Source organism: Dipodomys ordii, unplaced genomic scaffold (genome assembly GCF_000151885.1).
Source record: "Dipodomys ordii isolate 6190 unplaced genomic scaffold, Dord_2.0 Scaffold18, whole genome shotgun sequence".
Lineage (NCBI taxonomy): Eukaryota > Metazoa > Chordata > Mammalia > Rodentia > Heteromyidae > Dipodomys > Dipodomys ordii.
The window spans coordinates 7410845-7480346 of record NW_012267234.1 but is presented as its reverse complement, the minus strand read 5'-3'; the positions used below and the strand labels follow the sequence as shown (position 1 = coordinate 7480346).

Sequence of the window (69502 nt, the reverse complement as noted above, 5' to 3'; positions counted from 1 at the left end):
GTGGGAGAGGCTTTAGGTTCAATACCCAATACTGGGGGTGGGGATGGGGAGGGAGAATTGTTATTTTGCTATAGGTGAACAATCTGAGAAGGCAGATTACTAAAAAGCTTTTGCTGAACCATTAATTAAATTAAAATGTTAGTTATATAACTTAAACATTTACTATCACCTTGTCTAGATGAAGGAGTCAGATTGTCTTGGATTCAGGTCTTGTCTTAGCTTCTTAGTATCTCTATGATCTTAAGTAAATTAGGTAGCAACACATGTATAGATGTCTAAAGATGAATAAGTGTATTTGACAGTGATTAGGATTATAAAAGAAAAAACAAAGCTTCCGGCATAACTGTAGGTACCGTAATTATATAATCAATGTAAACGGGGCTGGGAAAGTGGCTCAGTGGTAGAGCGCTTGCCTTGCATGCATGACGCCCTGGGTTCGATTCCTCAGCACCACATAAGCAAAAAGAAAAAATCCGGAAGTGGTGCTATGACTCAAGTGGTAGAGCGCTAGCCTTGAGCTGAAGAGCTGAGGGACAGCACCCAGGCCCAGAGTTCAGGCCCCACAACCGGACCCAAAAAAATTAAAAAAAAAAAAAATCAATGTAAACTATTGTTACTTATTTTTGGCTTTCCTATCCTTACTCCCAACTTCACCTTCTAATGTATTTCATCATTCTTGATTCATTTAGAGAATCAGTTACTTTTTGGGGGGGGGGGTCCTGGGGCTTGAACTCAAGGCCTGGGTGCTGTCCCTGAGCTTATTTTTATTCAAGGCTAGCACTCTACCACCTGAGCCACCATGCCACTTCTGGCTTTTTTTTCTGAGTAGTTTATTGGAGATAAGAGCCTCCTGAACTTTCCTGCCCTGCCCAGTGTGGCTTAGAACCACAATCCTCCAATTTCACCCTCCTGAGTAGCTAGGATTATAGGTGTGAGCCATTGGTACCTAGCAGAATCAGTTACATATTCTCTTTATTTATTTTAATTTGTTTTGTTTGGTGCTGGTGGTGGGGCTTGAACTCAGGGCCGTGTGCTCTTGCTTAGCATTTTCACTCAAGGCTGGCACCCTACCAGTTGAGGCACACCTTCAAACTGTGATCCTCAAATCTCAGCATCCTAAGTCTAGGATTACAGGCATGAGCTATTAGCGCTTGGCCAAAACAGTTAAGTTTGACTAGGATTTCTCTGGCCTTGGAAACCTTTCTTTCCTTCTTGTGCTGTGTTTCTCCAAATGGCTATATTTCTAAGCGTTTTCTTGACTCTCTTACCTTCCTATTTTTGTAGTACTGGGGTTTGCTCCAAGCTCACTTGGTTTGCTTGGTTGGCTGGCACTCTACCACTTGAGCCATGCTTCCAGCCCAGCATTTTATGGTTATTTTGGAAAGGGAGTCTCTGAGTCTTTTCTGGCTCAGCTGGTTTTTTTTTTTTTTTTACCTTTTTTTGTGAAAAAACTGTACAGAGGGATTACAATTACATGGGCAAGATAATGAGTACATTTCTTATCAAGCATTGTAGCCTCCTCCTTTGTTTCCCCTTCCCATCCCTTCCAAGCTTCCCCCCACCCCACCTCAGCTGGTTTTGAACTATGGTCTTCCATATCTTAGCCTCTTGACTAGCTGTGGAATATAGGTGTGAACCATTGGGGCCTAGCAACCCCTTTTTATAATTCCATATAAATCTTGCAGTAGTTGTGATCATTTACATGTTTTGTTTTTTAGACCTTCTATACCAGAGAATCAACAAATGGAGGAAAATGTGTTTTCTACATAATCAATGGGAAGAATCTAAACTTCAGTGTAAGGCCTAAAGTTATACATAAATACTTCTGTTCTTTAAAGGACAAATGTGAGATATCCAGTTTAGCAAATATCTTCTTCTTTGTCTTCATTTTTGTCTTCTCCTTTCTTCTTCTTTCTTTTTCTTCTTCCTGGAGATTGAACTCAGGGCCGAGTACATGCTAGATAAACATTCTACCTCTGAGCTACAGCTACACCCTAGTTCAGTACATATTTATTGGATTCCCTAGTGTATGTAGCTTTAGGTATGAATATTTAAAGATGATTTAAGATGTGTTAACTAGTAAAAGTGGTTAAGAAAAATAGTGGAAGGATATTTGTAACAGGAAGAAATGAACTCACAGAAGGAACAAATCATTCTCTAGTAGTATCTCATCTCAGCTGAATCTAAAGTATTGCCAAGGTATCACGAGGCCAGATAAAGGCATGTAAGGTAAAGAGCCATCCATGATGAAGGGCATAAAATTATATAAGTGTTTGAGGACAACAGATCATCCCACATCACTGGGCTAGGAGTAGAATAGGGACACTAAACTTTATAAAATGTTTGGAAAGTTTTCAATGTCTACTGATATCAACTGCCAAGACCAACCACTTGCTCCTAACATTTAAAGACTTCCACATCGTAGCTTGCCCAGACCACAGGAATTTTTTTCCTTATTAATGTCTGCTTTCTTTAGACCCTTATGAAAGCTATATTTGTCTTTCACATTTCAGCTCAAATGACTTAAAGTTTTAAAGATTTTACCTAGAACTATATCCTATGCTTAGGAAGCAGGATAATTTTTGTTTTCATCTGCATTTTCCAAGCATGCATTGATTATACTTCAGTAATTCATCACATCTGTACATTTTTTCCTTCTTTTGTGCCAGTCCTGGGGCTTGAACTCAGGGCCTAGGCCCTATCTCTGAGCTTTTGTGCTCAAGGCCTGTGCTCTACCACTTTGAGCCACAGTGCCATTTCTGGCCTTTTGGTAGTTAATTGGAGATAAGCATCTCATGAACTTTTCTGCCCAGGCTGGCTTTGAGATCCTCAGATCTCAATCTCTTGAGTAGCTAGGATTATACGCACGGATGACTGCAGAAATATATTTTTCATTTTTGCAAGATACCTTCATGTTTGCCTTTTCAAATCATATCCACAGTTCTATTTGATAAGCCAGGCCCAGTTTTGTACTGAATTCAAGAAATAAATCTGGAGTAGTGGCATTTGCCTATATTCTCAGCATTCAGGAGGAGACAGGAAAATTATGAGTTCAAGGCCTGTCCGTAAGGCTACAAAGTGAGTTCTAATGAGTTCTAGGATAGCTTAGGCTATACAACATGACTGTCTCAAATTTCTTTTTTTTTTTTTTGGTTGGTCGTGGGGCCTGAACTCTGGGCCTGGGCTCTGTCCCTCAGCAATTCAGCTCAAGGCTAGTGCTCTACCACTTGAGCCACAGCACCCACTTCCGGCTTTTTCTGCTTATGTGGTGCTGAGGAATCGAACCCAGGACCTCATGCATGCAAGGCAAGCGCTGTACCACTGAGCCACCTTCCCAGCCTGACTGTCTCAAATTTCTGAAAGTAATGAAAATGAAGTCCTCCTCTAATATAAGCTAATAAACATATAACAAATATAAGCTAATTAAAAGTGCTGAAAAGGAGGGAAGGGAGGGAGGGAGGGAGGGAGGGGTTGCTCAGTATCCTCACACAATACTTGGCTATGCCCCCTCCCTCCCTCCCTCCTTCACTCCATTGTTTTCTTTCTCCCTTCCTTCTTTCCTTCCTTCCTTCCCTCCTTCCTTCCTTTCTTATTTGAGATGAAGTCTTGTTATATTACCCCAGTTAAATCTTGAATTAGACTCCAGTGGTTCTTCCACCACAGACTTCTAAGTGCTGAAATTATAAGTGTACTCAGCTCAACATTTTAATTTTTATAGCAGTTCTCTGGAGATGATGCTTCACCTCTAAGCCTATCTTGAGTGGAGGAGAGAGAACTATCAGATGAGTTCTAGGCCCCCCTACTTCCTGTTCCCTGCCACTCTTTTGTTTTTAATATTGGGAAATAAACACAGAGCCTCAAGTATGTTAAGCATGTGTGCTTCTCTTGAACCATACCCTTCCAGTCCCCTACTTCTTCAAATTCTATGTGATTTTTTTTTTTTTAGGGGAATAAAAATATTTCTGTCCCTAAATCAAGTTGATGTCAATTGCTTCAATTCAACGGGCTTTAGTGGTAGAAATTTAAGGCAATTTGGACAGATTACAGTGGTATTTGAATGATGACTAGTTAATCTATTGTAAGTGTGTACTGATAAACGACTCAGAGAAAAGACAAAAAAAAAAAAAAACAGTTAAAAAAAACCCAAACAGGGCTGGGATGTAGCTCAGTGGCAAAGCGCTTGCCTAGCAAGTGCAACGTCCTGGGTTCGATCCCCAGTACCAAAAAAGAAAAGACAAAAAAAAAAAAATACAGTTAAAAAAAAACGACTCAGGACTGAGGTTTATGCTTTAGGCTAGATAATAATGGAGAAGAATGATGTCCCTAGGGGGAAATGTTTTGAATTTCCAGACTTCTCCATTGAATATGTTATACTTTTATCCTCAAAATGCTTTCGGGTTGCTTTTGAAATAAGACAAAACCATCCTGTGAGGAATTAGATATAGGGAGCCAAAAGTAGACAGGTTTTATCAGTACTCATCAAAAGACATTTTTTGACCACTTACTATGACTACTCACCAAGTAGGTGGCCTTGAGTACTAGGGCTAAAAGGGAAATGCAGTTGGGTGGTACACACCTGTTATCCCAGCACTCAGGGGATGGGAGGATAAAATGTTCAAGGACAGTCTGAGCTACTTAGGGAGACCTTGTCTTCAACATGGGGGGAAAAAATGAGAGAGAGAGATGCTGTCTGATCAAATGCTGTCTGGCCCTATGCCAGATGCACTGAATTTGAACCACTAGGGAAGTTCTGAGGTGATCCTTAGAACTAGGTAAATTGGAAAGACCTAACCTGATTTTATGTGTAAGAACTATCCACAATAGGCAAATCACAGAGACAGAAAATAGATTAGTAGTTGTCTGGGACTGGGAATATGGTGGAGGAAAATGCAAGGGCCTTGGGAATAATATCTAAGAGATGCAATTTCATTTTATATTAATCTTACTTTATTAAATTTTTGTATTAACTTTAGATGTGCAAAGGGATTTCAATGCAATTTTTTCCATTGATGAAAATATGCCAAAATTGTAGTGATAGCTATACAACTTTATGAATATGTTAAAAGCCATTCAATTTTATTTATTTATTTGCCATGCTAGTGATCGAATCCAGGGCTTCGTACCTGCTAAGCAAGCACTGTACAACTACATCCCCAACTCTTGTTTTGTTTTTTATTTGTTTTTGGTGGTACTTGGGTTTGCACTTAGGATCTCAATTCTTCTAGACTGAATTTACCACTTGACCAGACCCCACAGCTCCACAGCCCTTGGATTTTTGAAACAGGGTATGGCTGTTAGCTTGGACTGGCCTTGAACTCACAATCCTCCTCCCTCAACATCCTGAGTGTTGGATATGAATGCATAGATCTTAATTATGCACCTTTTTTTGTTGTAATGGGGCTTGAACTTAGGGCCTGGGCATTGTCCCTAAGCTCTTTTGCTCAAGGCTAGCACTCTACTGCTTTAAGCCACAGTTCTACTTCTGGTCTTCTGGTGGTTAATTGGAAATAAAAGAGTCTCACAGGGCTGGGATTTAGCTCAGTAGCAAAGCACTTGCCTAGCAAGTACAACATCCTGAGGTTCAATCCCCAGTATCAAAAAAGAAAAGACACACACACAAAAAAGAGGTGTTTCACAAATTTTCTGTCTGGGCTGGCTTTGAAAAGATATCTTTAGATCTCACTCAGCTTTTTGAGTAGCTGGGATTATAGGTATGCACCACCAGCATACAACTAATTATACCTTTTTTTTTTTTTGCCAGTCCTAGGGCTTGAACTCAGGGCCTGGGCCCTGTCTCTGAACTTCTTTTGCTTAAGGGTAGCACTCTATCACTTGAGCCATGGTACCATTTCTGGCTTTTTCTGTTTATGTGGTACTGAGGAATTGAACACAGGACTTCATGCATGCTAGGCAAGCACACTACCACTAAGCCACATTCCTAGCCCATAATTATGTACTTTCAAATGGTTGAGTTGTTTAATATGTGAACTCTCAATAGGGCTGTTTAAAATGCCCAGTCATAGAAGTACATACCTGTAATCTCAGCTACTTGAGAGGTAGATATCATAAGAAGTATGGTTCAAGGCCAGACCAGGCAAAAAGTTAGTAAGAGCCAGGCACCAGTGTCTTACCCCCATAATCCTAGCTACTCAAGAGGCTGAGATCTGAGAATCACATTCAAAGTCAGCCCAGCAGTAAAGTCTATGAGACTCTTTAAGACTATGAATCTCTCTCTCTCTCTCTCTGTCACACACTCAACAAGCTGGACATGATGGGACATTTCATGTCTAGTTGGGAGGTGTAGGTAGGAGGATCTTGGTCTGAGGCTGGCCCCTGGCAAAACCACAAAACCCTCTCTGGAAAAAAAACAAAAAACCTAAAGTTGAAAAGGGTAGGGGGCATGGCTCAAGTGTCATTATGAATGATCTCAATAGGACATTTTAAAGCTGGGGGTACAGATGAAAGTCACATTCATATACATGGCTGGGGTTCAGCAAATTGTACCCACACACCAGGCACAGAAACACACAAGGAAGGCACCCCCGCTGTGTGGGCGAGACAAAGAAGCAGTCCTCTCCTTGTGTGCCAGCCCATCTGCTTCTTTGCCTTTACAAACATGTCTTTTTTTTCTTTTTTTTTCTTTTTTTTAGGTTCTCTACAGCTTTGAAAACATGAGGAAGAAGAATGAGAATTAAGAGGAAAGGTAAGATTGGAAGAGGGCAAGAGAAGGGAAACTGAAGGAAGCTCCAGCAACCAACAATAAATTGTATCCTGGACCACATTGGCCTGGCTTTTTTTTTTTTTTTTAACAGTATGTACATTTCAGTTTCCTTCAGGCAAAGCCCTGAAGATGATGACTAACGCATAGCTGTGGCTTCAATGGATGCCAATGATAGGGCACTTCTCAATATCATAGACCTTAGAGGCCTGCTTCCATCTGTCCCTTCACCAAGGCAGGCACGGGCTTCACGGGACAACTGGGCACAGACTTTTTTTTACTTGGGTACCTTTACTTCTGATAATAGTATCTGTCTTCTGTCACCTGGGCAACTGGTTCCTGTCAAGGCAACAGGAACAGGTAACTACCCAACCTGTATACCAGCAGGGCAGGAGGTAGAGTTGTGGGGCAGCTTTGCCCTGTGAGAGAGACCTCTGGAGAGAGGTGTAGTTATAAAAGGATTCTCCCTGCCCTCTACCATCTGACAGGGTCCCTGGGCAAAGTAGGCCAACTCACAGAGAAAGGTCTCTCTCTCTCTTTTGTTGTACTAAGTATGCTAGTTCTTCACCTGGCTGTGCTAGAGCTGAATACTAGGCTCTGGCTTTAGCACCCTATTTGTAGAAGACAGGAATTCTGTTCCTTTTCAGCACTAGAGAGCACGGATCTTCAGTGATGGCTCCAGTGAACCCTGTCTGGGATAATGACATTTTTCCATTTTTTCGCCCAAGCCCTGCCCTATCCTGTGGATTGAGCTATGAGTATGTGCTGGCCCATTCACCCCATCTGTACTTTCCCAAGACCTGGTCAACACCAATGTCCACTTCCTCTTTTTCCACCACCTGGGCTATCAGTAGGCCTCTTGTCCACAAGATTCAGTTTCTGAGGGGCACCTAGTGGTGGTTCTGGAATTGCAACTTTCTTGCAAGAGCCCATGGACAAGGCCCAAGCTGTGGCCAGATTTGGGTGCTGGCTTGGTTTCTACCATTTGATTGCCTTAATCTACTCCATGCCATCCCAGGTAACCATCCAAAAAGCTGAGCTGAGCTGCACAGTCAGTCCTGCCTAAGTTGCCCTTCATAGTTAAGAGCCGGGTGCCAGTGGCTCACACCTGTAATCCTAGCTACTCAGGAGACTGAGATCTGAGGATTTCAGTTCAAAGCCAGCCTGGGCAAAGAAAGTCCGTGAGACTCATCTCCAATTAACCACCAGAAAACTGGAAGTGGTACTGTGGCTTAGGTGGTAGAGTGCTCACTTTGAGCTGAAGAGCTGAGGGACAGTGCCCAGGCCCAGAGTTCAAGCCCTACGACTAACAAAAAAAAAGGGGGGGAGCACAAAGTTAGGTCAACGTGATGGCTGTCTGCCTGTCACTACCCCATGTCTGTAGAGAGCCACCTGCATCTACTCACAGGTGTTTCCTGTGTGCTTTCCTGTTGCTGTGGTTTTTTTTTTTTTTGGTCGTTTATTTTGTTTTTCTTCTGCTCAGTGTGGCTTCCCCAGCAGGTGGTTAACGCACTAGCCAAACCTCTTTACACAGCCTTAAAGCACTAGGGGGATAGGGCTCCACAGAGATTTGGGTTATCCCTATCCCCTGGGACAGTTGGCACCTCGTTAACTCTTCCTGAGTACAGGTACACATGCACTCCCTGTGACACCTCGGTGTACTTGCTGTCCCACTGCTGTGCTACTACCACAGGTCCTGGGACACCAGAGTAGACTCAGAGAGTAAGCAAGGTCCTGCCTGCCTGTAGGATCATGGACATTTTGTTGGGAGAGGGGAAAGGCAGTCTGTTTCTCTAGCCAAGGGTATGGCCCTTCCTCAGGCCCTTCTTAGAATAAGCCTGCCATCCTGCAATCAGACCCACTCTCTTGTTCTTCCCACTTTGACTCTTTACCTCCTGGGTTAACAAATCAGATTCCAGGCAGCTCTGAGGGAGGGGAGCCATATTCTGGGAACCCTGCCTTCTGAAGCAACGGTTTTGGTGTCCGTTGGGCACCACAGGGTTCAGCAGGTTTGTTATTCCAGCGAAGCACCTCAGGGAGGAGGTCACAGAGCAGCTATCCTGGTCTCCTGCCTCCCAAGCCCCAGCTCCTCCCCTCTGCAAGGATCTCTCCCTTGATCCCCAGCTTCCAGAAGGAGTTCCTTCAGCCTTCCCTGAAGGAAACTGCCAGGGTGGAAGGAACACCCATAAGTCTGATATCCGGTTATGCAATTCTGCTGCCCTCTTGTGGCCAGAAACCAGCCACACTATTCTGCATAGGTTTTTGTTGTTTTTTTTTGCCGGTCGTGGGGCTTGAACTCTGGGCCTGGGCGCTGTCCCTCAGCTCTTCAGCTCAAGGTGAGCGCTCTACCACTTGAGCTACAGCGCCACTTCCGGTTTTCTGGTGGTTTATTGGAGATAGGAGTCTCACAGTCTCTCCTGCCCGGGCTGGCTTTGAACCGCAATCCTCAGATCTCAGCCTCCTGAGTAGCTAGGATTACAGCCGTGAGCCACCAGCGCCCAGCTCTGTATAGGTTTTTTTGTTTGTTTGTTTTTCTCTCCTAGTCACAAACTCAGCCATAAGATACTGTTTGCTTTCTGCTCCATGGCCATAGCCAGTCCAAAATTAGCACCCTTTAGGGCCTTCTCTGGGCCAGCTGTACAGTTGACGCACCCAAGGGTTGTAGGTCCCAGGCCCAGATGCTAGCTGACCCTGCTCAGCAATGTCCTCTCTCTTTCCTCTGTTTTCTCCAAGTCCTTTCTGGGCTTTGCTCCACTAAGGTTTCCAGGACAGATGCACATACTGTTGTCACAGCTGGAAGTGTGGACACACCAGTGCCAGGAAGGGCATGCCAGAGGGTGTTGGAGCAGAGGGAGTGGAGCAGGCTGTGTAGGAAAGGCATTTTGCTTTTTATTTTCTGTAAAACTCTGTAAATAAAATACAAAACCAAGGGAAGTGGTGAGGCAGAGGCAAGGTGGCCAGGCCCCAGACACTTTGTAGCGAGGGATGTGCTGAGTCGAGGCTGAGAGGCACTTGACTGCAGGCACTGACTCTACCAACCCCAGGGGTAACAGAAGAATATATTAGATTTTCATTGATAGGAATCTGTGGGGAGGGGTGTCTGGAGCCGGCCCTCACCCTCCCGCCAGTGCCTGGTGAGCCCTGAAAGTGGTAAGAAGGGGCTCTGGGAGCCAGTGAGTAGAGTTCAGAATGCAGTGCTGGCCATGCTGCTGGGCCCAAATATGCGGGGTAGGGCATCCAGTGATTCCTCCAGCCGTCGATGGGCAGACTGTCCTTCTTCCCCTGTAATGCATGGGTATGGGGTCAGTCATGGCCCTGGCTCCATCCTTCTATTCTTAGACTCAATGCATCCTACTTCTGTCAGCCAGGATGTCCCAGAATCCACTTGAGCCATTATTTCCCCCATGCCTGACTCACCACACTGCTGCAGACTTTGCCGGGCAGCTTCTCTTACAGCTTCTGTGTCTGTTTGGCACAGGTACACCAGGGGTTCAATGCCCTCAGGAGCCTATCAAGAAAGAGAACAGTGAAGTGGGCTCAGTGGAATAGGCGGGAAGGGCCTCAGGATGGATGCCAGCAGGGGAGGGAGAGGGTAAGTGGGTTGGCAAGTATCACCTTGATGCAGCCCAGAGCCAGGCATCCAGCCACTCGAGTCTGCACATCTTCATCCTCAAGCTGGTCTAGGAAACACAGCAGGGCCTGGACAAGGGCAGGAGAGCAGTCTTAGCCAGCCATTGAGAGCCCAGGACCACAACCTTCACCCTCAAGAGAGCCTCGCCTGCCTCTCACCCTTTCCCGGAAGACAGGGCCCAGTGACAAGCTTCGGAGCTGTGTACTGACAGCAGCCATGACCTTGTTGTTGCCATGGACAAGCAGGGAGCTGAGGGCCCGAAGTCCATCCTTTCGCAGCCGCCCCTCGGGTGCCAACCTCAGGGCCTTCAGCACAACAGCCTGGTCATCAGAGTTCAGATTCCTCACCAGCAACACTGAAAGAAGGGAGCAAAGTTAAGGACTGGGCCAAGATGAAAAGCGAGGAGGTTCATTGGGTTTAGAGGCCTTATCCTCATGTCCTCATCCATACCCTCAGGGCCAAGTAACTGTGGTCAGGGCCACTGTCTCACCTTCCTCAGCAGTCTCTGTCACGTAGGCCTCCATAGAAGGGCTGTCCAAGGCTTCAAAATAACTCCAGAACTGGAAAATGGTGAGCTGTTCCCCAGGGCCTGGTTGGGGCCTCCTGGGCAGTTTCTGCCCCAGGGCATCCTCCAGGAACTTTACACATACTGTAGAAGATGGTGCCATAGCTTGAGTTGGGATAGACCCAGACTTCCAGTTGGAAGACAGTGCTTCTGTCCCAGGCTCGGGTCCAGGGGTTCCCTGTCTACATCCTACCAATCTAGAAATGTGTCTTCAAGTCAGTTTCTCCTCAGTGCTTGGCCTTTCCAAGGTCCCTATTGCTGAGAAGCTGAGAGAAGATGGAAGGGCAGGTAAGGAAACCACTTACCAGCCTCAGCCAAGCCTGGCTGACGCAGAGAGAGACGGGCTCCATACTGGCTGCAGAAGGTGAGGAGCACCCGCTCCACTGGACAGATGAAGGGGTTGAGTCCCTCTGAACACTGATCCCAGAAGGTCAGGAAGCCAGGACGAGAGGCTGAGAACTGCACCACTGTGAGGGGATGAGAGAAACTGTGCGCAACCCAGCAGGCAGGCAGGGAGCAGACAGGTGGATAGATAGGTAGAATGAAGTAAGGCAGAAGTCTCAGGTAGACAACATCAGAGCCTGAGCCTGTGTCCTTTACCTTCCTGGGAGGAAATGACAGGGGTCTCCCATAGCCTGCTGAGCTTGCACACTGCCTCAAGTACATGGGCTTCCCGTAGTAGCCGTTCTAGGGCCCATGCTTCCTGGCAGCGCAAGGGCCCAAATGTGCCGAGTTTCTGGAGAACAAGAGTGGCCAAGTAGAACAGGATTCAAGGTAGGACTTAGGAAGGACAGAAACCAGGGACTATAAGATCTAAGATCCAGCATGCATTGGGAGAGGCTGAGGGTAGGCAGAGAGCAGGAGGTATTCATTCAGCAAGACCTAGATGTCATGGCAATGGAGTACTAGGGTATAGAAAGCCAGGATTGGAGTGCAGGGTTCTCTGGGGCAAGGGGATAAAAGGGAAGGGAGGGGGAAATACCACTAGCCTCACCAGCAGGAGGCGACTGCAGTGGTACAGATGTTGAACCAAAGTAGCATCCAGAGCTGGACACCCTGTGCTGAGGTGGTGAGCACTGGGTGAGTCTAGGCTGTCCTCAGTCCTAGCCTCTGGATTGCTTGGGGGCCTGAGAGAAAAACGGAGTCAACCACACTAGAAGCACACATTACCATCTGGTCACCAGAGTTTATTTTTATTAAGCTCCTCCTATCCCCAAATGGAAGAATACACATGCACAGACATCAGACAGTGGGTAAGTTCACAGAAGACTTCCAGGAGGGAGGGGTGTGACCAGCAGGGGTAGAGGGGTCTTTAATCAGTCTTCCCTGTGCCACACCAGCTAGGATTGCAGGGGATGCTGGGGCTGGGATGGGTGAGAGTAGGGTTGCAGGGGGGATGGTTTACAAAATGTAGACTGAAAGGAACGCAGAGCATGAGAATGTAACCTGGGAGGCAGTCGAGGAAGGAGGGATCGGGCACGACTTTCAAATAGCAATTGAAAATGGCCACTCTGGGACCTGAGACACCGGGGTCTCTGGGATAGTCGGGGGTGATGCTGAGAGATGCGGGGTGCCTGAGGCGGCACTGGAGGAGCTTCTTCATAGGGTAGGTCCCGGGTGAGGCCAAAGGAAAGAGGAGGGGTGGAAGGCACATGAGTTGATGGGGACCGGTGGGGGAGGCAGATATTGCAGAGACGAGGAGCAGGGCGGCCAGAAGCACTAGGGACAGATGGTATGGGAGACACCGGCATGAAGGACACATGAGGTATACACGGGAGGAGTGTACACAGACATGCCAGCAAATCCATCTTCATGTGCCCTCCTCCCTGGCTCCACCTCACCCCATCTTGCCTTTCTCCCAACTCACCTGCATTTCCTCTGCCTGGCAATGCCTCACCTCTTGCCCTTTATTATCTCTTCCCCCTCAACTGGCTTCCAGTCTCGCCTAGTCCCCTTACCTGTCCCCTGGCCCATCCTTGTCTTCATCCTCATCTTCGTTGAGGAAGCTGAAGCTCTCCAAAGCATGCTCCACAGTGATGCTGAGACTGGAGGCCCGGCTGCGAGTCATGCCTTGTTTCTGCTAGAATTGGGAAGGGAGTCAAGAGCTGCTGCCACTAGCTGGTCATCCTCCCAGGCCACCCAGACCAGCCTAACCTTCCTCACCATGAGCAGACTCTCCAGCCGAGTGACCTCTTGCTCCAGGCCCTGGAGCTCAGGAAACTGGCCACGATAGTCGTCCAGGGCAGACATTAGGGTGCCCAGGGCTTCCTCCAGCCTCCTGTCTCCAGCTCCTCCAGTTGTTACTGGGGCTGGAACTTGAGTAGCTGTGGCCAAATTAAGTTCTGAATGTTGGGGTGCAGAGGCTACGGGTGAGTGAGGAGGGCTTAAACTCTTAAGGTTGGGCTCTGGAGGGTCTGGGTCAGGGTTTGTGAGGGGTTTCCAGTCAGAACAGGCATGACTCTGGAAGGAGGTACTGGGTACTACAGGGTCTGCCTGAATACAAGGAGCCAAGGCTGGGTTGTTGCAGGGCAGGGGTTTGGTGATGGGGAGTGTGACATCTCCAGAGGGACTGGAGAACACCTCAAGGTCCGGAGAGGAGGAAGGGCTTACAGTTGTAAGAGTGGGACTTGGGGTGGTTTGGACTTGGTTCATAGCATTGGGGGTAGGACTTGCGTTAGTTGACATTCTTGCTTTGTGGGTGGGGCTTGCGGGAGTGGGGCTTACAGTGGTATGGGTAGGGCTTGTAGGAGTGGTGCTTGCAGTGGTATGAGTGGGGTTTGTAGGAGTTGGGCTTGCAGTGGTATGGGTGGAAGTTGTAGGTGTGAGGTTTGCAGTGGTATGGGTGGGTCTTGGAGTAGTGTGGGTGGGGCATATAGTGGTATGGGTACAGTTTAGGGTAGCATGGGTGGGACTTGCAGTAGTATGGGTGATATTTGTGGTGGTATGTGTGAGGCTTGGTATAGTGTAGGTAGGGCTTGTGATGAGCTGGGATTGGCCTGTAGTATCAGAGATAGGGCTTATAGTAGTGAGGGTAGAAAGCACAGGCTTGTGTACAGAACCTCTAGTAATGGAAGTGAGGTTTTGAATACTGTTAACAGGGCTTATGGCACTATGGGTGGAGCTTATAGTGGTGTTTGGGCTTCCCGGCCCAGAAGGGCCAGAGTTTGTGGTCTTATCAACTGAGTCAGGATGTGCAGATGGTGCATGGTCCATAGATGTGGGGGCAGGACTGGGTGTGTTGAGGGTGAGGCTTGTGGCAGAATGGCAAGTGTCTCGAGCAGGTGGAGTATTAGTAGGGTGCTCCCCATGGGTGGGATTTGGGCATATAGGCAGGCTAGGTCTTGGGACCAGGCTCTCTGAGCCCGTAGCTTCCACTGAAGCCTCAGCCAAGGCAGCATCAACACTGGCCTCACTGATGTGGCTCAAGGTCCGACTGTAGGGAGCATGCCCATTGGCCAAGGCTGGAGCCACAGCTCCCTCCTCATCCACGGGCCCAGAACGGGGCTTCTCAGGCTTGCGGAAGGCAACTTGAATGGGCAGGGGCTCAGGCTGCTGCACCAGAGGCCTCGGGATTGATGAGTGGCGGGCAGTGCCTGAGAGCTGTGGACTGGATGAGTCGTCTGAAGATTCAGATGACAAAGACCATGCTGTCCCATTTTCCAGATCCTCCTGCCGCCGAAGCATGTTCTGAGAAAGAGGGAAGGGCATTTCAGGATTACCTTTGAAAAGCCTCTAGGAGATAGAAAGGTCTGGGCCTGGGTTATGATTCTCACATAAAAGGCCTGTTCCCGAAGCGAAGGGGTGTCTGGTGGGCTCTGGCTGTAGGTAGAGAAGCGCTTGGTAACATTGGAAGCTTTGTTGACAGTTGAGGCAGCTGAGGGCTGGTCATCCTTATCAAAGGGGCTAAGGAGTAAATAGGCTGTTAGCTATGCCATAATCTTCCTGGCCCTGCCCCTAACCCTTAAGCCCACCAACCTCCATATGACTTCTAGGCTGAGCTTGATGGTGCCAAGGTCGTTGATGTCCACAGCCACAACCTGAGGCAGGGCAGCAAACAGGTCCTTGGTTTCACAGGAGACACTTCCCACAACTACATGGTTGGCCAGGCCCTTCAGTTCTGTCACCTGTAGAAAAGAGTACATGATAGGATCATAACGGTGCAAGGGCTATGAGCAATTGAGGCCTGAATCTTCACAGAGATTACAGGGATATGAGACTATGAAGGCTTAAAGCCATTTGGGAACATGAGGATCATAGAGGTCCAAGTTGGTGGGTCATTGAGGTTATGGGAGTCATGGCTCCTGGGGGGCATCAAATATTCATAGGGTCATAAGATTATATGGAAATCACAGTCAGGAGGCCTTGAAGTATAGGAATTACAACGGTTGTTCTTGAAGCCTCAAATTTCATGAGGAAATCATAGAGCCACGAAGGGAGATCACAGGAATAAAAGTCTCAGGGTCAAGAGGGTCACAGGGGTTCATGGGGTTTACAGGACCAAGGTATCTTAGGGACCTGGACACATATATCACCTTAATGGACAGGAATTCTGTGAGCAGAGGAAGAAAGATGGTTTCTTCGCTGTCCCAAACCTGTTTTCCACTACTCTCAATACGGCCTCGCAGTTTCCAGCGCTGACGGCCATATTTCATGCAGATCTGGGGAAATAGGATGAGTCAGCCCTTGGGGTTACAACCCTTCCATTTCAGCCCTCCCATGTACATCCTCATACCTCATACTGATCACCGACACACAGCCTTGCAAAGCCAGCTAGCCCTGCAAGTAGGGGGAGAAGTAGATGAGCCATGTTGGGGAGCTAGAACATAATTCCTTCTTACCTCCCAGTAGTCTCCACAACTTGGTACCTTTCATCCGGAGATGAAACTCTCCCAGCTGTGCCTCTAGCTCACTCTCCAGCAGACACATGCTCTGAGAAGGAGGAGTAGGGAAAGGAATGAATAAAGAACCAATGCTCACTCACCAGCCCTGCCACACCCCGTATCTCTACCTGAGCACCATTCATCTCTCACCTCTGTATATTCTCGATGCCCCCGAGTGGCCTCAGCCAGGCTGTCCCGGGCCTCTCTGCTTCCTGGGGACCCAGTGCTATAGGCTCGAACCATGTTGTAGGCACCATCGCGGAGACGCCGCTGGACACAGTATGCCTCATACAATTCATCGATCTGGCAAGGTGACATGAGGTTCTCACTTGGCCTAGAAACCTCATTTTCCTAAACTGTCCAAACCTCCATCCCACTCCGATTGCATGCTGCACAAGTACCTTGCTGGCATGGAACTCCAATCGTCTCAGGAAGCGTTCAATGGACTTGACTTGCTGGGGGAGAGGTGAGTCAGGAGGGGCCTGAGGCCCAAGGCCCTTTTCCCTCCCCAGGAGCCAACCCCTTCCATCTCCATTCAATAAACATTTACCTTGTCCAGGTCATACAAGAAACCCTACGGGGGAGATAAAAAGGGGTACTTAGGAGGTATGTGGAAGACCTTACCCAGATTACTTGCCCACCCAGACCCATCCTTCAAGACAGCAAAAAAAGGTTTCCTCCTCTGTTAATCCCTGACTTCTTTTTCCATGAAAAACTGTGACTCTCTTCAGTACCATTGTAATATAATGTGCTGTCATCTCTAGGTCTAACACCCTCCTCTCCCACTCCACACACTTGAAGCATCTGTGAGCAGATACTGGGTCTTAAGCAGAAAGTGTGCCTCCCTAGCTGGTGGCTCATGTCTGTAATCCTAGGTATTCAGGAGGCTGAGATCTGAGGATGGTGGTTCAAAGCCAGACCAGGCAGGAAAGTCTTATCTCCAATTAACCACCAGAAATCTGGAATGGTGCTGTGGCTCAAAATAGTAGAGCACTAGGGAAAAAGCTCAGGGACAGAGCCCAGGCGCTGAATTGAAGTCCCATGACCAATTGACCAGGCAGAATGGAAAGAATGGGGATAGAAACATCCTCAACCAGCCTTTCCTTATACTACCTTTCTACACACATCTGGACCTAGTCACCCAGAAAACAGCCTCACTGTCATGCAGGGCTGGCCCTGCCAAGCCCCGACATCCCAAAGGCAAGGGGCACCCCTACTACGACTCACCAAGCGGGAATTCCTCTTGGACTCCTTTATCTGCCCCTGGAGTTTCTCCTGCTCCTGCTGGTGCACTTCCAAGTAGGCTCTGGGAAGAGGTGACAAAAGTTCGTTTACAGACAGGCTGTCCTCAGCTTCCTACTACGTCAGCTTTCGGGTATGGGGCAAGGTTAGGAGTAGGGAGATTGTTGCTGGGAAGGAGTTGCTTACGTCAGGCCTCGCTTAAGAGCAGCATACACCAGATCCAGCCGCTCAGGCTGTGGGACTTTGGGGGCCGCATGAGCCACAGAGAACATCCTGGACACTCGAGAGAGTGTTAGGGTCTTCCGTGGGGGCCCTGGTGGGCTGAAGACCCTAGAGGTCCTGAAATAAAAAATAAGCTGTCTTTAGAAAGGGGCAAACAAGAGTCCCCCAAACCCTCACTACACACCCACTCCCGACCCCATCTGACTCTCTCAACCCCCTTAACCCCCCTCCACCGCGTACCTGGGCCCGCGCTCGTGGCTGCCGAGGACGCCTGCGAAGGACTGGCTCCTACTGACCCGGGCGCTGAGCAGGCGGCGCTGTGGCCGCACCGACAGGGACATCATGGAATGAGTCCGCGCGGGGCTCCCTGGGGGTGGCGGGGTGTGTGTCCAGTCGGGTCCCTGAGGCCCCCTCCCCGCGGCCGGGTCCCAGGTCCCTCCCCCGAGGCCGGGTCCCAGATCCCGTCCCTAGAAACAACTGCCCCAGTGGGCTCCAGCTTCACTACTCTTAGCCTGGTCGGCCCTGGCGTTAATGACAGGGCAGCCGGAGGCGACTCGGCCTGGGACTCAGCGTGGCCTCGGCTCGGCCCCCACTTCCTGGCGAGGTGCGGGCTCCGCCTGCCGCAGGGCAGGAAAGGGGGGGGTCGCGTGGACCCTCCACCGGCTGGAAGGGGCAGGAAAGGGGCGGGGCGCGCGAAGAATGTGCGGAAGCGCCTGTTTACCCGGGGGCGGGGCGGCCTCCCCAGCCCAACCCCTGGCCTGTCCCCCGCCCCCCTCCAAAGTGGACGAGAAACTCGGGCGCTCCCACCCCGAGAGGCTGCGGGAGGTCACGGGGCGGGGCGCGCATTCGGATCCCAGAAAGAGTTGCTGGACAGGCCTGGCCGGCGCGGGCTTGGCTCCCGCAAACAGTCGACTCTGCGAAAACTGCACCCCCAGATCCCCCCCAACCGTCCCCCCTTCCCCCAGCTCCCCGGCGCCGCGACGCTGGAGCCCTCCCTGCGGGGAGCCGGGGATTCCCAGGGTGCGGGGCTGTGCCGAGAAGGGCCCGCCTCCTCCACTTCCCGTGGCTCCGATCTGGAAACTGAGTCACGGACGCACGCCTTCACCCCTATACCCCTAATCCTTCGGAGGGAGGGGGGTCCTTGGTGGGCCCCCTACCACTACTACGCACTCGCTTTGGCGAAAACGCCCTCTTGGTCCCCAGAATCTGGACTGCACTCCGGTGGCAGTCCCGGAGCCTTCACAGCCCCGAGCCGAGTCCTACCTCTCTTCTTGGAGTTCATGGTAGGTCCTCGACCGCGCCTGGCCGCGCCGGGCCCCCCGCGTCCCCGCCGCCCGGGCCGCTTGGTGGGTGTCGGCCCCGCCGGGCTCCGCGCGCGCGCTCCCTGCCTCTCTGGCCCGAGCTTCGGCTGCTCTCGGCGCCTCCCCCCGCCCAGTTCCTGCCTCCTGACTCAGCCCGCCAGGATGGGGCAGGACCGGTCCTCGGACTAGGGGGGCATCAGATCTCGGCCTGCCTGGCTTCCCCAGGGTGACTAGAGGTTCCTTTCCAGGAGGAGACGGAAGGTGGCTGGGTCAAGAAGTGCAAGTGAGAGAGTTGAACACGGGCATGAATAAGGAGGGATAGAACGAGCGAGCTGTGGGGCACAGTGCGAGTAAGGAGCTCTGCGTGGCTGTGGGGAAGGGCCGAGAGAAGGCTGGACATAGCTGAGGTATAGAGGGGTGAACCTGGGGTGCTCGAAGTGGGGGAACTGTGTCAACAAGAGAGTAGAGAATTGGGCATATTATGTATTGCTGTGCTAAAAGCTATGCAGAGACGGAACTGGGTGTAGAGATTCACACAGCCCCAGTACCACACTCACTCTGTTTTCTGTTCTTTTTTGCCCATCCCAGGGCTTGAACTTAGTGCCACAGCACCACTTCTGGCCTTTCTGGAGTGGTTTATTGGAGGTAAGAGTCTCGTGGACGATTCTACCGGGGCTAGCTTCAAACTATCCACAGATCTTAGCCTCTTGAGTAGCTAGGACTACAGGTGTGAGCCACCAGCACCTGGTTCACATTCTTTTTTTTTTTTTTTTTTTTGGGTCCGGTCATGGGGCCTGAACTCTAGGCCTGGGCGCTGTCCCTCAGCTCTTCAGCTCAAGGCTAGCGCTCTACCACTTGAGCCATGGCGCCACTTCCGGCTTTTTTCTTTTGGCTTATGTGGTGCTGAGGAATTGAACCCAGGGCGTCATGCATGCAAGGCAAGCGCTCTACCACTGAGCCACCTTCCCAGCCCTGGTTCACATTCTTATACTCCCAAAATGGGTGCTCAGTCTGGGTATTCCCCTCCACCTAGTCCCAGGGAAAAGGATCAGGTCCCAGGGACTTGCCAGGGGCCTCCTTTCTAACAGAAGATGCATCCTAAGGCCGAGTCTCATCCTCACATAACACATCTTCCTATAGCACCTCCAGTCCTGAATTTTCAATATTTCTGTGACAACTCTTTACACTCACACACACACTCTCTCTCTCTCTCTTCCTTGAATATCCCTTGTCCATCTCCAACATGGAGAGAGACCAAAATGTTCAGGATTCCCTAGGCACCCCATCTCTTGAATATTGATCCCCATTACCTTAAAGAAGGTAATGCTCTACAAATAGCCCCCTTGAGGCTCAATTCTGCCACACTGTGCTTTCTTTCTCAAGCCCAGCGGTCAGCCTGTGCAACAAACCCACTAGCGCCCCCTACAGATGCAGCTGCAAGAAGGCTAAGGACTCCGGTTTGAGGAATAGTATCCACCCTTACTCTGAAGACTGGGTAACTTGCACTCATTGGTGACTTACACATTCCCATGGATTGCTTCTTTCAGAGACCTTCAATGCCCTGGCCTTATCACCTGCTCTATAATGCCCCATTTTTAAGCTGCACCCACAGTACCCACAAGCTTCAGGCTCTCTCCATCACTCCCATCTTACCTGCTTTTTACATGAGACACTTAGTCCCTTAAACCCTCAGCTCATTTATTCAACTATTCACTGAATGACAGCTTGTCAACAAGCATGTGCCAGTCAGTGGAGATAGAGCATGGAATTTCACAGACACCACCCTGTGTGGAACTCACAGTCCGCCTCTGCTTTGCTTTCTTACTGCCAGCTCCCTCCTACTTTCTGTTCTCTACCTTCCCAGCACACCCTCCTCCAAGTCTGCATCCACAGCTGCCTTTCCATCCCTTGCTTGCTGCTAGCATCCTCAGCACTCTGCACCTCTCTCCTACCCCGCAGAACCCCCTGGCAACTCTACCCTTGTCTTCGTTGCACCTGCACACAGACTAGAGGAAGCTGCCAGAGGCATTCTTGGTATGGTGTAGCATGGTAAGAACTACAGAACAACTCTCAATCTCAGCCAGATTCTCACTTCCCATCTGGAAAAAAAAATCCCATCTCAAAGAAGATGGATGTTTCAGATTTTTTCCATGAATTACCAAAAACCTCATCACTCATATAAAAAAATGAAAAAACAAGGGGCTCGGAATGTGGTTTAGTGGTAGAGTGCTTGCCTAGCATATATGAAACCCTGGGTTCAATTCCTCATAAACCACATAAACAGAAAAAAGCTGGAAGTGTCGCTGTGGTTCAAGTGATAGAGTACTAGCCTTGAGCCAAAGAAGCTCAGGGACAGTGCCCAGGCCTTTAGTTCAAGCCCCAGGACTGGCTAAATAAACAAATTAAAATTAAAATAAATAAAAAAAGTGAAAAACAGCCAGGTCCCAATGGCTTTTGCCTGTAATTCTAACTACTCAGGATGCTCAGATATGAGGAATGAGGTTCAAAGCCAGTCTGGGAAGGAAAGTCTATGAGACTTTTATCTCCAATTAACTAGGAAAAGCCAGAAGTGGCCTGGCAATGGTGTGACTCATGCCTACAATCATAGCTACTCAGGAAGCTGAGATCTGAGGATGGTGATTTGAAGCCAGCCTGGGCAGGAAATTATGTGAGACTCCTATCTCTAATTAACCACCAAAAAAGTGGTAGAGTACCAGGTGTGAATGAAAAAGCTAAGAGGCAGAACTGAGGCCTTGAGTTCAAACCTCAGTAGCACACACACACACACACACACACACACACACACACACACACACACAGAAGAAAATGAAAAATATGTAAATATCAATAAATGACAATTATTATATAACAAGAAAGAAAAATAATATGTGTAACAATATGGAAGAGGGGATGAGGGTGGTTCTTCTTTTTTTTTTTTTTTGGCAAATCCTGAGGCTTGAACTCAGGGTCTGGGCGTTGTCCCTGAGCTTCATTTTGCTCAAGGCTACCCTCTACCACTGGAGCCACAGCGCCACTTCCAGCTTTTTCTGTTTATGTGGTACTGAGGAATCGAATGCAGGGCTTTGTGCATGCCAGGCAAGCACTCTACCACTAAGCCATATTCCCAGCCCCAAGAGGAGTCTTCTAAAGTCTGGCAGTGTTCTGTTTCTTACTCTGATTTTTTTTCTAGTCCTGGGGCTTGAGCTCTGGGCCTTGGCACTATCCCTGAGCTTATTTTGCTCAAGGCTAATGCTCTAGTACTTGAGCCACAGCGCCACTTCAGCTTTTTTTGAGTAGTTTATTGGAAATAAACTTACAGACTTTTCCTGCCTGGGCTGATTTCGAACCGTGCTCCTGAGAACTCGGCCTCCTGAGTAGTTAGGATTACAGGCCACTAGTGCCCAGTCCTACTCTGATTTCTATTTAGGATGGATGTGTGTGTGTGTGTGTGTGTGTGTGATATGTCTATATATGTATATATATGTACACACATACACAGTATCTGGAGAGAGAGAGAGTGTGTGTTTCAATGGAGTCTGGCTATGTTACTCAAGCTAGTAGTAAACTCTTGGTCTAAAACAATCTTCCTGGGCTGGGAGGGTGCCTCAGTGGTAGAGTGCTTGCCTTGCATGCATGAGGCCCTAGGTTTGATTCTTCAGCACCACATAAGCAGAAAAAGCCAGAAATGTCACTGTGGCTCAAGTGGTAGAGCGCTAGCCTTGAGATGAAGAGCTGAGGGACAGCACCCAGGTCCAGAATTCAAGCCCCATGACCAACAAAAAGTAAAATAAAACAATCTTCCTACCTCAGCCTCCTGATTAACTGGAACTATAGGTATGCCTTACTGTCCTGAGTTATTTTCTGTATTATATTTCATCTAGTATAAAGTTAGACTTAACCAAATGATTACAAAGGGGTATATATCAGTGGTAAAGTGTTTGCTTAGCCTTGGGTTTGATCTTATGTAACATACACAGAGACACAAAAACAGACAGACAGACACACACACATACACACATGAGTAAATAAATATAAAAAAGAAATATTTCTGTGCACCCTGTGTCTCCCTCTGCAACTCCTCACTCCATTGTTCTTTTTCCTTTTTGAGCCAAGTTTCTGGAAGAATGGTCTACCTCAGTTTCCTTACCACACCTACTATTCCTCTTCCCATCCTGTCCCAACTACTGTACTCACCCTTCTCCTGATTGGTCCACACAAGGTCACCAGAGACCTCCCTATTGCTGAATCAACCCAGTGTCCAATGTTTAGACTTTATCCTGCGTAATCTCAATAAAGCTTTGGACTTGGTGTCTCCCTTCCTCTTCCTTTAAGTCCTTCCTGCCCTTGAGTTTTTTGTTTGGGTTTTTTTAACTGTATTTTTTTTGTCTTTTTCTTTTTTGGTACTGGGGATCGAACCCAGGACGTTGCGCTTGCTAGGCAAGCGCTTTGCCACTGAGCTACATCCCAGCCCCTGCCCTTGAGTTTTAAGGAACAACCTACTCTTGGTTTTCCATCATCTCTCAAGCCATACTTTTTTTTTTTTTTGAGACAGGGTCTCAAGGCTGGCCTCAAAATCACTCTGTAGCTCAGGTTGGCGTCCAACTCAAACTGTCTTACCTCCGCTTCCCTAATGCTGGGATTACAGGCCAGCACCATCATGTCTGGCTCCCACATCTTTTCCCACAGAGGCCCTGTGGCTTTCCCTATCCTCATCTCCATGGGCCTCACCCTTCCAACCCTTCAGGCTCTACACATCTCCTTCAGCTCAATGCCGTTTAAATGTTGCCAGCTTCTTTATCTGTATCTCACCCAACCTGCTCTTGTGAGCAGCAGTCCTCACATCCAGCTGACTCCACTCCAGCTGACAAGGCCTTTTGAACTGTAAGAGATGAGCTGAACTTGATACCTCTAGACGGAATTCACCACTTTCTTCTTCTAGCTTGAGTCTCTCTAGCCTTAATCACCTCCATGAGACTCTGTCTGCTATGGCTTTGAATCTCTCTTCTCATATCTCAGCCTCTCTAAGTAGCTAGGATTACAAGCGTGAGCTACTGGTAGCCAACAGGCCTAGCTTTGAAATGTCACTGAAATCTGCTCCCCTACCTCTACCCCCATAGTGAGAATTTGGGTTCAAGCCATCACCAGCTCTTTTCCTTACAGCAGCTTCTTAAAGGGTTCCCTGTCTCCTTTCCAATCTCAATGAGCCAGTCATAGGCACTGTGCTTACATATGCCATATATTTTAATTCAAGCAACAATCCTGTGGGGTAAGGGCTACTAGCTCTGCTTCACAGCTGAGAACCCAAAGTCTAACTGACTGTGTGACCTTGGGTAAAATACTTAAGATTGCATCCTTTAGATATGCATAAAATAATGTTTAGATAATAATAATAAAAGTAACAACCAAAAAAAAATAAAAGTAACCACCACAACACTACTTCACAGGGCTGTTGGAAGAATAGTGTGTTACATCCCTTTGTCATGGGTGTTCTGGGTGAATAATACCTTACTGTTAGCACACAAATAATAACTTATTATTGAGCCACAGCGCCACTTTTGTTAGTGATCATTAATTTGCCCAAAGTTATACAGCTGGTAAGAGGCAGAGCCAGGATTCACATCAGGTTTTATGAACCAGAACTCCAATAAATCTTTATAATTTTCAGACTCTTGTGGCTGGCTTTGGTGGCACATGCCTATAATCCCAACTACTCAGAAGGTGGAGGTCTGGAGGAGTGTGGTTCAAGAATAGCCCGGGGCAGGACTGGGAAGGTGGCTCAGTGGTAGAGTGCTTGCCTTGCATGCATGAGGCCCTGGGTTCGATTCCTCAGCACCACATAAGCAGAAAAAAGCCAGAAGTGGTGCTGTGGCTCAAGTGGTAGAGTGCTAGCCTTGAGCTGAAGAGCTGAGGGACAGCACCCAGGCCCAGAGTTCAAGGCCTGTGACTGGCCAAAAAAAAAAAAAAGAATAGCCCGGGGCAGGGTGGAGGTATAATGGAGACTCCCTATCTTAAAAAAAACAAGCTAGGTGGCCAGGCATTGGTGGCTACTTAGGAGGCTAAGATCTGAGACCTTGAGAAAAGCCAACCATGACAGACAAATCCAATTAACTATCAAAAAACTGGAAGTGGAGGTATAGTTAAGTGACATCAGTAAGCTAAAAACCAAGCAAGAGTACAAGCCCCATTACTGGTACAACAAACAAGCTGAGTGCCAGTGGCTCACACTTGTAATCCTAGCTACTCAGGAGGCAAGATCTGAGGATCAAGGTTTGAAGTCAGCCTGAGTAGGAAAGTCTGTGAGACATTTATCTCTGATTAACCACCAAAAAGCTAGAAGTGGCTGGGCACTAGTGACTTACACATGTAATCCTATCTACTGAGGAGGTTGAGATCTGAGAATAACAGTTTGAATCCATCTTGGGTAGGAAAGTCCATGAGACTCTGATCTCCAATTAACCACCAAAAAGCTGGGAGTAGCAGTGGTAGCCCTGGGGGTGGGGGTGGGGGCGGACACGGGGGAGGGGGGGTTGGGGGCGGAGACAAAACAAAACAAAACATAGGCATTGGTGGCATGAGTCTGTAATTCTAGCTACTCAGGAGGCTGAGATCTGAGGATAGAAGTTCGAAGCCAGAATGGGCAGGAAAGTCTATGAGACTCTTATCTTCAGTAAATTACTCAGAAAAAGCTGTAAGTGCCGCTGTGACTCAAGAGGTAGAATGCTAGCCTTGAGCAAAAGAATCTCAGGGACAGTGCCCAGGCTAAGTTCAAGCCCCAGGCCCTGAGTTCAAGCCCCAGTACTTGCTCATGCAAGCATGAGCGCATGCACAGTCACAGGCACAAAAGCTGGAAGTGGAGCTGTGGCTCAACTGGTAGAGTGCTAATATTAAGCGGAAAAAGCTAAGGGACAGTACTCAGGCCCTGAGTTCAAGCCCCAATACCAGTACAAACAAATTAAAAAGGAGGGGTGGGCTGGGGAAGAAGCCAGGTTTGTTACTTGTTCATATTTGTAACCCCAGCTATGTGTGATTACAAATGGACAGGAGGATCTTGGTCTGATGCTAGCCCTGGCATAAAAATATCTAAAAGATATCCTAAAAAAATATTTATTTAAGGGCTGGGAAGGTGGTTCAGTGGTAGAGTGCTTGCCTTGCATGCATGAGGCCCTGGGTTCGATTCTTCAGCACCACATAAGCAGAAAAAGCCGGAAGTGGCGCTGTGGCTCAAGTGGTAGGTGCTCACCTTGAGCTGAAGAGCTGAGGGACAGTGCCCAGGCCCAGAGTTCAGGCCCACGACTGACAAAAAAAATAATAATAATAATAAAATAAAAATTAAAAAAATACCTTGCTGGGCACTGGTGGCTCATGCCTGTAATCCTAGCTACTCAGGAGGCTAAGATCTGAGGATTGTGCACTGTGGCTCACCTTGAGCTGAAGAGCTGAGGGACATGTGTCCAGGCCCAGAGTTCAAACCCCATGACCGACAAAAAAAAAAAAGCTGGGTGCTGATGATTCATGACTGTAATACTAGCTACTCAGGAGGCTGAAATCTGAGGATTGTGGTTCACAGGATTGTGAGACTGTTATATCCAATTAACCACTCAAAACTAGGAGTGGCACTTATGGCTCAAGTGGTAGAGCGCTAGCCTTGAACACAAAGAGGCTCAGGGACAGCGCCCAGGCCCTCAGTTCAAGCTCCACAATTGATAAAATAAATAAAACAACAACAACAAAACATCTAAAAGCAAAAAGGACTGGTGTTTATCTCAAGTGATAGAGTGTCTACCTAGCAAGCATAGGGCTCTGAATTCAAATCCCAAGGGTGGTGGGGAATCCAGACTCTTGTGAAACAGTCACAGTCATCTTTTACCCTAAGGTAAGAGTACAGCCTAGACTCATGACGTCGGGCAAGCCCTCTGGGTCTGTCCTCTTCCTTCCAGTGCCCTGCCTTCTGGCTAGGGCCACTGCTCAAGGTTTACCATTATCCCAGCAGTAACTCCCATTGCTCCTATACCCTCTTGTCCTGACTAGCTCCTTCATCTTCAAATCTGATCCTCTTAACTTCTTCCTCCAAGAAGCCTCCCTGGGTTGGTTCCTCCTTTTTGGTGCCTCTAAAGCTTCCTCTCTCTGATCCCTGAGGTCATATAACTCAGTTGTCAGTTCTCCTTTAAGATCTCTTTTTTTTCCCACCAGCCTGAACCTTGTGGAGGATGGGGTCTGTCTGTTTGGGGGCTTTCCACCTAGGGCCTAGGCACTTGAGAGATGAGAGAGGGAGGGAGGTGCATGGGAAAAGCAGAGCTGTCTCGACAGGTAACCTGACTTGCTGATTTAAAGTCTGAGCACCCGAACTTGCCTTCATGCTCTACGATTCTCTCTTCCCGCCCACTGATTATACCATATGCCATCAGACAGGAGGTTCAGCTCCCTGCAGATGGGGCAGGGTGGAGCTGTCTTGGGATTCTCAAGTGTGTTGACTGTCCCATCAACTTTCTTTTTCTGGCTGGGACTTTATTGTCCCTACCTCCTACTCCCAGAGGAACCAGGGTGTGTAACTGTTGGTGCAAATGTCCCTCTTAAATGGTCATCCAAATGTACCTCTGTCTGACCGTTTCAGGGGGCAGGTGGGCAGGGCCTCCCTTGCTGAGAGTGGATGGAAAGGGATGAACCCTTTGAGCTAGGGAAGAGATGCCATCTCAACTGGTCTCTCTGAACTCCTGTCTTCTCTTCAGCGTATTCTAGACATAGGAAAGAATCCTGGACTTGCAGCAGTCAGCTCTGGGCAGCAGTGGATGAAATCCTGACCTGTATTCATGGTCCCTGGTCCCCCTATACCTCCCACCTGAGTGGGGCGGGAGATCTGCCCCTGGGCACTGCCCAGCGCCACGGGCAGGGAAGCCGCCGGTCCGGCAGTCCCTCTAGCCCAGCCCGGCCCTTATTGCAGGGCCGCCCCAGCCTGAGGTAAACAGACGCTAAAAATAACTGGGCTAGGGGTAGCTGCAAGGCGGAAGGGGGTCGCTCCAGAGCCTGTCCCTGTCTCCATGGCAACTGCCCCAAACCCGGCTGCTGACGTCATCCCGCAGCTGCCAACCAGAATGCGGAGAGAAGCGGGGGGGGGGGAGAGGGGGGGCTGCGCAGCCTGAGACCCCCCACCCCGGAACCGGGCGGAGGCGGCCCAATGGCCTCACTTCCTGCCGGCCTCCTCCCCTGGTCAGCTGGTTACATTCCCGATCCTAGTCAGGGCCAGGCCTGACTAGGACGCAAGTCCAGTGGTGACGGAGGAGCGGGACTGCGGTGACTCACCCGCGCCCTGCTCGCCAGATTTCCCACCTGAGCAGGACCTAGCCCGGAGCCTTGCTTTCCCCCCTCCCCGTTCCCATACGAGCTCCGACCCCCTGAGACTGCCCGTCTGGCTCCTTTCCCGCCGCTGCCCAAAGGACCCAGGAACGGGATCCTGGGTGGAAGAGCGAGCCATGGCAGTCCCTTTCCTCTAAGAGGACACGTGGATAGGTGATCCATCCCGTCCTCACACGCCCCCACCGTCAGTACTACGGAGGAGGATGGCGCAGGGGGGGGGCAAGAATTCTTATCTAATTCTTGCTTCTCCCTCAAACCAGCTGTGTGACCTTGAGAATGTTACTAACGTCTCTGGGCCCGGTTCTACATCTGCCAGATGGTAATAACCCTCCCCTGCGGCATGTGGCAGGCTCAGGGCACAGCCCCACAAATGGTGGCGAAGCACGGTTGTTGTCCCGTGGGGACTGCACACAGTAGGTACTGAGGAGATCCTCCTGGACCTGCATCAGAACTGCCTTCGATGGGTTGGATAGGCCAGACTCGGGCTTCACCCAGGACAGGAGGTCAGAGGGTACCGAGGCTGACTTAGCCTGGTGAGCAACCCCTTCCCCAAACCAGTTCTGCAGGGTGTCCGGGCCCGGGTGCCGTGGGAGTCCCCATCGCAGCCTCCATTTGCAGGGACGGCGAGGGTCGGCCCCCCGCCTGCGCCTGTTACCCCGGGCCTGGCCTTTCCAAAGCAGCTTAGGTCGGCCCGCGGGGCCAGGAAGATTAGCTCATCTGGAAAGCCGCCCGAGCCCCCTCCCCATTTGCAGGCCAAGCCTCCCCGGCAGCAGCGTGGGCAGCGGGCGTCTCCGCGAGGAGGAAAGCTGGTCCGCGGCCCAGGTTGCAGCACCGCGCCCGCCCTCCCGCCCGGCCCACCGCACGGCCCCGGGGCACCGGCGCCGAGGCCCGGCCGGGGGAGGGAAGGAGGCAGCGCCGGGCGCGCCAGGCCCGGAGGCGGCGGCTTTTGTGGGGCGAAGCTGCGTCCTCCACGCCCAAGAGAGGGGGGGATCGGGAGCGGCGGCGGGAGAAAACGCGAGTCCCGGGAATGGGGTTAGGGGAGACAGGGCCGCAGATCCCCGGACCCACCGGGGAGGCGGCACCGGGAGCCTCCGGCCCGGGCGCGGCCCCCGGAACCGCGCGGACACTCACATGGCTGCGCTGGGGCGCGAGGACCTGGAGCTGTTCGGGGTGTTCGGGTGTCGCCCGGCCTGGTCGCACCGCAGCTGCCGCTGTCGCCGCCGCTGGCGCCGGCCGCTCCCTCCGCCCCGCCCCTCGCGCCCTCCTCTTCCCTCCCTCCCCCGGCCCGCCGGGCCCCACCCCCCGGCTCCTTGGGCGCCTGCACCCCTAGGGGCGCCCACGGCTCGCTCCGCCCTCTCCGGTAACCGGGCTGATGGATGGCTTGTGGGGAGGTGGGGGAGAGCTTGGGGCGCCGAGGGCGTCTTGGGTAATTTCCTTTGAACCTTACAATGGGGAAGAGGAGAGGGCGCTAGAGAACCCCCTCCTTACTCGGCCATCTCCCCAAGATCCCTGTGGCTCCAGAGACCATCGGGGCCGCCAGTCTGTGAACCCTCACCCTGAAACATGTCCTTGGAGCTGCCACTGCTGGGTGGGTGGGTTGGAGAAATCAAGGCTAGTTTCTGGGAAGAAGGGCAACATCTCACACTTTCTGGGCCCAGACTGCCGCTCATCCCTCCTCCCTCCCTCCGTCCCTCCCTGCCTTTTCAGTCAGCCTCAGTTTCCCCATTGTGGGGCCTGGCAGCCCTTTCTACCACTGTGTGGCTGGTAAGGTCAGGAGCGTAACCTAGCCCTGCATTCACTACTCACTGGATACTGGTTTCTGAGGAGCCTCGGGCTTTGTTCCTGCTTCATAGATGGGAAACCTGGCAAGGTTTGGGTATACAGACTGGGGGGTGCATATTTGGCAATAGGACCCAGTGTTCTGTCTTTTCCAAAGCCAGCACTGTACTGATAGCCTTTCTCTGGAATGGGATGAGGTGGAGCTGAGATCTGATCCCCCAATCGGGCCAAAGGAGGAGCTCAAATGGCCCATTAACCAGGTACTGTTGGCCCTCTTCAACCATGGGCACTGAGCCCATACCATGCCTCAGACCCAGTCTCCTGAAGCCATATGCAGACAGGGTTCAAGGGACTTCAAAAAGGTCTGTAAACTTCTGCCCCTGATCTAGACCTTGAGGGCTGGAGCCCTGGAGGCACTGACAAACTCCATCTCCCAGGCCCTCTCCCAGTTTTCTGCCTCTCCAGCCCTCCTCCTAACCTTTTGCCTGGAACCGCCTCTTGTTCCAAAGCTGTGGATGGCCTCCCAGGTCTCATGATTGTCAGAAGATGCCATTCTCTTCCTCTGTCCTCAACCCTGCAAAGGATCACTTGAACCCAGGCACACATGAGCCTTCCTGGCACCAAAACGGGCACCAGTGACTTCATACTTGCTAGACAAGTACCCTACCACTGAGCCACACCTCCAATACCCCCTGCCCACTTCTGAAATACCTCCTCAGCAAGGCATGCATCTTCCAAATACCTTTTCTGCAGACAGCCTCCTCTTGTTACTCTGTCCAGCCCCAGGCTGACTCTCTTCCTCCTTTGTACTAGGGCTAGGTGGCTTTCATACCCATGTGTGCCTAGAGGCCTGACTGTTCTCTAAGCAACGTGCAGGGCCTGGACCTCAGTACTGGTCACTATTGTCCTGTCTCCATAGTGGGAGTTCAAGAAATATTTGTTGCGTGAGTAAGTGGGTGAATGAGCAGATTCATGACCCCTCGACTACCCCCACTCCTATCTCCATTCAAACTGTCTGCCCTGTCCTTTTGGTTGTTGTTTGAGACCATTCTAAAGCGCACTGTATAGCCCAGGCTATATAGCCTTGAACTTGAGATCATCTTGCCTCTCAGCCTTCCAAGTGCTAGGATTAAGGATGTATGCTTTGTATGTGGGCCTTGTCTTCTTGATTCTATCTGCTTCATATCTTTTGAATTCATTTCTTCCTCCATCCCACTCCTAGTGCTCCATTTTATTTTTAAAAATTTGTTCATTCCGTGAATACTCCTTGAGCACCTAGAACAGGAGTCACGCGTAGGGCTGCTTATGCAGTTCATTCTCCTGTTGGGGCTTGGACCCTGGCTTCCTACATGCCAGGGAAGCACTTACCAGGCTACTTCCTTATTGTTTGTTTTGGTGGTAATGGGGTTTAAACTCAGGGATTTCTGCCAGGCCCCAGCACTTTTTGCCTTTAATATAACTTTCAGATAAGATCTCACAGTTACCAAGATCTTCCTAAATACCTCCCAAATAGCTGAAATTACAAGGCACAATGTTCCATGCCTGGCATGTTTGGTTGAGATATAGAGTCTCACTAAATTTTTGCCAGGGTCAGCCTCAAATTGTAATCTTCCCAGTCTCCACCTCCTGAGTTTCTGGGATTACAGGCATGAACCACCACACCCAGCCCCAGAATCCACATTTTTCATGGATGATTTCCATATTCTTTACAGTCAGCCAGCCACACTGACCTGTGTCTGGCCATGTCTCTCTGTTCTCTTATAGCTGGACCTGAGCTACTGTTTGTTTGTGTTTTCCTGACCATTCAGTGTCTACCTTTGTGACTAAATCTTTACCCAACAGCCTGGAAGAAGGACCTTTCAAATAATCAATCCGATCATATTATTCCCCTTCTTCAGAGGTTTTGATGGTTCCTTATTGCCCTTAGGATAAGCCTATGATGAGACTTTCAGGAGATCCAGCCTAAGTTGACTACACTTTCTTATCTTTCACAAGATAAAGCCTGAGCTGCTCTGGCTTCCATTACTCCAGCCTACCTGCAGTGGACATGCTGTCCACTAGGCCCAATTTTTTTTGGGTCAGTCGTGGGGCTTAAACTCTGGGCCTGGGTGCTGTCCCTCAGCTCTTCAGCTCAAGGCTAGCCCTCTGCCACTTGAGCCACAGCACTACTTCTGGTTTTCAGAGTGGTTTATTAGAGATAAGAGGCTCATGGACTTTCCTGACCGGGCTGGCTTTGAACTGGGATCCTCAGATCTCAGCTTCGTTAGTAGCTAGGATTACAGTTGTGAAGCACCGGTGCCCGGTTTGGCTCATCTTTTCTCCCATCCTCCCTTCTTCCTTTTTTCCATTAGAAAACAGCTCAAAGGCCCCCTCAACCCAGATCCTCTAGATCCCCACTCACTTCCTCTGAAACCCCATCACTACCTATTGTACTTGTCTATGGGCAGGCCTGTGACCACCAGGACCAGCGAAGATGGAGCTACTTGTGAGTAATGGTACACCCGTGAGTTGGTCTGGCCCTTGCTCCCCTGCCTAGAGCTCTTGATGGAGGTGTGGCATCTGAGAACCATGGGGTGCTAAGAGTCCTGCATCTCAGGCCTCTTCCCAATTACTAGTGAGTTGGCCTCCAATGAAGGACATATCTGAAACCCACGATGCAGAGGAGACATCTGAAGCAGGGAAAGCAGCACATATCCAGGTCATGTGGTTAGGAAGGGCTGAGTCTGAGCTCCAGCTTGGCTTCCTGACTCATAGTTGGATTGGCGCTGCCTGAGTCAGGCATCACTCTCTGTACTCTCTGGGTACATCCTCTGCATGGCACTGAGCTGGGGTGTAGCAAAGAATCATGGGCATTTGCAACCCAGAGAAGTTCTTATTTTGAGCGGGGAGTGGACTTTGTTCTAAGAAAAATCCTCCTAAACAGATGGCACGGGGTAGCAAGGGCCCTAGTGAGCACCCGGTGCTCCCACATGATGCTGTCTGCTCTATTTTGGGGAGCTATGCAGCTCACGTCCAAAAATCCAGAAAAACAGGCTTCTTTTATCCCACCCCACAGCTCCCATGGTTCATAGCTCTCTGGCATCCAGCCTCCCTGCCCCCAGCTTTCTGTGAAGAGACAGAATAGAAGCCTCCCCTTTATAATACCTGTGGCCACATCATTCATTCACCAGAGAGTCACCAAGCATTTGTGTCCATCAGCGCTGGAGGTGGGGGGAGGTGGGAAGGCATAAGGACTAAAGTCTAGATTACCATCATCCCTGACACAATTGGTCAGATCAGGTATATCTCCCAAGTTTATATATACATCTTCTCACCCACCCCCACCCCCAGTCCTGGGGCTTGAATTTAGGGCTTGGGCGCTGTCCCTGAACCTCTGTGCACAAGGCTAGAGCTCTACTACTTGAGCCACAGCCCCACTTCTGGCTTTTTCTGAGTAGTTTATTGGAGATAAGAGTCTCACAGACTTTTCTGCCCAGGCTGGCTTTGAACCTCGATGTTTAGATCTTAGCCTCTTGAGGATTACATGTGAGCATCCAGCATTCAGCTTATACACCTTCTTTATCACCAAAGTTGTGGGTATATCTGTGAGATTGTACACATTTGTGTGTATGTGTGTGTGTGAGAGAGAGAGATAGAAAGAGAGAGAAAGCATGTTGTCTACATAGGACTTTGTGAGAAAGGTATTATTAGCATGACATTGGCATTCAGACAGTTGGGGGGATGGGGCAGCAAAGAGGTTAGTACCATTTCTTGTTCTAGCCACGTTGAAGGTGGATGCCATTTCTAGGCCTGCCTTGGGGTCAGTGGGGATGGAAAACAGTATTTGGGAGGTATGCAGTGTGTGGCACTCCATAGGGATTTGGAGATGGAGGCATCCTAGATGCAGGGCTTTGGGCCTGGGGCATGTGTGGAAGGTAGTGCTTTCTCAATTCAATCTGGAGGCCTAGAGGATCAGGTTAGGGAGACAGTGATATGGTCAGTTAGGGTAGGTGGCATCTGAGAGGTCTGGGGTTCCTGGGTAGAGGAAAGAGAGGTTCTGTGCTAGAGATAGCTTTTGGAGGAGCAGTGATCAATCAGGGCAAGTGAGGAAAGACCAAAAGTGCCAGAAAAGTGGGTCTGCTGAAGGGTTTCAATCTAGAGTGGAGTAGAAGCAGACCTGAGAGATCTAAGTGTGGGATTCCACTTCACACACAGCCAACTTCCACATACCCCCAGCCCCAGCCTATTATAAGTGTCAAAGGGCTGGGGTCCAGTATGCTGTCCCATGTTCTAGTCTAGACTTTACCATTCCCAGCCCTATTTACTCTTTTTTTTTTTTTTTAATCAATCGTGAGGCTTGAATTCTGGGCCTGGGCGCTGTCCTTCAGCTCTTCAGCTCAAGGCGAGCACTCTACCACTTGAGCCACAGTACCACTTCCTGTTTTCTGAGTGGTTTATTGGAGATTAGAGTCTCATGGTCTTTCCTGCCAGGGCTGGCTTTGAACCGTGATCCTTAGATCTCAACTTCTTTTAGCTAGGATTACAGGTGTGAGCCACTGGTGCCTGGCTCTTTTTTTTTGGGAGGGGGTATAGGGCTTGAACTCAGGGCTTGGGTACTATCCCTGAGTTTTGTTTTGTTTTGTTTTTGTCAGGGCTAGTGCTCTACCACTTTGAGCCACAGAGCCATTTCTGGTTTTCTGGTGGTTAATTGGAGATAAACCATGATCCTCAGATCTCATCCTCCTGAGTAGCTAGGATTAAAGGCGTGAGCCATCAGTGCCTGGCAAACACAAGGTTTTGTAGTGTTGTTGTTGTTCTTGTATGTGTGTCAGTCGTGGAGCTTGAACTCAGGGCCTAGGCACTATCCCTGAGCTTTTCTACTCAATGATAGTGCTCTACCACTTTGAGGTATAGTTCTACTTCTTCTGTGAAACTTATCTCCAATTAGCCACCCAAAAGCCAGAAGTGGAGCTGTGGCTCAAGAGATGGAGTGTGAGCATTGAGGGGAGGAGAATCTAAATGAGAGTACAAGGTCCTGAGTTTGAGCCCCAGTACTGGCACAAAAAGGTGGGGGAGGGATTCCATGCAAATATTACTAACAAGATAAAAGGTTTCTTTCTAGGGGCTGGAAGGTGGCTCAGTGGTAGAGCGCATGCCTTGCATGCCAGAGGCCCTGGGTTCGATTCCTCAGCACCACATAAGAAAAAAGCCGGAAATGGCACAGTGGCTCAAGTGGTAGAGCGCTAGCCTTGAGCTGAAGAGCTGAGGGACAGCGCCCAGGCCCAGAGTTCAAGCCCCATGACCGACAAAACAAATTTTTTTCTTTCTCTCTTTTTTTGGTCCAGATACTGGCAATGATGAGCATGATGAATGAATGGACATTGTCAGGAGAGTGGAGCATTGGTTTGAGTATTTCAGAACGGTGGTTTTCAGTCCATATCAGGATATCGAATGTAAAACTCCCTTTCACCCTGAAATTTCCCCTTTGCGAAATTTATCTCAAAGAAACAATGATCTCAAACAGAAGATCTATGCCTAAAGATGTTGATTACTGGCTTTCTAAATCAGGCCTGTTGGAGGGAGACAGAGGATGAAAGAGGTTTTTGCATGTTCCTAGATGCTCCAGGGCTACTGAAAATGGATGTCAGGCATACACCAAACACTGCTATGTCTCTGGCATCGTTCTGGGTACTTGGGGACACAGTGGTAGTTCTGAAGGACTTTAAAGTGTAGCAAAAGGAAATAGATAGTAAGTTAGTTCATATACAGCTAAGTCAACACAGAGTTTGTGGCTCACTCCTGTAATCTTAGTTACTCAGGAGGCTGAAATCTGAGGTTCAAGGTTCAAAGCCAGAGGAGCAGGACAGAGCATGAGGCTCTTATCTACAATGAACCACCAAAACACCAGAAGTGGAGATGTGGCTCAAGTTGTGGGGCTCTAGTTTCAAGTGAAAAAGCTTAGAATTAGCCGGGCGCTGGTGGCTCATGCCTGTAATCCTAGCTACTCAGGAGGCTGAGATCTGAGGATCTCGGTTCAAAGCCAGCCCGGGCAGGAAAGAGCGTGAGACTCCTATCTCCAATAAAAACCACCAGAAAACCGGAAGTGGCACTGTAGCTCAAGTGGTAGAGCGCTTGCCTTGAGCTGAAGAGCTGAGGGACAGCACCCAGGCGCAGAGTTCAAGCCCCACGACTGACAAAAAAAAAGAAAGAAAGAAAGAAAAAGCTTAGAATTGTGCCTAGACTCTGAGTTCAAGCCCTTGGACTGGTGGGGGGGGGGAGAAGCAACCATATAGATAAGGTGATTTTAGAACATGATGAAATTTGTAGTAATAGGAGGGGCTCCTATTAATCAAGGTGGCTGAGGAAGTCTATTTTGAGGCAGTGACATTGAAGCTGAGACCTGAATAAGAAGGAAACATATCAAATGGGAACAGCAAGATCCATGGGTAGGAGATAGAAATGAGCTTGTTATATTTAAGTTATGTAAGTTGGAAGAGAGGCAAAGAGGTAATGTCAGAGTAGGGTGAGGTTAGGTAGGAGAGAAATTTTTATATATCAGTAGAGAAAGATGAAAGACAGCTTGTGTCTATGTCCATTGACTCTGAGAGCTGATAGGGCTAACAGTGACCATTCATGCCCAGAAATTGGAATTTCCCCTAATTGGATTATGTTCTTTGTATTTAATTATGCCACAAAAAGGTATACAGAGAACATGGCATCTTTTTCTCAGCGAATATGACCATTACTCATTAGGATATCTTCATGCTGGCTTCCTCACTGGAAGGTGTAAATTTCTACTCTGGGCGGGAGATTCTCCTTGGGACTCCAAGACCAGGTGGTCTCTGCCAAGGACCTAGCAGGTCCAGTTTTGGCCTCTAGGGGGAGCTGTGAGCAGGGCCATGCTAGGCTAGTTGTGGGTAGGGGTGGGGTGACTTGTGTGTCCCTTGGGTAGGGCTGGGCATCCTTCCTTCCTTCCTGACTCCCTTCTCCTAAGGGACAAATGGGAGGGACATCTTTGCCTTTCTTAGATCATGCGATGAGCTGTTCCCCTGAGGCTCTTTCAGGCTAGGTCCCTTGATAAAGGCTATGGTGTGTGATACAGTTTGTGTCTACCACTAGAAGGGTCTGACAGAGACTCGTGGTGGTGAGGGTTCAGTCACCAGGTATCTAGCAGCACTCTCTCCTGACGGGACATCATTATCTACACGATCTATGGTGGAGTCCCAAACGGACCCCCAAGTCCAGAGTTGGTCTTTGGCGCCATCATGTGGTAAATATCCACATTACAATAGCAGACTTCAAATAGCCATCCACTCCAAGGGCGCTCCATCATCTCTAGGCCTGTTTACTTGCATCTCAAAGGGGTATGCCACACCCAATCTGTTCAGTACGTCTAGAGGCTTTGCACATACTCAAACCTGATCACACACCCTCATCACTATTAAAACCCCTTCCCACAACCCAAGGCCAGTATCTTTGAGCAGTTCACAAGGGTACTGGTCACAGCTGATCCTGCTCTCTTTGGAAACTCCTTTTGGCTTCTGTGACCACTCCTCTTGAATTACTCTGCTTCTCTGTCTTTCTTTCTGCCCCTTATAGGGACTGGGCCTCTTCCCTCTTCTTTGATACTTTTCTCTAGGGAATCCCAATAATTTCTAGAGTCTGTATCCATTTAGGATGAGCCTCAGGCTTTACAAATTCATTGTGTAAAGTCAACCCAATCTCCTCTCGTCAGAACTCTATCTCCTGGGTCACCTCTCCCCCTAAGACTCCATCAGCCCTGAGTGAACTCCCTCCTTTCCACCTATACCACCTTGCCTTTGGCCAGGCCAGTACCTGCACCACCTGCCAGGCCTAAGTCCCCTTTCCTGGTTCCACAGAACAGTTCTAGGCTGTACATATTAGACCCTGCCCCTCCTCACTTCATCTCTGATAAGTTTCTCCCTCAAGCTCTATCCAGACGGAATTTCTTTGTGATCCCCTGAGCACAGACTGCTTTTCCCTGCCTCCTCCTGCACAGGCTGGTTTGTGCATATGAATGCTTTTTCCTCTTTCTCTCACCTAACTCCTTCTTGCCCATTAAGTCTTAGCTAGGACATCATTTCTGGTCTCCCCAGACCCCAGGTTGAGCCAGGAACCTCTTGTTCACACTCACAATGCCCTCTACTTCCCTGCCATCATGGTGCTGGTCTACTCTACTTGCTCCCTTTTCCAAAAGGATCACCTGCTCTTGATCAGAGCTCCCCACTTCAGCCAGATCTAGACTGAGTCACCTGACTGCCCAGTTCCCATACTCACAGGGCCCCAATCTCAAAAGCCACTGAATTCTAGCAAGAGCCTGTAAGTCGCCAGAGTCAACCAGTGGCTAGGCTAGTACTGAACCCAGTGCTCTTACCTTTCTCTCCAGGGCTTCCACGAGCCCCCTGATGCCATCATGGGGCCCTTGACCAGAAGAGAATTATCCTGGGGGATCCTCTCTTGTGGGAGGACAGTCCAGGCTCTTGAGAGCCTAGGATGCTGTCACCAGAAGCCAAGAGGGCTGGTATATGGGTGACCTGAGGTCAGCACATTTGATGAGAGAACTTAATGAGACTTCCTTCTCCCACAGGACTGCACAGTGGGAGTGCTGGCCGACGTGTCATTTGGGGAGGGCCTGAATTCCTGAAGGGTGTTGGTGGCAGCTGTTCTAGTCCCCAGGTTAATTATTTCTAATGTCATGGAGTAGAGAATGTGCTGAGGTGGGGCCTCCCCCACTCAGCCTGGGCCTCCCAGGGCTCTGCTCGGATCTCTCCAGACCCATTCCACTGAAAGAAGATCGGTTCATTTCTGCTTCAGGTTTCCACGTTCTCCCTCTGCTCCAGCCCTACAGGACCCTTGGCTCTTCTCTGTGGGGTTTCAGCTTGATCCTTTGCTCCTGTGGTGCCCTCTGCTTCATGAATGGCCCCAGCTCACCTGCTCAGAGAGCTCAGCAAATACTGATGAACTGAATTGTTCTGTAAATAAACAAAAAGTGCCAACCAGGCTGCCTGGCACAGAGGAGATACCCCCTCCACTTTACCAAATTTGCTAAGCAAACATCCCAAAGTAGAATAGAAAGAACCCAGCCAATCTTTTGTGCCCTCTTCCCCAAACTGCATTCCTTTGCAGTTCTTTGGGAACAGCCCTGCTATCTCTATTCAGGACCCTGCTTGAAGTTCAGCCTGACCTTTAGATCTGACCATTCATCCCCTAGGAGCAGAGAAGCCTTCCAATATTCCCACAGTTGGCCTTATACCCCCAAGCTTTCTTCCTTGTCCTTTGACTTTTGTGACAGTACTGGGGCTTGAACTCAGGGACTGGGTGCTGTCCCTGAGCTTTATCACTCAAAGCTAGCGCTCTACCACTTGAACCACAGCTCCGCTTTCACCTTTTCTGGTGGTTCCTTGCAGATAAGAGTGTCACAGAGCCTAGCTCTAGTGGCTCATGCTTATAATCCTAGCTTCTCAGGAGACTGAGATCTGAAGATTGCAGTTCAAAGCCAGCCTGGGTAGGAAAGCCCCTGAGAGTCCTATCTCCAATTAACCCCCAGAAAACCACAAGTGGTCCTGTGGTTCAAAGTGGTAGAGTGCTAGCCTTGAGCAAAAAAAGCTCTGGGACAGTGCCCAAGCCCAGAGTTCAAGCCCCACATGGAAAGTAAAAAAAAAAAAAATGTGTCACAGACTGAGGGGATGGGTGGGGTGGGCTTGGGAGAGATTAATAAGAATGATGAAAAGGTGACATTGATCAAGATGTATCACTCATGAGCAGGGCACTGGTGGCTCCCGCCTGTAATCTTAGCTACTCAGGAGGCTGAGATGTGAGGATCATGATTCAAAGCCAGCTGGGACAGGAAAGTCCGAGAGAGTCTTATCTCCAATTAACTACCAGAACACTGGAAGTGGCGCTGTGGCTAAGTGGTAGAGTGCTAGCCTTGAGCTGAGGAGCTCAGGGACAGCTCCCAGGTCCAGAATTCAAGACACACCACAGACAAAAAAAAAAAAAAAAAAAAAAAAAAAAAAAATATATATATATATATATATATATATATATCACTCATAAAGTGATATGTTGAATTGAAACCCCTTTGTATAATTTTAAAAATAGATAAAAATAATTTTAAAAATAGGTTATTCTTTAAAGAATCTCATGGACTTTCTTACCCAGGCTGGCTTCAAACCATGACCCTCAACCGATCTCAGCCACTGAGTAGCTAGGATTATAGGCATGAGCCATCAGTCCCAGGCTTTTCTTACATTTCACAAAATTGAGATGTAAGTTCTATGGAGCCAGGAACTGTAGTGTGTCAATAGCACTCCTTGCCAGCACTTTCCATAGGAACTTGAAGGACGCTTACTGAATACCTACTGGAATATAAAAGGCTGGGGGCACTGGGACATTTTCCGTCTCTCTGAATCTTGCCAACACAATGTCTTCTCAGTTGGTTGGCTCAAATTTGCCCTAAGACACAAGCTCTCTTTCACTTGAGTGGCCTGGATCCTTGTGAAGCTTCATGTCTTTCTCACCATTGTTTTTTTCCTTACTTTCCAGAATAGCATAGCAGCTTGACAATTTCACACTAAAGCTGAAAACTTTCCCTGAGAATCATCTTTACTTATCTCCTGGAATTTGCTTTCTATCTCCCTTGCTTTATAAAGACTATGACTCATTTATGCAGCTACAGTGTCTTCTCCTCTGGGATTTCTCATAGCAAAGAAGTAGGGAACTGTGTGTCTCTGTGTGTCTCTGTGTATGTTTCTTCACTATCCCTTTTTGGTCCTGGCTTTTCTTATCTAAAACCCTAGATTTTATGAACTTGAGAGGAGAGCAGAGTCATTAGGTTTTCCCTTAACTTTGACAGACCTCATTAAATCACCCTGTACCTCCCAAGAGTGCAAACTTTTGCAGAGCCACCGAAGCTCCCAGCCGCCAAATTCTGTAGGGACACAAACTCATCTTTTGTTTCTTTGAAGAATTTCCATATATGACAGACTCTGGCTCTACCCTGGAAATCAAGAAAACTATAGAGTATTTCTAATGTATTTTCTGTTTTTGTGTGTTGGACTAGGGTTTAAACTCAGGGCCTGAGCTGAACCCTGTTCTTTAGCTTTTTTTCTCTGAAGGTTAGTGCTCTACCACTTGAGCCACAGCTTCAGTTTTGGTTTTTTGGTGGTTACCTGGAGAGAAGAGTCTCATAGACTTTCATGCCTGGGCTAGCTTTGAACCATGACCTGCAGATCTCAGCCTCCTGAGGAATTAGGGTTACAGATGTGAGCAACTGGCACAGAGCTCTAATGTATTTTCAAGGTGGCATCCTTGAGGGGAAAAAGTGAAGAAAAAGGTGACATTGCCCAAAAAGAAATGTAGTCATTGCTTGACTTATGTAACTGTAACCCCTCTGTACACCACTTTTTTTTTTTTTTTGTCCAGTCGTGGGGCCTGAACTCTGGGCCTGGGCACTATCCCTCAGCTTTTCAGCTCAAGGCTAGCGTTCTACCACCTGAGCCACAGTGCCACTTCCAGCTTTTTTTTTCTTTTTGCTTATGTGGTGCTGAGGAATCGAACCCAGGGCCTCAGGCATGCAAGGCAAGTGCTCTACCACTGAGCCACCTTCCCAGCCCATGTACATCACTTTTATAATAAAAATAAACAAATTTTTTTAAAAAATAAAAATTTAAAAAGATATCCTTATACAAGTGGAAATGTTGTATATTTGGAATACAAAGAATAATTTCAAGATAGATATAAATTGAGAACCGTCAATATGTGGATGGTACTTTGAACTACTAGACTAGATGAAAAGTCTTGGGAGACTTTTTTTTAAGACATTTAAGAGAAAAATATATACAATGAAGTCTGAGGGATTAATATGGGACTCTGATGAAATAAATGACATCTAAAAAACTAAGAATATATGCTGACTGTATGGGGGATTGAGATGCTTATTGATTTACACAAACTCTAGTCTCAAACAGAAGAGTGAAGAAAGAAAAATCAAACTTACTGAAAACTGTGACAAAATAGCCTGACTCAGTACATGCATAATGTTATTATTAACTACAGGCTTCTCTCATCCTTTATCTCTTAATAAAAATGAAAGTAAACATTATAAAGCAATATACTTCAAAAAAAAAAAGTACAGCGGTGGAGCTCACTGGACATTGATGAAAGTGAACTATACAACTTGTGGGAGGAGACAGGAGGAACTGGGAGAAAATGTACCAAACATTCTCTGGAGAGGGAATGAGAAGACACTGTATGAAAGGAAATGTACTCATTACCTGACTCATGTAATTGTAATCTCTCTGAAAGCACCTCTATCAATAAATTTATAAAAAGAAAAAAAAAGATGTCCTTCTGGGACACCCAGTAATCAATCTCTCTCTCTCTCTCTCTCTCTCTCTCTCACACACACACACACACACGCACACACACAATTTTTTTCATTTTTACTACTTTAAAAGTGCTTACATGCAAACTCTGCAGTTTGCACTGTGTGCAAGTATCAACCATCCCTGGAAGGGACAGGAAGCACTCTACATTTTGATTTTGGTCAGACAGGAAGGAATCATGCAGAGGTTGCCAAGTTCAGACAGATGGCCTGCATATTTGTCTATATGAAGACTGAGAGAATCTCTGACAGCTGGGTGGGGGGGGTTAGGATGGGATCTTAGGGAATGTTGGTACAACTGATGAACGGGGCTAATATCTGAATGAGAGTGTGTGTGCAACTGGGTGTATATTTTGTTGAGTTCCCTAAGGGTTGTCAAAGGAAGTGAGTTAAAATTTTTTTTCTTTCTTTTTTGGTCAGTCATGGGCCTTGAACTCAGGGCCTGGGTGTTGTTCCTGAGCTTTTTCATGCAAGGAAAGTGCTCTACCACTTTGAACCACAGCGCCACTTCCAGTTTTCTGGTGGTTGATTAGTGATAAGAGTGTCATGGACTTTCCTGCCTGGGCTGGCTTTGAACCATAATCCTCAGATCTCAGCCTCTTGAGTAGCTAGAATTACAGTGCCAGCTGATAAAATGCTTTGTAAGTACATCCTGTGAAAGAAGGCAGAGTGATGACATGTGGAGAGAGAATTAATCAGGTTTAAATGAAGTCTGAGAAACAACCAGAAGCTAAGCACCAGTGGCTCATGCCTGTAATCCTAGATACTCAGGTGGGTGAGATCTTAGGATCCTGGTTTGAAGCCAATCTGAAAAGGAAAGTCCATGAGACTTTTTTCACCAAAAAGCTAGAAGTGGAGCTGTGTCTCAAGTGGAAAGGCACCAATTTTAAGTGATAAAGCTAAGAGCAGTGTGCCTAGTCCCCGAATTCAAGTCCCAGTACCAGTGCAAAAAAAAAAAAAAACAAACCCAGCATCAACAGACCAACAACTGGATTCACTAATCCTTACCATCATCATCAATAACACAGTAACAATATTTTTGCTGCTATTTTTAGAAATGAAATCTTGTGGACTTATCTGTTTGAGCTACCTTTGAATACCCAGTCATCTGGCTCTCAACCCCTGGGTAGCTAGGATTACATACATAAGCCACAAGAACTTGTCTATACTCGTCACTTTTGTGAACTTACTATATGCCAAACACATTTGTCCCTGCTTAGGCAGCTCCCATCTTTTACTCACATGATAATTGTCAAAGTCAAAATGGAGTCCCTTATGCCAAACCTTAATAAAATGGAGTCAAGAAGACCACAAGGGAGAGGTTGTCATGTATACACATCCATGACAAAACTATTACAGAGGCACTCTGAAAACTACAACCTTGCACAACCTCCCACAGAAAAAGCTATATGGAAAGTTCCTTCAAAGCAACTGCCTATCCAAGCTTGAATAGATACTACCCCATTGATATTTCTAGCCAAAGATAATTTTAAAAACAACTTATATTACCTTCTTCACTTTACTTTAAAAAAATCTTTATCTTAGCCTGGTGCTGGTGGCTCACACCTGTAATTCTAGCTACTCAGGAGGCTAAGATCTGATGATCAAGGTTCAAAGCCAGCCCTGGCAAGAAACTCCATGAGATTCTTATCTCCAAATAATTGCCAGAAAACCAGGAGTGGTGCTGTGGCTCATAGTGCTAGTCTTGAGCAAAGATGCTTAGGGACAGTGTCCAGGCCCTGAATTCAAGGCCCACAACACCCCCCTCCAATCTTTGACTTCTTTTGCCTCATGAGTGTGCCTACAGCATGCATATTCTGGATTATAATTCCTTGTATATTACTAAGTACATTCATTTCTTCAAGTTTCTCTATGATTTTATTTTAGGTTGACAAACTTGCTCTGTCTCTGTTCGTAGAACATTTTTCCCAGGATATAATTTGTGGGACTCAGTGCAAAATCAAAATGTAGAGTGCTTCATTCAGAATTACTATGGATTTCAATATGGCAACAGTAGAGCATGGACATAATCACGAGACCCTTTGAGGCCTGAAGCCACATGCAACCACGGCATTATACCTCTGTGTCAAAATAGACTTTGCTTTTGTTTCTGTTTTGGTAATATTGGGTTTGAACTCAGGCTTCCCACTAGCTAGGCAGGCACTCTGAAGTTGAACTACACCTCTAGGTGCTGTCAATGGAGAAATTCTACACACTTGGCCTCAGGTGCATTCTCACTATTTGGAAGCTTGTTGTGTGCCAGTCCAATGCACAGGTATTCCTGTGATGTGGCTGCTGTTCATGGGCTATTCCCAGTGTGTGTGTGTGTGTTTGTGTGTGTGTGTGTGTGTGAGAGAGAGAGAGAGAGAGAGAGAGACAGACAGACAGACAGAGAGAGAGAAAGAGAAAGAGAGAGAAAGAGATATTAATATTGGGGATTTTGTGTCTAGATGCTTCTAACTGGTACCATCACACCAAAGGGACCTCCCTTATTTCGATCAAGTTTTATCCTGGAAAGAGGAGCTAGACACCTAGCCTAGGGTAATTCCATACAAGTCCGTTTTTTCCCAGAGTCTGCCAATACAAATCAAAGGATCCTGCTTTTGTTTCATCAGAAACTTAGATGCAGGAGATTTCCAAGTGCAGACCTCCTTTGAAGTTTTGCCATTCTGCACTTGAGTCCTGTACCTTGCATGGCTCTGCCTGCCTTCTGAGTTCATGACATGAAGTTCCCTTGAAATCCTGTTCCATTGTCCCAGATGAATGGCTTAGCACATTACTGCAAGGATTCTAAGACACCACCTCCTCAATGAGTCCCTCTCACCATGTGACCTACTAGGCATTTAACCTCAGAGTTCTATTAGGTCTGCTTTCTAGGACCCTTCTGCTATTGTCTCTCTCATGTAAAGGACTTGTTGGGGGAGAGCTTTCCCCTAGTAAACAGGAACAAAGAGTTGGACTCACACCTGTAATCCTAGCAACTTGAGAAGCTGAAATCAGGAGGATAGTGGTACAAGGCCAGCCCTTGAATACAAGTTTATGAGACCACTCCCCTTTTCAACTAATAACTGGATGAAAAAGGGAAATAAAAGGACTGCAGTCCAGGCAGGAAGTGAGATCTCATCTAAAAAGAAAAAAGAAAAACAAAGAGAGAAAGAAAAGTAAAGAAAGAAAAGTTGGGCCAGGCACCAGTAGCTCAGGCCTGTAATCCTAGCTACTCAGGAACCTGAGATCTGAGGATTACAGTTTGAAATCAGCCCAGGCAGAAAAGTACCTGTGAGACTCTTATCTCCAGTTATCCTCTCAAAAAACTGGAAGTGGAGCTGTGGCTCAAAGTAGTAGAGCACTAGCCTTGACAATGTCTAGGCCCTGAGTTCAAGCCCCACACCAACAAAAAAAATAAAGGCAGGCAGGCAGGCAGGCAGGCAGGCAGGCAGACAGACAGACAGACAGACAGACAGAAAGAAAGAAAGAGAGGGGGGGGGGTCTGGGAAGGTGGCTCAGTGGTAGAGCGCTTGCCTTACATGCTCAAGGCCCTGGGTTCGATTCCTTAACACCACATAAGCAAAAAGAAAAAAGCCGGAAGTGGCGCTGTGGCTCACATGGTAGAGTGCTAGCCTTGAGCTGAAGAGCTGAGGGACAGTGCCCAGGCCCAGAGTTCAGGCCCCATGACCGGAAAAAAAAAAAAAAAGTAGAAAGAAAGAAAAGAAAGGAGGGAGGGAGGGAGGAAGGAAGGAAGGAAGGAAGGAAGGAAGGAAGGAAGGAAGGAAGGAAGGAAGGAAGGAAAGGAAGAAGTAAAGTTGGGCACTACTGGCTCACTCAATCCTAGTTACTCAGGAGGCTGAGATCTGAGGATCATGGTTCAAAGCCAGTCCAGACAGGAACATCCATGAGACTGGGGAAAATGTAATGGGTTAGAGGAGATCTAGATTTATCCACATACATATGTCCTGTTCATGGACTACTGACAGGCAGCATTCAACACCCTGTGACTATGGCATCCAACTTCCCTGGGAACCTCCCAGAGAGAAGTTCAACTATGCAAGTTTGGCAGTAGGTTGGTTTGTGGCCAAATAGTCTCAGTTGAACTTTGAGGACTGTGCTTAGCACAGCCCATTGATGTAAATGTAGGTCATTAGGGGCCATCCAGAATATTCTGAAGGAGACTGCCCAGTTTGAGTTTTTCTAGATTGGAAAGGCTGAGTCATCAGTAAGGTGAGCATTTCCAAAGACTCAACTGGATCACAACAACAACTTGTTGTTTTTTTTTTGTCAGTTGTGGGACTTGAACTCTGGGCCTGGGCGCTGCCCCTCAGCTCTTCAGCTCAAGGCTAATGCTCTACCACTTAAACCACAGTACCACTTCTGGCCTTTTCTGCTTATGTGGTGCTGGGAATTGAACCTAGGGCCTCATGCATGCAAGGCAAGCACTCTACCATTGAGCCACCTTCCCAGCCCCAAACTCAAATTGTTTGTATTCTATCCCTAGCCCTCACATGAACCCTGCTACCTTCACCCTCAGGCCCTTAGTAAAGCCTAAGTATCTGTCCCAGGCTCTAACACACAGGGGACACTAAAATAGATCATGGATGAGAGAATGAGGCTGCTTCTACATGAACTCCTGTTTTGTGTCTCTCAAGGCTAAAGTGTTCTTTTGTCTCTCACACCTCCATGGGCCCTTCCTAACTCCTTGGACCTCAAGTCTTAGCCACAGTTTTCTTTTTTTTTTTTTTGTCAGTCGTGGGGCTTGAACTCTGGGCCTGGGCGCTGTCCCTCAGCTCTTCAGCTCAAGGCGAGCGCTCTACCACTTGAGCTACAGTGCCACTTCCGGTTTTTTGGTGGTTTATTGGAGATAGGAGTCTCACAGTCTTTCCTGCCCGGGCTGGCTTTGAACCGCGATCCTCAGATCTCAGCCTCCTGAGTAGCTAGGATTACAGGCGTGAGCCACCAGTGCCCGGCTTAGCCACAGTTTTCTATAAGGAAGGTTAGGGTTAGGGTTGGTTTCTGGAATTAAAAACAATAGTGAGGATTCTCACAGCTCAGTCATATCACAGTCACCTGGAAGGGCTGTAAAAACTGACAACTGGGCCCAATCATAAATTCCTGGGGTTTATGATTCTTTAAGTCTGGGTAGGGACAAATTGACATTTTTCCCAAGTTCATAGGTTAGGTTTCTGCTGCTGGTATAGGTGCCCTCATGTTTAGACATACCTGAAACACAAGCTCTTGGGGTTCTGCTGGACCTTCTTTACCTTTTCCATCTTTCTGATGGATCCATAGCTAGTGTCTCTAAGGTGCCTAGACTTTCCCAAACTCTTTCTTGAAGTTGGTCAGAGCCAGGTGCTCGTGGTTTATGTCTGTAATAGATACTCAGGAGACTGAGATCTGAGGATTGTGATTCAAAACCAGCTTGGGCAATAAAGTCTGTGCGACTCTTATCAGTTAGCCACCAAAAAGAAGTGGAGGTGTGGCTGAAGTGGTAGAGTTCTGGCCTTAAATAAAAAAGCTAAGGGACAGCTCCCAGAGTTGGAATTCCCAGTACTGGCACAGAAGGAAGGAAGGAAGAGAGGGAGGGAGAAAAGAGAGAAAATTGGTCTAAGTACCACGAGTTAGCAATCTTCAACATCTACTTCCAGGATTGTTTTAGATCTAATTTCCCCTGTTGCTTTTGGTGGAGACATGTATGTTATTGCTATACTCCAGGGCTCTCACTTATACCATTTGTAGGGAAAGCAAGAGAAGGATAACTCTCACTCAGCCTGGAATCTTCAGGCCTTTCTATTTCTCTTTATTGCAGCAGGAAGAGGCCCTATCTTCAAGGGGGGAAAATGAGAGGCCCCTGGAACTAAAAGTTTCATTTGCCACCCCGAAGAGTATGCCGCCATCCAGTTGCTTGAAAGGACTTCTGGGATTTCTTCAGCTGTTACTTGGTTTCAGGGAGAGCCAAAGGGAGCTGAATTCCTTGAACATGAAACAAGTTGAGGGTGTAGTACTGCGGAGGCTGGGGGTTGTGCTGCTAGAAACCACAGGGGCCATGAGGATTCTGGTCACAAACAACTGCAAAAGCTGCCCTAGACGTTTCTTCCCCCTTTCAAGAAGCTTCCTCCTTTAGAAACTTCCTTCAGATACTTTGTAAGGGAATCAAAGTTTTCCCAGAGGTCTCAACGTGAGTCTTATGGATCATAAACAGATCTAAGGATACCACAAACTCTTAGACTTTCAGGAAGTTAGTAAGTTTGGGCACTGCTCCAAACAAAACTGGGAACAGGCATTGAGAAGCTAACTGTGTCTGCCCCACTGAACTTGAGATGTTAGAGCAAACCTCATCTAACCAGTCCTGCTCTGTACTTTTCCAGTTATATGAATCAATCAATTGTTTTTATGGTTTTTAAGACTATTTGAGCTGAGCCTGGTAACTCATGCCTGTAATTCTAGCTTCACAGGAGGCTGAGATCTGATGATCACGGTTTGAAGCCAGTCTAGGCAGGAAAGTCCATGAGACTCTTATTTCCAGTAAACTAAAAAAAAAGCCAGAAGTAGAGCTCTTGTTAAAGTGATAGAGTTCTAGCCTTGAGTGAAAAAGCTCCAGGACAGTGCCTAGGCCTTGAGTTCAAACCCCAGTAACCAGCCCACAAAAATGGTGAGGGAGGTAGTGTTGGAAAGGATATAAACAACTTATTTCCTCCTCTGGATTCTACTTGAGTTTCTTAGGAAATAAAGTTTACTTAGCTCATGGTTATTGAGCCCAGAGTGATCTGGGCTCTAGTGGCTTAGTCTGAGCAGTGTTCAGGGTAGCAGTTGTACAATGTGACAAAGGCTTAGATGTTTGCTGATTGACTTACTGAGTGAAACAACTCTGGGGAGCATCTTTGGAGGGGGGGCAGCTGTCTCACCAGCTCCTGGCTAGAGGCATGGCTCAAGTGGTGCAGCAATTTGCCTAGCAAGCACAAGGCCTTGAGTTCAAACCTGATGCACACCTCTTACTACCCCCAAAAAAGAGTATTGTTTACTAGGCTGGGGCCTTTGGGTAGGAACCAGGTTTTGGCACAGCATGTATTAAGCAGTAGAACTAGTTCAGTGCAGTCAGTGTGGTAAACAGTGTGTCAGTTATGAGTCTCAAGGACTTCTACTGCCTTGGTCGGCACTTCTCAACTCCTACTCAAGTTTCATGACTGAGTAAAGGTCTCCTCCCCCAGCAAGCCTTCCCTAGCCAACTCCTGGCCCAGTTTTAGCTGGAGTAGATGTACAAATTGGCCACAAAGGCCCTGGGGACATTTCTGTGTTAAAACACTAATCCCACTGAAGCTTTTTAAAATTTTGTTTGTAATCCTGGGATTTAAACGTGGGCTTTGTGCTTTCTAGACAATACCTCTACCATGTGGAACAGGCTCTGGGTTCCAGTGTACTATAAAGCATTCCTTTTGGCTGGGCACAGTGGCTTATATACGTAATCCCAGCTACCCAGAAGGCAGAGGTCAGAAAGTATCACAGGTTTGAGGCCATCCCAAACAAAAAGTTAGCAAGATCCCGCCTCAATCAATAAGCTGGGTGAGGTGGTACACCCATACTACTTGGATGTACAAAGGAAGATCAAAGTCTAGGCCAGCCCAGACAAAAATAGAGGACCTTATTTGAAAAATATCACAAAATGGCTGACAGTGTAGTTCAAGTGATATAGTGCTTGCCTAGCAAGAGTGAAGTCTCCTTTCTTCAAACATAAAGAGTTGTCTGTAGGGTGAGTGCAAAGCAGGCCCAGACAGGTATCCAGAAGTTTCACCTCAATTTACCTGAGGACTTTTCCAGTCTTTATGAAGTTCCTGCTCCCTACCTCTTCCACCAGAATCTCCAAGGATGGGACTAGAATTTATGGAAAGTGCCTCATGTACATTTGTTATTATTACCCTTCTTGAGCCTCAGTTGACAACAGGCATAATTGAGTGTCTGGTACCTTCACCCTGTCCCACTCAAGAGAAGAGAAAGGCCTGAAGTGGGCTATTAGGCCTGGCCACTGTTTCTGGGAGAGAAGGGTCAATGAAAACTCCCAGACAGGCTTTGCTACCAGATCTGCTATGTGACAGTTACCAAACTGTCAATTCTGTTCTGGAGCGGGGCAGGTAGCAAAGGGGACTGACCCTTTGCCGAGTTGTTCTCATGGTTCCAGCTACTACCTCCTCACAAGGGTTTTCTCTGATTCCTCAGTGTCCCCTACCAGGCAGTAGACAGTGGTTTTCTAAAGACTGTCCCCTTGCCTACTTCAGGAGAACCCATTGCCAGCGGAGATCCAAAACGACACCCACTCCTAGCTACAGAAGAAGCTTGCCACAGGTCTCCTTCTGCAGAGTGCCTCAATGACTCCTGTATACAGACACCAATTGGTGCTGACTCCAGGAGAAATCTGTCAGATGGCAACATCTGTTTCCACCTGCAGCTGAGAGGATTTCCTTAAGCATCTTCCCGGTCCAAATAGCCTGTGTGGACTTGGGCTATAAATCACAATGGCGGCTTCTTCCATTGTCCTTGAATGAGCCTTTGTGCTTTGGGGCCTCCAAGCTGATTCAGCCAGCATCCTTTCCCCAGATGGGCCCCTGTGTGATAAAAATACCTCCAGAAGGGTGAAGGCAGGGCAGGTGGGGTCCTGTGTGTGCTGCCATGTCTACAAACAAGGAGTTCTCACTGTGGCCTCGAGTTGATAAAACCCACGTGAGCAGAGATCTAACAGCGCAGGGCGGAAGAGAGCAGCCATTAGCGCTAATGAGGCAGGCGGCTTGAAAGGCTTTTTACTCTGAAGCTGCTTACCCAACTAGGGAACAGTCCGTTCTGCTCTCCTGGCTTCCAGGAACCCTAGGCAGAAAGGGGCTTGGAGACAAATATAAAGATGGGGGTCTTGGGGAAGCCTAGAGGGAAAAGGAGGAGAGGAGACAGGGCCAGAGATGCAGTTAGGAGAGCTAGGTTTAGCAAGAAGGGTTATCCCCACTTTTCTTCCTGTTAAGAAATCAAAGATTTGGCTCTTCACACCACCCCTACCCCAAAATAACCACTACCTGTCAGTCCCTTCAGTGCCCTCGACCTAAGTTCCAGGAAGCAAAGGAAATAACATGCCATGTAAAGGCTTGAGTGAGCATCTCCAGGGCCAGAAATTAAATTAAGCTCTCAGGTCCGCCTGCCTTATTATTGCTAATGGCTCCAGCCTGGCCCTATGTCCTGGTGCCCAGGAGATTTTGGAACGTGGGCACCCAATCTTGTTCCCAAACTTTGGTTCCTGGAAGCTTCATCCCAAATTGGAGGTAGGTGGACCTCTAGTAGAGCACCCCCAAAAAAAGGCTCAGGTTCCAGAGAGCCAAACTGAATTGTGCCACCGCCCTCTTGGAGGGCCCCCATCATGCTTTGGCTGCAGAGAGCAGTCACGTGCAGGTCCTTTATTAAACCCTGCTATATAAGCTGAGGGCACTGGTGGCCTGGAACTCCCTAGCAAGGACCAGCAAGCAGAGGTAAGTCCTTAGTTTGGATAGATTTTCCTGCTCTCTGGGGCCCTCTCTCTGGGCACCTAGAGGGTACTCCAAGGAAGAGGAGGGACTAAGTGGTGGGTTTTTCTACTGAGCCAGGCCATGCTGACTACAGTGCTGCTTAGCTGTGTCCTGCTGTTGACACTGCCTGCCACACAGGGTGCCCAGATGGGCTTGGCACCCCTGGAGGGCATCAGAAGGCCTGACCAGGCCCTCTTCCCAGAGTTCCCAGGTCAGTATGGGTGGAAGCAGGGCTGGGTGGGGCTGAACACTCACTGGCCACAAACCTGACTGCTTGGTGTAAGTCCTCATTCCTCCTTCCCAATTACATCTCTGAGAGGGTGGGACCCGTCCTCACATTCTCTGTCCCAGGCCTAGGTCTGCGTGCCCTGGTGAAGAGGACACCTGCAGACCAAGCAGAAGATGCTTTGCTGCAGAAGGCAGAAGCTCTGGCAGAGGTAACAGCTCAGGCAAAGGGGTGAAGCTGCAGGCAGAGGGCATCTGTCCTAGGATCATTTCCTCTCCTCACCTCCTGACCACCTCTCCCCCATGTTCCATTGCCATCTTTCATGGACTAGAGCAAGACAGGGCTCTGAACCTGTCTTGATAAGCCCTTGCCCATGTTCCTGCCTTCCGAACCAATACAGGTGCTAGACCCAGAGAAACGCGAGTCACGTTCCCCACGTCGCTGCGTAAGGCTGCACGAGTCTTGCCTGGGACAGCAAGTACCATGCTGCGACCCATGTGCCACATGCTACTGCCGCTTCTTCAACGCCTTCTGCTACTGCCGCAAACTGGGTACTGCCACGAACCCCTGCAGCCGCACCTAACCGGCCCTTGGCTCAGCATGGGGGAGAGGGGAGGGGAACGCGAATAAAGACTGGGATCAATCCCAAAGCTGTGGTTATTTCCAGTGTGATCGTTTAAGGGGATTCATGGTAGGTGTGTGTGTGTGTGAGAGAGAGGGGGGGGCGTTGTCAAGCCAAGAAACTACACACTCGCTTACGCCAAGGCCTGGGGTACCCCATCATCTGAGCCATACACACGCACACTTTCAGGGTCACTAGACACCTTTGGAGAAGCAGGAAATGTAAGCATCCGTGCTACAAAATGCGGAGACAACGGGGTGCACTGAGGGGCTTAGTTCCCAGTTGGCGAATAAAGCAGTAAGTTCCAGAGTCAGCTGGCCGCTAATTGTCACCTCCAGTAAAGCCCGCCCTTTACTGGACCTCAGTCCCTGTCGGTGGCGAGGATGGGGGAAGGCAGAGGGCTGACTCGGCTTTCAAGCATAAGAAGCACCTCCAGTTCCATCTCTACCCTGCCGGTTCCTGCAGTGTCAGGGGCGCCTAACCCGGAGAAGTTAGAGTTCCCGTTACATCCGGCGACCACGGGCGCCACCACGCGCTTATCTTTGCGGATAACTCAGCAGCTTCCAGGCTGAGTAGCGAGAGGACGGCTCCCTGTCACTGCGCAGGCGCCAAGAGTCCGTCAGCCCCTCCCGTCTGCGCCACGCTTGCGTACTAAGACGCCTAGAAGCTCGGCGCTGCTCAGATTCCCCGCCCTATGGAGGTCACGTGAGGTGCGTGCGCGTCACCTGACGCACTTGACAGCCCGTTTCGGGCGCCGCGTCAGCTGATCTTGGAGTTGCGTTGCGTGCCGGCTGGTTTGGGTTCCTGGGTCCCACCGCCCCCCACTCCCCCCGCGGTGCAGTCATGTCGTTCTTCCCGGAGCTTTACTTCAATGTGGACAATGGCTACTTGGAAGGACTAGTGCGCGGCCTGAAGGCCGGGGTGCTCAGCCAGGCGGACTACCTCAACCTGGTGCAGTGCGAGACGCTCGAGGGTGAGCCGCGCGCGGGCGGGGGCTTAGGGGCTTTTGAAGGCCAGAATGGAGGCCGACTTGGGCTGGGAAGCCGGAAGCTGGGGGGAGGTGGGGGGGACGTTGAAGGGCCTGAGAGTCCTTTTGGGGAAAATGGTAACGGATGGCCGTTGTTGGGGGAAGGAGATCCACCTACAGCTGTCTGGCCTGAGCCAGCCTAGACAGAAACAAGGCTTTAAGGACTGCAGTGTTCATCTCTGCGAAAGCTGCCTCTTTCCACGTTGTACTAGTCCCGTAGTTTGGAAGAAGTGTGTGAGGGTCTCTACGGGGTGGCTGGAAGGGTGGGAAGAACGCAACAAACCTCATTACCCTGATGTAGGCAGGGAGTTGTTTCGTGCTACCAACGCTTAGAGAAGGTAAGCGGGGGGAAGCCTTCCCTCCTCTCCCAAGGCCTTTAGAATCATCTTGTCTTCGCTCTGAGCCTTCTTGGAAGGAATTGCTGAGTTGGTTTAATGAGGAGCTCCTTCCAACTCAGTATCACTGGCTGGGCAGTCTCCTGAAATGTCGAGAGAAGAAGAGGTAGCTGTGAAAATTTAGATGTTCATAGACAAATATTTGGCCCAAACTCCTGTAATTTCAATAAAGGGGGACACACAGTTTCTTACACAAGAATAGAGAAAAGCAAGGCATTGTTTATCTTAGGTTGAGATCTGGAATATCATGGTCTGAAGCCATCCTGTCAGAAAACATTCTCAAGACCCCATCTCCAAAATAACCAGCAAGCAGTAGTTCAGCAAGCAAGCCTCCACCTAAGTTTAAAACTCAATATCGGGGTGGGGACGGGGCAGGGGAGGGCAGTAGAAGATTAGAGAGAAGCAGAGTTCCTCTTTCAGCACAGAGCTCCAAAGCAACATTGACTTCCTCAGACACAGCTGTAATAGATACTAAATTAGAGATGTCCTTAATACCAGGTCTTCCAACCAAGTGATAGTGAACGGTAGAAATGTGAGTTCCATTCTTGACACTCAAGTGCTTTCTTTGAGCAGGAGTATTCATTATAGTGGGAGGGGAAGGTGATGAGAAGATGATTGACCTACTGGAGAACATTTTCTCATAAGCTTTTGAGGTTAAAATGAGCTCAATCAGTTATTGCTTATCTTGCAAACTAGACAGTCTAGTAAAAACACTGTTAAAATATGGAACTTACCAAAGTTAAAATTCAGTAATTATGGATTTTATTATTTTAAAGTAAGCCTGCAAGAAAGTTGTTTGCCTCCTTTTTTTTTTTTTTTGGGTCCGGTCATGGGGCCTGAACTCTGGGCCTGGGCGCTGTCCCTCAGCTCTTCAGCTCAAGGCTAGCGCTCTACCACTTGAGCCACAGAGCCACTTCCGGCTTTTTTCTTTTTGCTTATGTAGTGCTGGGGAATCGAACCCAGGGCCTCATGCATTGCAAGGCAAGCGCTCTACCACTGAGCCACCTTCCCTTGTTTGCCTTCTTTATGTGAGTATAGGAGCCTATCAGCAACCTGAAGGAACTCATTTGAGAAGAGAAGAAACAAGCTGAAGCCAGGTGCCCATGGCTCACACACACCTGTAATCCTAGCTAGGGAGGAGGCTGAGAAATGAGGGTCACAGTTCAAAGCCAGTCTGGGCAGGAAATTTTGTGAGCCTCCACCAAAATGCCAGAAGTAGAGCTGTGGCTCAAGTGTAGAGTGCTATCCTTGTGCAAAAAGGCTCAGGGATAGCTCCTAGGCCTTGACTTCAAGCCCCAGGACCCACACAAAAACAAAAAACCAGAGAGGCTGCCTGCGGGAGGGCTTAAAATCCAGTAGGCACTTAATAAGAGTTTAGTGTACTAACTGGGACTTGAAGGAGAGATTTATTGCTTAAACCTAAAGGTGAATACCATTGATCATCAACTGACATTTCCTTATTCTGTTGCTGTCTTGCCCTACCTCCATAGAACTTCTAGGAGTACAAAGTTCAAATTTCTCCAGTTGACTTTCTATCATTTTATATAAAGATACTAGGCTAATCTTGCAGCACTGCTCAGTATATGACCCCTTTCTCATCCAGACTTTTAGCTTGGCATTCAAGGATCCTCTGCTTTTTTTTGGCCAGTCCTGGGGCTTGAACTCAGGGCCTGGGCACTGTCTCTGAGCTTCTTTTGCTCAAGGCTAGCACTCTACCACTTGAGTCACAGCACCATTTCTGGCCTTTTCTGTTTATGTGGTACTGAGAAATTGAACCCATGGCTTCATGCATGCTAAGCAAGCACTCTACCAGTAAGCCACATTCCTAGCCCTTCTCTGCTCTTTTACACATAAACTTCTACATCATACAAACCGTCTCTCCACACCTGGTGCGGATATGACAACACACATGAACATGGAAGTAGCAGCTAGCATGCTTCTCATGGTCTGAAAACATTCACTTAGTCACATCTAGTAAACCCAAATTCAGCAGGCCTCCTTAGAAAGCAATACTCTTTACTGTCACTATGCCCTCATACCCAGTGCTAAGAAAGTAGAGCTTCTCCCATGGGTTAAGCCTGTCCACCCTCCCCCCACCCCTCCCTGTGGTTGTGGGGCTTGAACTCTGGGCCTGAGCTCTCCAGCCCAAGACAAGCACTCTACCACTTTAGCCACAGCACCACTTCCAGTTTTTTGTTTATTGAAGATAAGAGATAAGAGTCTCATGGACTTTTCCTGCCTGGGCTGGCTTTGAACCTCGATCCTCAGATCTCAGCCTCCTGAGTAGCTAGGATTACAGGTGTGAGCCACCAGCACCTGGTGGTTTAGCCTGTTTTTAAACCAAGAACTTGGGTTCCTAGAAGATTTATGCCCCTAAACAAAGATACTCAAGAAGCTCAGGCAGGAAGATTGGAGGGCAAAATGGATTAAACAACAAGATCTCTTCTTTTGAAAAAAAAATGTACTCCTGTCCTCAGTATCTTGTCCCTTGGGACTCCTTTTGATCTTTCTTATGGCCTATTTGTGTTCATAGGCTGATTTCTCTGTCTAAAATGCTCTCCACACTCTTTGTCAGATCTCTGCATGGCTAATGCCTCATTCTTTGCACTCAGCTGAAATAGTTACCCTTCCTCAGAGCGTCTTAACCATGCCCTCAAAAAAAGATTCTATATAACTTGTCTACTTTCTCTTGCACAGATATCACCCTTCATTATGTAAGGTATACTTATTTTTTACTTAATGACCACAAGAACAGGGACTAACACAATATAGTTTTGCTGATTACATTCAGCCATGTGATTCATATGTGTCTCTGAGGTCCCTTGTTTTCCTTTTCTTTCTCTCTCTCTCTTTTTTAGTACTTAGGATTGCGGCACTTTTCCACTAAGTTACATCCCCAGCACTTTTTTGTTTTCCCTGTAAATTAGTAGTTAGATTTAGAGGCTTGATTAAATTCTGACTAGCTTCATATTTTATTTATTTGTCCATTGTGGGGCTTGAACTCAGGGCCTAGGCACTGTTCCTGCGCGTTTTTCACTCAAGGCTAGCACTCTGTCACTTTGAGCCATAGTGCTACTTACATTTTCTTGGTGGTTTACTGGAGATAGGCGTCTCATGGATTTTACTGCCCAGGCTACCTTTGAACTGTGATCCTCAGATCTTGGCCTCCTGAGTAGCGAGGATTACAGGCATGAGCCACTGGCACTTAGCTTTAGATTCATATTTTTAAAATATTTAATAGATATTGTTGAGCTGGGAATATGGCTTAGTGGTAGTGTGCTTGCCTAGCATGCATGAAGCCCTGGGTTTGATTTCTTTTACCACATAAACAGAACTAGCTGGAAGTGGTGCTGTGACTCAAATGGTAGAGTGTTAGCCTTGAGCTGAAGAAGCTCAGGGACAGTACCCAGGCCCTGAGTTAAAGCCCCAGGATTGGCCAAAAAAAAAAGTTACTGTTTACACTCCCACAGGGAAACACTTAATACCTTGTTGTTTTTTTTATGATGTAATCACTGACATTAATTTACCAGAGCCATTATTCTGTTAGGGATTACAAAATGGTGATCATGCTAAACTTTTTGTCACTTTGACAAATATCTGAGAAAAAAGTTAAAGAAGAAAAGATTTATTGGGCTGGGAAGGTGGCTCAGTGGTAGAGCGCTTGCCTTGCATGCATGAGGCCCTGGGTTCGATTCCTCAGTACCACATAAGCAAAAAGAAAAAAGCCGGAAGTGGCGCTGTGGCTCAAGTGGTAGAGCGCTAGCCTTGAGCTGAAGAACTGAGGGACAGCGCCCAGGCCCAGAGTTTGGGCCCCACGACCGGACCCAAAAAAAAATTAAAAAAAAGAAAAGATTTATTTTGGCTCACAGGTTTCACACTGATGGTCTGGCATTGATTCTATTGACTGAAATGATATATTGAAGTCGCTTATACTTGTAATCCTAGCTAGTCAGGAGACTAAGATCTGAGGATCACAGTTAAAAGCCAGACTGGGCAGGAAAGTCTGTGAGACTCTTATCTCCAATAAATTACTCAGAAAAAGCTGGAAGTGGTACTGTGGCTAAAGTAGTAGAATGCTAGCCTTGAGCAAAGGGAGCTCAGGGATTGTGTCCAGGCTCTGAGTTCAAGCCCCAGGACTGGTGCATGCACATGTGTGCACAAACACACACACACACACACACACACACACACACACACACAGAAAATGACATATTGAGATATTACTTTTGTCCTAGGGATTCTCATTGCTCTATCCCTTGTACTAGATTTTTCTGTATTGTTTTTCTTCTTGAAATATACCAAAAACCATGCTGGATTACAAGCTATACTCAGCTGATGAGTACCAGTATGCCAGTTTCCTAATCTGGGGTGGGGCTAATCACAGTTGGGCAAGTCAGGACATTTCCTTCCTACCGCAAAGAAATATTAACATTTGAGAGGAGGAACCCTGTGATTTTCTCCATTTCATTATGTAGTAGATGGTCTTGAGGATTGCTTTTCTGTCAGTGGGTTAGACACTTAGGTGCATGGTTGAAACAATCACATGTATGATGTGCTGCAGTCTTTCAGTACACTTTTATCCCTGTTTGCTTTCATTCACTTGTCTTCTATTCACATCTCTTTTTGCATTTCAATATTATTTCACAAGACAGGCTGCTTATGGGAAGAAGAAAGGGAAAATCCACGCTTGGCTAGACCAATCACCAGTCACAGGGAACAGAAGGTACAAATGTTGATGGTGTCTTCCAGGAGTGGAAAGTCATTCAGCACCAATTGTTTGTGAAGTGGCTTGGAATGCGATTGGAAAGTTACATTGACACCAACTCTTGTAAGGTTGCAAAAGCCAATGTAGGCTTTGATGGTATATGCCTGTAATCCCATCACTTGGGAGGAAGAACCAGGAGGATCCAGAATTCCAGGACAGTTTGGGCTACATAGTGAGGCCCTGTCTTAAAGGGGGTGGGGGTGGAGGTGGGGGAATAAAGTGAAAGGAAAGACTTTTTCCTGAATTCAGAACTTGGACTTAAAGTTGGAGATCAAGATGGTAGTAGAGGTCACACTGGAAATAGAACAATCCGTAAGTTCTCATGGATAGGAGGCCAAATTCCTCAGGTACTGACTGGCTGGGAAAACTGTAGGGAAGTTTTAGAAAGAGGATTGAATAAGGAGGTTGATCAAGAATGAGGATTTAAAAGGTTGTTGTTCTTATATTTGGGTTAAGTAATTGTGTATTAGACAATGAAATGATTTGGGCATGTAGGAGAAGGAACACGTTGGAGAAGGAGAAATGAAGATGAGATTGAAGATCTGTGAACCTTCTGAGTAGAGATATAAAGGTGTGTTGTCTGGGTTTGGGAAACATCTTACAGAAGTCAAAAATTCCAAAAGAGACATAGAATCAAAAGAAAAGCCAAAGATTGATCCTCCTACCTCTCAGGAGTGTTTTAGTTAAGTGCCAGTAGCTCACACCTGTAATCCTAGCAACTAAGAAGGCTAAGATCTGAAGATCTCAGTACAAAGCCAGCCCGAGCAGGAAAACCTATTAGATTCTTATCTCCAGTTAACCATCAGAAAACTGGAAATGGTGCTGTGGCTCAAGTGGTAGAGCACTTGCCTTGCACTGAAGAGCTAAGGGACAGCACGCAAGCTGAGTTCAAGCCCCACAACCCAATGGGGAGGAGGGAGGCCAATGCCAAGGCCTGAGAGGGGTGTAGCCCATAGAAGAACGTGAAAGGGAAGTGCATGGTGAACCTTAAACATGCTTGGAAGAAGCTTTCAATTTGGTTTTCCCATGAGAAACCATGAGTAATCTTTTAAAAATACAATTCTATTGTTATTATTAAGGTATTGTACAGAGGAGTTACCATTTCATAAGTCAGGTAATTGAATACATTTCTTTTCTTTTCTTTTCACAGTCCTGGGGCTTGCATTAAGGGCCTGGGCACTGTCCCTGAGCTGCTTTTGCTCAAGGTTAGCACTCTACTACTTGAGAGCCACAGGACCACTTCTGGCTTTTTCTGCCTATGTGGTACTGAGGAGTGGAACCCAGGGCTTCATGCATGTTAGGCAAGCACTCTACCGCTAAACCACATTCCCAGCCTTTTTTGTTTTTGTTTTGACAATGTCATCCCTTCCTTTTCTTTCCCCCAGTTTTCCCCTCCCATCCCTATCCACAAGTTACATTCAGTGTAAGTGAATAGCATGATTGCATTTCATGAGTAATCATAAGGAGAACAGAGGAAAGTGAGACTAGAAGCTAGCTGATGGCATTGATTGTAGATATGATATATGGACATCTCAGCTCAGTGATAATAGAATCTTTCAGCTGAATGGCACACATCTGTACTCCTAATTATGCAGGAGGCTGAGATGGCTCATCACTTGAGCTCAGGACTTTGAGGCTAGCCTGTGCTAGTGAAAGCCTGGCTACTACCCTATCACCATCCCCAAAGAAAAGGAAGATAGGATCTCTTGGAGAGCCTGGCTGTTGGTAAAGAAAGTAGCTGAGGCTGGGAAGGTGGCTCAGTGGTAGAGTGCTTGCCTTGCATTCATGAGGCCCTGGGTTTGATTCCTCAGTACCATATAAGCAGAAAAAAAAAAGCCGGAAGTGGCGCTGTGGCTCAAGTGGTAGAGTGCTAGCCTTGAGCTGAAGAGCTGAGGGACAGCGCCCAGGCCCAGAGTTCAGGCCCCACGACCAAACCCCCCGCCCCCCCCCCAAAAAAAAAGTAGCCAGCTGCTTCCACTGTGATCCTTCCCTTGTTTCACTCCCAGGAAGCAGATGCCATGGGTTGAGAATGCAAAGTACAAATAGATCATTCAGATTTTGGTTGGGGCAGGTGTGTCTGTGAACATCAGAATAACATTGAATGTATAGTAGGCACAGGGTACTTTGGGGATGGGATGGGAACATGTGGTAGGTGGCAATTATGGAAGTACAAATTTATTTTTGGGGTGACATGTTCTAAAATTGATTGTGGTGATAGCTGATACTGAAAACTTAGAATTGTGGCTGGGTGCTGGTGGCTCATGCCTGTAATCCTAGCTACTCAGGAGGCTGAGATCTGAGGATCGCAGTTCAAAGCCAGCCCGGGGAAGGGGAGACCGTGAGAGTCCTATCTCCAATAAACCACCAGAAAACCAGAAGTGGCGCTGTAGCTCAAGTGGTAGAGCGCTCACCTTGAGCTGAATAGCTGAGGGACAGCGCCCAGGCCCAGAGTTCAAGCCCCACGACCGACAAAAAAACAAAACAAAACAAAAAACTTAGAATTGTACATTTTAAATTGGCTTAGCTTGATGGTGCATGCCTGTAATCTTAGCACTTGGGAGATTGGAGCAGGAATATTGTGAGTTTGAGGCCAGCCTGGACTACAGAGTATATATGGTCTTATGTGGAAATAGTTCGTATATTTTGTTTTGTTTGTCTAAGGAAACAATATTGAAATGGTGAAATTAGATAACCACAGTTTTCACAGCAAGATGCCTTAGCTCAGTTCTAAATTCCTCAGAATCAAATATGATCCAAAGAAAGAGATGCCATAGTCTTAACAATCTAATGATCACAGCAAGAGAAACATTCAGGGGCCACTGAAGAACACATTTACAGACCCCACAGAGAGTTTATGCTTCAGAAGGAAGAAAATGAACACAGTTTTTTCTGAGCTGTCAGGATCTTGTCCTTATACAGGCTTGAAGTTTTCTCCTCAGTATTTAGAGGACTTATCTTCCAGCTTCCCTGGGAAATAGTATTACTGCATGAAAATCATGCCAGTACCTAATGTTCAAGGAACTGGCATGGATTATTGGTGATGACTCTGGCAGCCTGCTATATCTTGATAATTTTCCTCCAGCTTGCTGCTGCCCAGTAGGCTGAGATCCCCAGAATGTGAATAGAGAGGGAACTTTGACATCTTGCTGCTATGAGCCCACAGGAACTTGATGTCTCCATGGATAAAGCAGAGAAGTATTGTGGAGGGGTTAGAAGATGATGTGATATACATAGAAATTTTCTCTGGGGCTGGGGTCTGGTGGCTCAGGCCTATAATCCTAGATACTCAAGGGGCTGAGCTCTTGGTGGTAGTTCCAAGCCAGCCTGGGAAGAAAAGTCTGTGAGACTTTTATCTCCAACAAACTACCAAAAAAGCTGGAAGTGGAGCTGTGGCTCAAGAACTAGAACACTAGTCTTGAGTACAAAAGCTCAGGGACAGTGCCCAGGCCCTGAGTTCAAGTTCCCAGGACTGGCATAAGAAGTGAAAAAAATTGGGCTGGGCATATGGCTTAGCGGTAGAGTGCTTGCCTAGCATGCATAAAGCCCCTGGGTTCGATTTCTCAGCACCACATAAACAGAAAAAGCTGGAAGTGGCACTGTGGCTCAAGTGGTAGAATGCTAGCCTTGAGCAAGAAGAAGCTCATGGACAGTGCTCATACCCTGAATTCAAGCCCCAGGACTGGAGAAAAGAAAAGAAAACGAAAGAGGGCTAGGAAGGTGGCTCAGTGTCTTGCATACATGAGGCCCTGGGTTTGATTCCTCAGCACCACATGAGCAGAAAATCCTGGAAGTGGCACTGTGGCTCAAGTGGTAGAGCACTAGCCTTGAGCTGAAGAGCTGAGGGACAGTGCTCAGGCCCAGAGTTCAGGCCTCATAACCAACAGCCAAAAAAAAAGAAATGAAAGAAAATTTTCTGAGGCTCTGAAGAGTTGATTCAGAAGGAGCTGGGCTAGAGGCAGGACATTTGCTGGTGGCTCTTTCAGCTCTTCAGGTGATAGAACATGGGCTGGACCAGGCAGGAATATGTAGGGACATATGACAGGCTGGATCAGAGGATGACACTTGCCAAATAGTGCCAATTCTAACTAGATATGAGGTGAGAAGTGCTGGAAGTCAGGATCCTGACTTCACGAAAGGCTAGCCTGGCAAATTGTAATCCTATCTACTCAGGAGGCTGAGGTCTGAGGATCATGTTCAGGTAGACAAGTCTGTGAGACTCTTACTCCCAATTAACCAGCAAAAAGCTAGAAGTAGAGCTGTGGCTCCAGTGATAGAGTACTAGCCTTGAGCAAAAATGCTCAGGGTCAGCTCCGAGGTCCTAAGTTCAAACCCTAGGACTGGTACACTCACACACAGATTGGATGGGTGTTTGAGCTATTTCTGTGGTGAAAGTTTTGCGCAGTAAATAGTGACAGAAGAGGAGATGCTCTGAAGGAGGAGTCAAGTAGGCAGGTGGACATATGGGAAAGTAGCATTAAAGATATGAATCTGGAAGTCATCAGTGCAGTGGCTGATGGCAGTTAGACCTATGGTTGGCCATCTATTGGCTTACAATTGCCTTAGAAACCTATTGGTGCTCCAAGTTCTGGCACGTGGCTAGAGAACAGACTTAACTTCAGGCCAAGTGGATACAAGGATGATCTAACAAGGATGCTTGGCAGGAGTCCTAATTTAGCAAGCAGCATAGGGAGAATAACCAGCAGGTATTTCCTTCCTAAGTTCCTGTTGTGTCTTGTCCTGCATGAATAAGGGTTTTTGTCTGTATATATTTAATTCTAAAATAAAATTGACAGAAAGGTTTGGTGTAGATTCTCTGTCTTACATGTTTGTCACCCCCTTGCCAAAACACAACCTGTTTTATATTGCAACCTTATTTATATTATTTTATCTTATAGGTTAACACAAACAGCATGTACAGAGATGCTCATAGTAGCCTCATTGGTAATAACAAACTATTAGAACCAGTGGCATTTTCACTGATATGATTATGATCTGGATAAGTAAGCCACAGTAACTAGCAAGTGCTCAAAAGTGTGATTTAGAAATATACCACTAGGGGCCTGGGAAGGTGGCTCAGTGGTAGAGCACTTGCCTTGCATGCATGAGGCCCTGGGTTCGGACTCCTCAGCACTACATAAGCAAAAAGAAAAAAGCCGGAAGTGGTGCTGTGGCTCAAGTGGTAGAGGGCTAGCCTTGAGCTGAAAAGCTAAGGGACAGCGCCCAGGCCCAGAGTTCAGGCCCCATGACCGGACTCCCTCCCCCCCCCAAAAAAAAATATATACCACTAGGGGAAAGTTGCAAAGCATTATGTATAACATAGTTCCCTGTATGTATAAGAGTCCCACTATAGTATAATAGTAGATGACATGCACATGGAAATGTGTTTGGAAACATAAGCATCATGTCTCATGGAGTAACAACTTCTAGTGGAAGGATTAGAAAAGGAAACATTTCAATATTTAACATATATTCTTTTATTGTTGGCGTGTATTAGAATGAATAATTATTACTTTCAATTGTGTGTGTGTGTGTGTGTATACGTGTATACATGTATACTGTGGCTTAAATTCAGAGCCTCATGCCCTTGCTTAGCTTTTTTTTGGATGTTGTTGGTCATGGTACTTGAACTCAGGCCTGAGTGCTGTCTCTGAGCTCTTTTTGCTCAAGGCTAGCACTCTACCATTTGGAGCCACAGCACCACTTCTGATTTTCTGGTGGTTAGTTGGAGATAAGAGTCTCAGGACTTTCCAGGCTAGGCTGGCTTTGAATTGTGATCCTCAGGTCTCAGCCTCCTGAGTAGCTGGATTTCGGGTATGAGCCACCAGTGTCTGGCTTGCCTAGTTTTTTATTTAAGACTGGCACTCTACCACTTAAGCCATACTTCCATCTCTGTTATTGTGCTGGTTTTAGATTTATCTGCTTGGGCTAGTTTTGAACCTCTTAAGTAGTTAGGATTACAGATGTGAGCCATTGACACCCAACTTAAAATTTATTTATTTATTATTATTATTATATTTTTATTATTATTTTATTTTTGTCGGTTATGGTGCTTAAACTCTGGGCCTAGGCGCTATTCCTGAGCTCTTCATCTCAAGGCAAGTACTCTATCACTTGAGGCAAAGCACCACCTACAGTTTTCTGGTGGTTAATTGGAGATAAGAGTCTCAGCTGGCTTTGAACCTCAATCCTCAGCCCTCAACCTCCTGAGTAGCTAGGTGTATAGGCATGACCACCAGTGCATGGCTTATTTTTTATTGTTACTATAAAAATGATTCTCAAACATTGAGAAAGTGAACTAGGCAACTCCAGGACAGTAACGGAAGGGAGGAAATGAAAGAGAAAGAGGGAACAGCTGATACCAGGCAAAGAAAAGAAATGTACATATCACCTGATTTGGAAGAAACAGTTTTATTGTTAAAGGTCATAGAGTTGGGGCTGGGAAGGTGGCATAGTGGTAGAGTGCTTGCCTGGCATGCATGAGGCCCTGGGTTCGATTCCTCAGCACCACATAAGCAGAAAAAGCTGGAAGTGGTGCTGTGGCTCAAGTGGTAGAGCGCTAGCCTTGAGCTGAAGAGTTGAGGGACAGTGCCCAGGCCCAGAGATCAGGCCCTATGACCAAAATAAATAAATAAATAAATTTATAAAAGGTCATAGAGGTCATAAGCTATGTAGATTAAGATAATGATGACTTTCATTGTGAAGATTAAAAGGTGTTTGTGACTTTAGCTAAGTATAACTATGTCACAGTATTGTGAAATTTATGTAGTCACTTAATCTCAATAAAGAAATATTTGTAGGGGCTGGGAAGGTGGCTCAGTGGTAGAGTGCTTGCCTTGCATGCATGAGGCCCTGGGTTTGATTCCTCAGCACTACATAAGAAAAAAAGAAAAAAAGCCAGAAGTGGCGCTGTGGCTCAAGTGGTAGAGCGCTAGCCTTGAGCTGAAGAGCTGAGAGACAGAGCCCAGGCCCAGAGTTCAGGCCTCACGACCGGACTTCCCCTCCCCCCCCAAAAAAAGAAATATTTGTAAAAAAAATGATGCTCAGAGCGGTTACATTTAACGTAAATCAGGTAATGAGTACATTTCTTTTTTTCTTTTTTGGTTGATTGTGCAGCTTCAACTCAAGGCCTGGGCTCTGTCCTGAGCTCTTTTGCTTAAGGCTAGTGCTCTACCACTTTGAGCCACTGCTCTACTTCTAGGCATTTCTTTTTGAAGAATGTCACCCCTTACTTTAAAACTACTAATAAGGATATTTGAAATAAGGAAAATTAGAATACATAAGCAGTCAAGGTAAGAATACACATTCAAGATGGGTGCTGGTGGCTCATGCCTGTAATCCTAGCTACTCAAGAGGCTGAGAGCTGAGGATTGAGGTTCAAAGCCAACCTGGGCTGGAAAGTCCCTGAGACTCTTATCTCCAATTAACCACCACAAAACTAGAAGCAGTGCCTTGGTCAAGTGGTAAAACATTTGTCTTGATCTGAAAAGCTCAGGGACAGCACCCAGGCCCAGAGTTCAAGCTCCATGACCTACCCCCCCCCAAAAAAAAATTCCACATTCAGCAGATTATCCAAACTGAGACCTGTGCTGGTGAGTCTGGAGCATATTTCTTCCAGATTTTTTTAAATTTATTATAGGGCTGATCTGAGTCTTAAAGAGGTCCATTAAACTATACCTGAAGACTTAGGGAAGGTCCTTGGATACTTATGGGCCTAGATCAGGTTAGACTCCTCCTTTGTATCCCAAGCTTGAGCTCCAGGGCCTCTGACCAGGTATGTATAACTGTCCTTGGCAGGTCTCCTCTTGCCTGGGCATTTTTCTTTCTTCTTTGCCTTTCCTTCTATCCCCCACTCCTGTTTTCCTTTTTCACTGATTACATCTTGCACTGGTATATATTTTAACTAATTTAATCCAAGAAGCTATTTATGGTCAAGACAATAATGGTCTACATAGAAACAAATAACCCCTGTTCTTACAAGCTTTGCCCCAGGAGGTCACGTCAGAACTTGCTCTGGTGAATGCTAACACACTTTTTCAATTTACTCAGCAATTCCTTGAGCTTGGTTTCTGAAGTGGAGCCTATGTCTAAACCTCTGTCTTGGATCTTTCAAGATGGTTTCAGATTCTAGGCGAATGCCAGTTGTCCTGATCACTTGTAGAATATTTTCTGGGTAGCACAGAGGGAAATGTCTCAATACTATTTTAACATTTTGCTTAAAATCCATCTGATGGTTTGTCTATCTCCTCTGCATTTTTTTTTTTTTTTTGCCAGTTCTGGAGCTTAACTTAGGGCCTGAGCTTCTTTTGCTAGCATTTTACCACTTGAACCACAACACCACTTCTGGCTTTTTCTGAGTAGTTTATTGGAGATAAGAGTCTCATGGACTTTCTTGCCAAGGCAGGTTTGGAACTGTGATCCTCAGATCTCAGCCTCCTGACTAGCTAGTATTACAGGCGTGAGCCACTAGCACTCAGGTTTGCAGGTGGGTTTGTTGTTGTTTTTTTAGATTCAGTAGCATAGCCCTAGCTGAAGTACATGTTCAGTAGATATTTATGTGGCTGAATTAGTGACAGGTCTCTATTTGGTACTAAATGGTATTAGGATTTGGACTATGGAGGAGAAACACTAAGGTCCTGAAGATGCCACTGTCACAGGTTGTCCTGTGACAAGTTGAGTTATTAAACAGTTGCTTTTATGAGCTGCATGCCTAACAGTAAAGACAAAGCAATTGAAAATTAAAGGACATTGGAGAGCTGGGAGGGTGTGACTGGGCTAGAAAACAAGAGTAGAGCACTAAGGATGCCCAAGCTTCCCTCTGCCTCCTCTTAACTGGAGCTCTGACTGCACCAGTGTGAACAGACCAGTTTCTCGTGCCAAGTTTGTGCTCACAAGTCTCTGTTTTGGCTTTCCTATGTCCACCTCAAGACTAAATGTCTAGTCTTTCTGACACATTTCTTCACAACTCTTGATGTCTGTAGCCTCATGCCTTGCAGGGGTGATGCAGACCAGGAAGCTGAGGCATAATTAAATTAGAAGGATGTGTTGAGAGGTGAGTGGAGCTACACAGCACTCTTCCTGCTGGAGCTAGGCCCCCTCACTGCTGGATACCTTCCCTTTGGCCACAAGGGGGTGTGGGAGGATCACTCTGCTGCCAGAGAGCTTGGGAAAGGGGTATGTGGCTGGGCCTCTGAGTCTGCGTAGCTGCTTCTCCTGCTCCTCAGGTAGCATCTGTCCCTTAGGATTCTGTTCTGGGCTCTGTTTCCCTCACCCAAACCTGTTCAGGTAGGACTCATGGCTCAGTGTCTCCTGTCTGCCTGTCTCTTCCTGCTCTTACTTCCCTGTGTCCTAGCTTCCAGGGATCTGAAGGAGATCTAAGGACATTCCCTCATGCTTTCTGCCCTGGTGTCCTGTGCAGGATACTTCAGCTGTCCTCATTTACTCAAATTTTAATCATGCTGGCAGTTTTCAGAGTCAGAGCAGCAGCTACAACATAGTGTGCTAATATGAACCCAGGTGTCTTGGAGGCTCTAAATAGGAACTTGAGCTCTCCAGAGGTCAGAGCCAATCATGCTTTTCAGGTCCCTAGAAGTGACCTTCCCCAAGCAATTCCCATGCTTGTGTTGCCAGCCTGGTCATCTACATGTGTGCAGGTAACTCTGGGAAAGGCTTAAATCTGGTACCTTTACTCCAAATTAACATTGTAGATCCTACAGTTGTCCTGATAATGAGGTGGTTATCAGGTTACTGACAATTTGGGTGCCTTTCTATTGGCTTTCCTGACCTTTGTTTCAAGTAATACTTGCTATAATGCGTGTGTGTGTGTGTATGTGTGTGTGTGTGTGCATGTGCGCGCACTTGCACACACACACACACACACACCCTTTTAAGAAACAGGAAAATCAAGGCATTTTAGGTTAGGCTAATAGTGTATAGCCTAGACACTTGCCCTACTTATTGACTTGCAGCATCGTGTAGCTCACTCCAAAGGAGTGCTGGGGGTGGAGGGGAGGGCTGGACTGGACTGACCTTGTGTGACTGGTCTGTCTTGAAGACAGAAAGACTTGGTGAGAAGAAAAAGGATGTTGGTAGAGTTAACTCAGACTAGATACTTGGCACTGCTTTTTTGGCTAGCTCTGGCCTTGCTCTCCACTCCCCCAATATTCAGGCAATAGTTTCAGACCTTGACCTTAGCTGAAGCTTCAAGTTTGCCTGAGAGATGAGCTTCCTCTCTGAGGAGTCATTGTGATATCCTTGCTACAATGTAGCCATTGCTGCTTCCCCTACTCCTGCTCTGAGGGCTGTAGCTCCAAGGCCTCCCCCTGAACCTTCCAGCAGTCCTACCCAAGGCTGTTCCATAAATGTCCATGCTACTTGTCTAACCTGAGCTCCAGAGTGGCCTTCAGAGGTTTGGTTACAGGGAGTCACAGTGACCTGGGCTTGACTAGGCTAGAACAGTGGCAGCACTGGTCAGGTCTCTAAGGATAACATTACCCAAACCTCTTATTTTATTGGGTCTCAAGTAAGGTCCAGAGGATTATTCATGGTCTCCTGACATCTGCCTTGGCCTTTCAGGTCTGATCACTGTACATTTTTTTGAAATTTCCTTCATTTATTTTTAAATTTTGTTTCCTCAAGGCTATGCCTCTGTGTACTCAGCCCCTGACTCAGTAATGGGTGGTCAGTGGAAAGACATCCGGCTTCTGGGGTGCTTATCAGTCCCTCAGGACCTTCCACAAAGAATGTAGCTTAGAGCTTAATGAGTTGGGAGTTGAAGAATTTAGGTGAACTTCAACTCGTAATCTGCTGCACGGCACCTGAGGTTGCCCTCTGTATCATATGTGGTTGCCATTCTCACTGTCAGCTCATTGG

General features: G+C 47.7%; 3 protein-coding genes across 7 annotated transcripts in view; 2 read left to right on the top strand and 1 right to left on the bottom strand.

Moving 5' to 3' along the window:
* Positions 1 to 9585: 9585 nt before the first annotated feature.
* On the bottom strand, positions 9586 to 38099 carry Fam65a (family with sequence similarity 65, member A). Of its 4 annotated transcripts, none has more exons than XM_013012916.1 (22): positions 38064 to 38099; positions 17499 to 17625; positions 17223 to 17375; positions 17022 to 17100; positions 16345 to 16368; positions 16196 to 16249; positions 15945 to 16097; positions 15780 to 15843; positions 15647 to 15690; positions 15447 to 15572; positions 14890 to 15038; positions 14688 to 14817; positions 13078 to 14601; positions 12873 to 12994; positions 11909 to 12041; positions 11515 to 11650; positions 11220 to 11381; positions 10840 to 10998; positions 10508 to 10704; positions 10334 to 10417; positions 10136 to 10226; positions 9586 to 10000 (listed from the first exon to the last, which is right to left on the bottom strand). In XM_013012916.1, the coding sequence occupies exons 2-22, from the start codon at positions 17600 to 17602 to the stop codon at positions 9903 to 9905; spliced, it is 3786 nt and encodes a 1261-aa protein (XP_012868370.1). In that variant the 5' UTR covers positions 17603 to 17625; positions 38064 to 38099; the 3' UTR covers positions 9586 to 9902. The 4 variants fall into 4 exon arrangements, with proteins under 4 accessions (XP_012868370.1, XP_012868369.1, XP_012868365.1 ...); XM_013012915.1 differs by lacking the exon at positions 38064 to 38099 and adding an exon at positions 29042 to 29101; XM_013012911.1 differs by lacking the exon at positions 38064 to 38099 and adding an exon at positions 18522 to 18595.
* A 12828-nt stretch (positions 38100 to 50927) lies between these two features.
* Positions 50928 to 52437, top strand: Agrp (agouti related neuropeptide). 2 transcript variants are annotated; one of them, XM_013012823.1, is made up of 4 exons: positions 50928 to 51358; positions 51677 to 51809; positions 51950 to 52035; positions 52225 to 52437. In XM_013012823.1, the coding sequence occupies exons 2-4, from the start codon at positions 51680 to 51682 to the stop codon at positions 52405 to 52407; spliced, it is 399 nt and encodes a 132-aa protein (XP_012868277.1). In that variant the 5' UTR covers positions 50928 to 51358; positions 51677 to 51679; the 3' UTR covers positions 52408 to 52437. The 2 variants fall into 2 exon arrangements, with proteins under 2 accessions (XP_012868277.1, XP_012868276.1); XM_013012822.1 differs by lacking the exon at positions 50928 to 51358 and adding an exon at positions 51522 to 51562.
* A 732-nt stretch (positions 52438 to 53169) lies between these two features.
* Positions 53170 to 69502, top strand: part of Atp6v0d1 (ATPase, H+ transporting, lysosomal 38kDa, V0 subunit d1) — a 41723-nt gene continuing 25390 nt past the window's right edge. Inside the window, exon 1 of the mRNA XM_013013000.1 lies at positions 53170 to 53419. Coding sequence (XP_012868454.1) covers positions 53290 to 53419 — 130 coding nt within the window. The 5' untranslated portion in view covers positions 53170 to 53289. The remainder of the gene's footprint in view (positions 53420 to 69502) is intronic.

Excerpts from the sequence above, each read along its gene's own strand:
- Agrp (XM_013012823.1), top strand. The coding sequence starts at position 51,680 with ATGCTGACTACAGTGCTGCTTAGCTGTGTCCTGCTGTTGACACTGCCT. Across the intron at positions 51,810-51,949 it reads CCTCTTCCCAGAGTTCCCAG|GCCTAGGTCTGCGTGCCCTG; the intron begins GTCAGTATGGGT and ends TCTCTGTCCCAG. Across the intron at positions 52,036-52,224 it reads AGGCAGAAGCTCTGGCAGAG|GTGCTAGACCCAGAGAAACG; the intron begins GTAACAGCTCAG and ends GAACCAATACAG.
- Fam65a (XM_013012911.1), bottom strand. Across the intron at positions 11,382-11,514 it reads TGTCATTTCCTCCCAGGAAG|TGGTGCAGTTCTCAGCCTCT; the intron begins GTAAAGGACACA and ends ATCCCCTCACAG. Across the intron at positions 10,705-10,839 it reads GACAGAGACTGCTGAGGAAG|TGTTGCTGGTGAGGAATCTG; the intron begins GTGAGACAGTGG and ends CCCTTCTTTCAG.